Source organism: Nymphalis io, chromosome 19 (assembly GCF_905147045.1).
Source record: "Nymphalis io chromosome 19, ilAglIoxx1.1, whole genome shotgun sequence".
NCBI lineage: Eukaryota > Metazoa > Arthropoda > Insecta > Lepidoptera > Nymphalidae > Nymphalis > Nymphalis io.
The window spans coordinates 5,607,256-5,679,344 of NC_065906.1; the positions used below are offsets into that span (position 1 = coordinate 5,607,256).

At 34.0% G+C, this 72,089-nt stretch overlaps 6 protein-coding genes across 10 annotated transcripts; 2 read left to right on the forward strand and 4 right to left on the reverse strand.

Annotated features, from left to right (window-relative positions):
- Nucleotides 1-3,673: 3,673 nt before the first annotated feature.
- Nucleotides 3,674-24,161, reverse strand: LOC126775945 (N-terminal kinase-like protein). 3 transcript variants are annotated; one of them, XR_007669923.1, is made up of 15 exons: nt 23,569-24,161; nt 23,214-23,443; nt 21,746-21,922; nt 20,890-21,118; nt 20,019-20,162; nt 19,219-19,400; nt 18,278-18,506; nt 18,002-18,089; nt 17,666-17,827; nt 17,024-17,158; nt 16,767-16,891; nt 16,395-16,605; nt 14,017-15,849; nt 4,307-4,501; nt 3,674-3,912 (listed from the first exon to the last, which is right to left on the reverse strand). XR_007669923.1 is itself a non-coding variant. In XM_050498156.1 (13 exons), the coding sequence occupies exons 1-13, from the start codon at nt 23,944-23,946 to the stop codon at nt 15,698-15,700; spliced, it is 2,448 nt and encodes an 815-aa protein (XP_050354113.1). In that variant the 5' UTR covers nt 23,947-24,161; the 3' UTR covers nt 12,526-15,697. The 3 variants fall into 3 exon arrangements, 1 of the variants encoding a protein (XP_050354113.1); XR_007669922.1 differs by having other exon boundaries at nt 17,018-17,158; XM_050498156.1 differs by lacking the exons at nt 3,674-3,912; nt 4,307-4,501 and having other exon boundaries at nt 12,526-15,849; nt 17,018-17,158.
- LOC126776174 (uncharacterized) lies at nt 6,542-7,534 on the reverse strand. Its single transcript, XM_050498475.1, has 2 exons — nt 7,491-7,534; nt 6,542-6,923 (listed from the first exon to the last, which is right to left on the reverse strand). The coding sequence occupies exons 1-2, from the start codon at nt 7,532-7,534 to the stop codon at nt 6,542-6,544; spliced, it is 426 nt and encodes a 141-aa protein (XP_050354432.1).
- Nucleotides 9,016-16,982, forward strand: LOC126776026 (probable glucosamine 6-phosphate N-acetyltransferase). 3 transcript variants are annotated; one of them, XM_050498282.1, is made up of 7 exons: nt 9,016-9,459; nt 9,563-9,779; nt 10,651-10,778; nt 10,854-10,915; nt 11,002-11,142; nt 11,251-11,307; nt 16,769-16,982. In XM_050498282.1, exons 1-6 carry the CDS (start codon nt 9,436-9,438, stop codon nt 11,267-11,269), a joined length of 591 nt encoding a protein of 196 aa, XP_050354239.1. In that variant the 5' UTR covers nt 9,016-9,435; the 3' UTR covers nt 11,270-11,307; nt 16,769-16,982. The 3 variants fall into 3 exon arrangements, with proteins under 3 accessions (XP_050354239.1, XP_050354238.1, XP_050354237.1); XM_050498281.1 differs by lacking the exon at nt 16,769-16,982 and adding an exon at nt 12,282-12,393; XM_050498280.1 differs by lacking the exon at nt 16,769-16,982 and having other exon boundaries at nt 9,020-9,459; nt 11,251-11,764.
- Nucleotides 24,162-24,916: 755 nt separating the features above from the next.
- LOC126776028 (39S ribosomal protein L11, mitochondrial) lies at nt 24,917-26,736 on the forward strand. The gene is made up of 4 exons (XM_050498283.1): nt 24,917-25,151; nt 25,239-25,428; nt 25,586-25,752; nt 26,570-26,736. Exons 1-4 carry the CDS (start codon nt 25,017-25,019, stop codon nt 26,666-26,668), a joined length of 591 nt encoding a protein of 196 aa, XP_050354240.1. The 5' UTR covers nt 24,917-25,016; the 3' UTR covers nt 26,669-26,736.
- An 83-nt stretch (nt 26,737-26,819) lies between these two features.
- On the reverse strand, nt 26,820-34,872 carry LOC126776018 (N-acylneuraminate-9-phosphatase). The gene is made up of 5 exons (XM_050498271.1): nt 34,672-34,872; nt 30,718-30,892; nt 30,300-30,384; nt 28,894-29,116; nt 26,820-28,778 (listed from the first exon to the last, which is right to left on the reverse strand). The coding sequence occupies exons 1-5, from the start codon at nt 34,774-34,776 to the stop codon at nt 28,614-28,616; spliced, it is 753 nt and encodes a 250-aa protein (XP_050354228.1). The 5' UTR covers nt 34,777-34,872; the 3' UTR covers nt 26,820-28,613.
- Nucleotides 31,922-34,604, reverse strand: LOC126775951 (neurochondrin homolog). Its single transcript, XM_050498168.1, has one exon. It carries the CDS (start codon nt 34,344-34,346, stop codon nt 32,133-32,135), a length of 2,214 nt encoding a protein of 737 aa, XP_050354125.1. The 5' UTR covers nt 34,347-34,604; the 3' UTR covers nt 31,922-32,132.
- Nucleotides 34,873-72,089: the final 37,217 nt, after the last annotated feature.

Consider the following 72,089-nt stretch of genomic DNA (forward strand, 5'->3'; position numbering starts at 1 on the left):
AGGGCCATCTCCATCTCTCGCTCCATGATATTTGGTGGAGCCATATTGTCATCTGTCATGGAGCGAGGGGCCATACTTGGTGGGACGTGCTCGCTTGGGTTAGGAAATAATTCCCCAACCAGGCGCAGGAGGAGATCCGGCGGTAGCGTTTCCCTCGCACACTACGATACGGCCGCCAACACGGGTCCCTGTTCAGGCCCACCAGAAGCTCCTCCCTCGCTCTCTGCTTGGCACAACTTAGCCTGCCACGCCTGCTGCAGCTCCTTTTTCAACTGGCGATAAGCGGCCCACAGCCGTCCCTCCAAGTCCGTGTCGAGGCCGTTGTGCCTGCGACAACGGACGTATGCCCTCCGCGCCAGGTTACATGTCGCCCGCAGCTCTGCTATTTCGAGCGACCACCAGTACACCTGACGGCGCGGTACCCTCTGCCGGGTCCTCGGCATGGACGCATCGCACACCTCCTTTAGAGCACTGTGCATGCTGCCCGCCATCTCTTCGACGCTAGCGCCCTCCCTCCATCCCGCGGAAACCCACCGCTGCACGATGGCAGTCTCTTTGACCAGCTCACGATTTAGCTGGCCAAGAGACCACCTCGGAAGCGTGGTTGGCACCCTCAGTGGTCCCGCTGGCCTGCAGGAGTTGGAGATCTCAAATCGGATGTATCTATGGTCCGACAGAGTCTCCACCTCCTCCTCTACCCTCCAGTTCCTTACTCTGCGTGCTGCGACAGGAGTGGCGAACGATAGGTCCACCCTGCTGCCGCACGCAGGTGTGCACCTGCCCCCTGTTAAGTAGAGACAGGCTGGAGAGTAGGGTCCACACCTGGACGGCCCTCCCTCGCGGATTCGTGGCAGGGTTTCCCCAGGCACGTGATTTTGCGTTAAAGTCGGCGAGAACCATTGTCGGTTTCGGCGACTGCCTGGACACCGCAGCTCTGACAGAGCCAAGAAAGATTTCGAACTCCGCCAGGCAGGTTAGGGGAGAAGTACGTTCCCACAACTATGTACTCTCCCCACCCCGCCACTACGTAGCCCGAGCCCCTCTCAATGAGTGAGAGGGGGGGACCCGTTCCGCTCCGAGTGAGGATCGCCACGGTGCCATCCAAATCACCTACCCAGTGAGGTAGGGAAGGGATGAAATAGGGCTCGCAGGCCACAGCCAGGTCAATTTGCCACTCCGCCATGGACTGCAGTAGCAGGTCCTGAGCCCCGGCGCAGTGGTTGACATTCGTCTGGAGGAAGCTTAGCTTGTCTTTCATAGACCATTTTTCCTCTTGTGATCGGTGGGTTACACTCCCCTGACCCCAATACGTGCCCGAAAGGCCTACCGGCATCTGTGCATACAGCACAGCACAACTTTCCGGTGCAGGTATCTGCCTTGTGGCCTTCGACACCACACCGGTAACAAAGTCCCCCTCGTTCCGCCTTAGATGGGCAGAGCGCCTTAGTGTGACCAAGGCCCATGCATTTGAAGCAGCGCAAAGGGCCCTGCTCCAGCACGCACACCTTGGCCGAGCTCCACCCAACCAGGAGGCGACCAACTTCGGATAGCCTTTTCGCTGCTGTAATGGGGCACGTCACCCGGACCATCCCCATATAACCGGGACCACGTTGCATAACCCCACACCTAACCTCCTCTAGGGAGCAGTCCCCTGCGTGTGCTACTGCGGCCACCACCTTCTCTTTTGTGACGGAGTCATCGAGACCCGTCACCTTGAGGTCCACCCGCTTCACAGGCCGCACAACGTTGGCCACTCCATCCAGCACAGTGTGAAGCTTCACGGCTAGCTTCTTCGCCTGCTCTGTTTGTGCCTTCGGGAGTTCCAAGACCCTGGCTCCCGTTGCCGACCTTCTGACCTTGAGTCCACCGCAGATCCCTAGATCCTGGAGCTTAACTCCTTGCTCGGCCCGCTCCAGGATGTGGGCGTAAGTCACCCCTTCCCTGCGCCTCCGGCTTCAATGTGACGATTACTGCAGCCGTGCGAGCCAGCTTAGGTTTGACCACCTGTGACACCTTGGACACTGTCGGTGTGGCTGAGGCGGTGCGGTGTGATTTCTGCCGGAGTAGCAGTCTTCTTCCCCTTCTTTCCTTTTTTAACCACTGTGGACCAGGACGTCTCCTGGACCACTTGTGGCGGAATCCTTTCCGGCACAATCATAGCGCTCGATGGGGCAACGATCGAGGCCTGCGTGGTGGCTGGAGTCACCCGCTTAGGTGCCGGTGCGGGTTTCAGCGGAGGGGCCAGGTGGACCGCCTGTGCGTAGGTTGAAGCTGTATTCTGCATCACTGCAGGCCTTTTATCCGCCGCTAGAGGTGGACGAAGAATCTCTGCAGGGGGGGAGGCGCTCCTCAATCCCTGCTAGCCGAGCGTTAAGCATAACCCCGATTGACGAAATAATCGAGGCTTTGAGCTCCTCCACAACCTGCGAGTCACTTAAATTACTCGCCGACCCATTTGCTGCTGCCATCGTGGTCTTTATTTCGTTAAACTCGCGGCGATGGGCCTTCAGTTCTGACCTAAGGCCCTGTAATTCCTTACGGAGACGGCTATTGTCGGCGCGAAGCCGACGGGTTTCCTCCGCCTCGGTTCTTAAAGCCAGAGCATCCACAATGCTCTGGAGAGAAGCTGCCGATTCCTTCAACTTCTTGATGAAGCCACCTTTCAAATTGCTGGACTTCTGGGCAACCTCCAGAATAAGTGCTGCATTGCGGCCAACCTTCGCACGCAGCTCTTCCGCACCCATCTTAGAGGGATCCTCTACTTGAGCCTCTGATGAAGTAGATTCTTCAGAGTCCAGCACTATTTTAGGCAAATCCTTTTTGAATGCCCGACTTCGGAGCTAGCGCTCAAAAGCCTCCTCCTTTGCCTCGGCGGCTTTTGCCTTCAGCTCTGCCTTAGCCCGAGCGAGGCCACTACCACGCCCCTTAGACAACGTTTTGCCGCGAATAGCAGAATTGCTCTTCGCACTCAACCTCGACTCCGTCTCCGTATCGGAGTCGGAATTAAAAATTGATAGACCATAAGGCCGCTTTCGTCTAACCAAGGCATCTGACGACACCTCAGTGTCGAAAACAACAAACAAAATCGAAATCGAACGACCCAAAAAAAAAAAAAACAACCAACTATAACAAAAAACAAGGTCTATAAAGACCTAATTCAAAACAACAAAACCAATCAATACGCGAAACAAAAGTCCATACACCAAGCAAGAATGTCCATATGTGTCGCATTAGAGATAACAAAACCAGTTTTCAAAGCCAGATGTCGTTTATTCATCATTTCGAACAATCTTATCGCAGTAAGAAACACAACCTCGCTCAACGACGTCCGAAAGGCGAATCTAATTAACTATACCATGCAAATATAATAAAATGAATTGTTCAATCCATGAAAAACTCAAAAAAGAAAAATCTTCACTACAATCTACAAAGCATTTTATACAATCTTTTATTTCTTTTTCATATAGGTCTAATTTTAAAAATGACAAAGTTTATTTTGGATATCTTTGCTGGATATCTATGCTGTCTGAGCCACATTTTGTACTATATTCTTTCAGTAATCAGTAACAGCCTGTGAATGTCCCACTGCTGGGCTAAAGGCCTCCTCTCCTCTTTTTGAGGAGAAGGTTTATATATATATATATATATATATACTTTAGCTCTGAGAAAAAAATGGTTTAATATACTTTTATTACCACATAAATCAAATTCACATTGTTTACAAGATTTAGAAATTCGTAAACGTTTTGTTACGACCCAACTGCATAAATAATTTCTTTATTGTGACCCTTCATCATGTTGCTCATTTATCATAATGAGCAGAAAACCTTCTGTGGTGTTTTGTACACGTTCTTCTGACAATACAATATTTGTGCTCTTCTTGTAGATTGGAAGTTACTGACATCTGTGCCTCTGTAATTTGTTAAATAAAACATTATTTACAAAATATATATATCAATGTTTTATAAATAATAGTATTCTCAGATAATGTAATAAAGATGGACTAATAAATTGAGAAAGTAGAAATTCCGTTTTTTTATTTAATTGGAATATAATAAACACTGAAACAAGTAATCATAATTTACAAAAAAAAAACCTTTAATTTTTATCCAGACAGCGAAAATATCAACACAGAAAATCGAATTGAAGTTTCGCAAAATAAAACAAAGTATTATTGTTGCAAATTTTGTAATTTTTAATTTAAACAACTAAAGTTCCAACTGAAAAGTTAAAATTTAGACTATGTAAAATATAATTACTGTTAAAAAATATTATTAACTCAATATTAGTAGTTAAGGTAGCTTACCTTCTAAATGTATAGTTGGTCATGCAGAGACAATGAAATGTTGACCTGAAGTTTTATGCTCAGTTTTAAAATGATGATCACACACACACTTGTTCCCATAAACTCTCCATGCATCTAATTCCCTTAATTGAGAACTATCATCAGTTAACGAAGCAGCAAAGAGGCTTTTTATCTGAAATCTGCGTAGAAAGGCCCCTGAAATACAAAAATTATATTAAACATATGTATAATATTAAATAAAATTAAAAAGTGTGTATCGATGTTTGTTACTCTTGCACGCAAAAAACACTGAATAGATTTTAATGAAACTTAACAATAATGAATAATGATGAATGAGCTATGCTCATACATCAGAATAACATATAGGCTAAAATTCATACAGCTATTGATTGAATTGGCCAAAATATAACAATAAGTGTCACGTAAGTCGGAAAAAAATCTCTGCCAGCCATTTTGGCGTGCGCTGCAAAAACCGTAAGAGTTATACGAATATAATGTATGGTGAAAATGTATCTCTTGAATAATTCTACAATAAAATTCGGCGATAGCATAAATCTATCTTCATGTGTAATCCATTATCGCTAAAATAGTCAATCGAAAATACAATAAAACCTAATATTTATTTCCAAAATGCATATTTTGTATTACAAATTGATTCTTATCGAAACAAATACTTTTATCACTTCTGATATTTAAAGTAGATAAACTTTGTCTTTTACATTATGTTATTAGAACAGATATTTTAAAAGTTACGACGATGACAATGTGAGGCCGGAACAAAACAAAGTTAAAAAATGGACAGTTTCAGAGATTTAGTATTTCCATTGTAAGTTGAACTCAGATCATTTTAAATAGACGATTAATCATATTAAATAGGGTTCAGCTTATACTGTTGTACGTCGGTTAACTCGCTCATGCGAAGATATACATAGGTCTATCTTTTAAGATTAATAACTTTTTGTTTGGTAATCAACTTTGTTTTAAGATAATGCATTATTTGCAAATTAGTTTTTATAAAATATTAATTCTTATGAAAGATATCGAGATAATACCAAAAATAGACATTACTTTTTATAGTTTTGACATATTATTACAACGGGTAGTTGAGTAGTTTGTTTGAAAGTACTAATACATACATACGTATTTATTTTCTTGAATAAATACTTATATCCTACGAAAATACAACTAAAAATGTTGTATATAAACTGATATTTTATAAGTCTGCTTTTAGGGATTTTTTTAAGGTATACGCGGGTGGAACCGCGGCCACAGCTAGAAATATAATAATTCTATTTAAATAAAATACTGATATATAATACCCTTGTTTTTTTGTTAAGCTCAGTTTAATAGATTATATTTAATCTCCCTCAAGTTTAAGAAAATTAAATATGCATTTCGAATGATTAAATATTAGTAAATATAAAGAAAAAATGCGCGATCAATAATATATTTCTGTTTCTTACAATATCAATAACACCTAACGAGATTGCTTAGTGAAATATCCTTATTCAAAAATCATTATTAACTTTATAAAATCAGTATAAATATCTTACTTAAATTCTTACGCGTTTCCCCCACGGGAACTGTGGGTGAAATGGGTGGTGTATATGGAACTTGCCGAAGTCCGAACATCGGAATACCCACTAAAAAACCAGCGGTACTCTTTCCGTCGTAATGACGAGCGCCACGGGATCTGGATTTTTTGGACCATTTTGATTGCTCTTAGGAGTGCATACATCTCTGATTGGAAGACAGTGTTGTGCGGTTCAAGACGGAACGTGGAGTTTCTGGATTTCGTTCCCTGTTCCACCATGTTAGGGCAGCACCGACTTTCCCCTCAATCTTGCTGCCGTCGGTGAATATTAGGGGGCCGACTATATGGTGTTCTTCGAGGGTTTGTGGGTCCAGACTCTCTAAGCGCACGTACTCGGTTATTTTGAGTTGCGATGGGTGGGGATTCTGAAGGGGTCCCACTCTGCGCTCTATTTCTCGTCCTGGCGGTATGAGGTCCACGCAGTAGCCTTTTTTGATCTTAAACAAAGTGGCAGCCTCTTTGACGCGGAGGTCGAGGGGGAGTTGGCCTGATAGGATGAGTGCCGATGTTAGAGACACAGTCCTGTACGCCCTGCAGATCTTTTGGGGAAGCCTCTCTGCAGCGAGTCCAGCTTGTTTCTTATTGGGCTTGCGCATGCTACTGCGACGCTCTGACGGACGGCCAGTCTATGCAGGCCTCCGTCAGAGCGTCGCTGGAAGAAGGTGCGCATAGCGTCTCTTTATTTTCCCCGGTCTTCTTCGGCGGAGCAGTTCTACAGCGGCGTTCTCTTCCCGCTCCCGCTCCGTGGCCCCCTTCTGTGACATCACACTTTCACAGAAGGAGACCATCTCCGACCAGCACTCCTCGCTTCCGACCATCGCGTCGATGATACTCAGGAACGAGAGGTATCCGCAGATAACCGCCGCCAGGGAATGCCTCTGAGGCCCCCACGCGGCACACTCCTTCAGGGTGTGGTGCGCCGTGTCGAATGGCGCACCACCCTCGTGGCAGAAGGGTGATACCTCCCGCCGCGCTATCTCGTACTTACTGAAGCAGCCGTGTGCGGTAAGCAACTGCGTAAGCCTAAACGAGAGCGTGCTTAGTTTCCTTTTGACCCAGCGACTCAAGTGGGGACGTACCGCCTCCACTGTCGCCAGGTACGCCGTGGGGGACCCCAGGTCCTCCTCCTATCGGGTGATCAGGGCTTCTGGGCTAGAGCCCTGATCCGCCCGACCTCCGCCGACCTTGGACGGTCACCGCGGTCTCTCAATGAAAGTCCCACAGCTGGGTTAAGGCCTCCTCTCCTTTTTGAGAAGACATGTGGCAAAATTTCAGTGAAATTAGAGACATGCAGGTTTTCTCGCTATAAAGCGATTCTGTGGCGCTCCTCGTTAAGACGGAAATGATACCGCTGGTTTTTAGTGGGTATTCCGATGTTCGGGGCGCACTCGGCATCTTGAACACCGGCGAGCCCCAAACTGTTCCCGTGGAAATGCGTAACGCGTTTTTCCAGCGTTAAAAAAAAAGGTTTTCTCGCGATGACTACACTTATATTGCAAACTGTAACATATTACAATAAACTAAGAAAGAATCAATCGTCGAAAATCGTGAAGTACCAATTTAATTTTTTAAACTTTTCGATTTGATAACTTGTCATCGGTACTTTTCTTGTCATTAATAATGTCGTCCAACATCTTAATAACGTAGACAGAGGAACTAATAGACACAATGATGCGTAGACAGAGAAACTAATAAATGCAATAACGATTTCCTTCTCACTTACACAAGAAAGAGAACGAAAATTACGTTACAAATGGTTTAGACAAGAGATAGAATTATAAAATCTTTTGTCCCTTATCGCGTTACCAGTTTTAGTGTTTGTTTCGTTACTCAAGTAGCGAAACAAACTTGACAGTAGGTGCGTTAATTGTGTTTATTGTTCAATGTTTGCTTATTTTCATGTTAGAAAACGATTTTAATCCAGTGAGTACACAGAGAACTTATCCGTACATCACATCGAAGATTATACAATAATGCGTTGTCGTGTTATTTCATGTAAATAGTGAGAAGAAAATAGACAGCGTGTCGTCACGCGTAAGCACGGTGGTTTTAAATATATATATTTTCCCAATGATTATTATTTATGCCATAGCATGACGGAACCTTATATTGCATTAAAATTCTGAAGATTCTGAATATTTCCCAGTCAAATAATAGCCCAAGGTGCTTCGTTACAGGTAAATATGTTACTTTAATTTATTCTTTCTTCTATTTATAATTTCCTAATGAAAACATTATTTAACATTCTTCTTGAATTTATAATATCATTACATTCCGAGTCAAGAGGTTAACGTAGAAATATATGTGGCAAACATTCTTTATTAGTAATTTCATTAACTGCTTTCGATTTCAACATCTGAGGAGAATGCTAATCCAGTACCATGTAAAGATGCTAAAGTACTATTGATAACGGAAACAAAAACAAACAGTGCAACGTTTTTTGGGCATAATTGGAAAACAAATCAATATTTTAATTAAAAAAAATTATAATAAATATTAAAAAAAAGTCAAATGTAATAAACATGTTTTGTTTTAATTAAATTCTGAAAATTATTTATATCCCAAAACAGGGAATCGAGTTATTATGGAAACATTATACGCAACATTGACAAACTATCTCTGTCTCTGTTTCAATAGCGATTTCATGCCCCCTCGGTCTATTAGTTTCTCTGTCTACGCTTATAGATTACTATAGAAGTCGTTGTTAAGTTGTCAATTTCGCTCATAATGAGCGGCTCATTCTATTTATTAAGTGTGCACCCAAAGCACAGACTATAGAGATAGTCCTTCCATACTAACGATCAAGGATAACATTGTATTAGATTTTTGTCGTAAAACCAAATTCCACGCAGGACAAGAATTATCTATGGTATAATGTTAATAATTATTAATTAAATATATATTAATTTACACATCGCCCTACACAACAAGACGTAATGCGTTTCTTACAAGACAATCAAAACTTTTTACGTAAATTATTAAAAGAAACTAAGTAATTTTTTACTAAATTTATTATATTACTAAAAAAGTAGATACGTATACATGCACAACCTGAATGGAATCATAAACAATACTGTCATAAACATAATATCAACATTTTGATTTTTGACAGAAAGTGTATACTAAAAAATAAAATATGATATAGGTATTCGTAAATCTAAAACCTATCGTGAAAATTATTTTTAACTTAATTTATTAAAATACGACAAAAAAAACATTGCTGCACGTACATATTGCTAATGGATAGGGTATAGTTTATTGTCGCCTATGAAATGATAGTGTGTTAGTATATTTTGTACTTTCACTTATTTTGAGTGACCAATGGCTGTATTTCAAAAGCTTTAAATCTCGAGATACAACCAATCAATATATAAAATAGTAATGACAATGAAGTAAACTAGTTCTCCTTCGTCTGTTCTTATTTTGCCACGCCGAATTTGTCAGCGTAAACCACTGTACTTAAGCTTTTAAAGTATTGAACAAAATGAACTTAGAATAATTATTATTATTCGTTAGTGATTTGAATATAGTGACAATGGGTATGGAGAAGTATAATAAGGTATTTATTCATTCATTGATTAAATAACTGCACCTACACAAGGTATAATTTGGAATATTTCTAAAAAGAAATCAATTAAAGACTTATAAATATAAACTTTTAGGATGATAATTCCGAATACCTTTACGGACCGGAGATTCTTCAAAAGTTGGATTTCAATAAAAGTCCAGCTAAGTTTAATCCTCCAATAAGTGCTGCTCAACCAGGCGAAGAGTGGATGGTTGTTAGGCCTTTACAACGAGAAGATTATAATAAAGGTTTCTTGCAACTGCTAAGTCAACTTACAAGCACAGGAAATATTTCAAGAAAACAATTTGATGGTAAGTTCTATTCATTTCAAATTACGAAAACTATATATTCATCAATAAGTATACAATAGAAAAATAGTGATTTTTTAAACAAATATTAGATTATAAAACATATAATGATATTATATAATGTATTTTTAAAAGACAAGTATGTCACACATGCCTATTAAATTTCAGCTACAGTTATTAGCATTCTATCGAAAATCAAGTATGTTTATTACCTGTTTTTTTTTTGTTAAAAAGTCAAGGTATGCAAAGGCTGTGTGCTTTACTTGGTGGCCTTCTAAAACCTGTATAGGTAGTTTAAGTGACATTTACAACTTGCTTACTTCCTGTTAATTAAATATACATTAAACATAATTTTACTTTAATATCTAATAAATTTTATATTTTACCAGATAAGTATGGTATGAAATATTAAGTAAAAAAGTGTTTTAACCCATTAAATGCTTCTAAAAATATTTTTAACTATGCTTTTTAAGTTTAGTTACAAATTTGAACTTAATTTTTCAATACTTAAACATTAATTTCACTTATTGATAGTCTTGATTTTTGACAGTAACGCCTATCACTTTCTTTGGGTTTTCTATTAGTAAATTATGAATTTTATGAGTGCTTCATAATTTAAATATATATTTGTCATAGATCATTTAATTTGTACAATATTTTGTATGCTTTTAGTTTTTTAGGGTGCTTTTATAGAATAATGAATATTAGTACTATAATACTATAATATACTATAGTATATTAATACTATAATAAATATCAATATTAATTTTTAGAATTCAGCTTAAACAAATAATACGATTAATCATATAATAAATATGTTACATTTATAATTAAATTTGATTCTAACTCATATAAACATGCCTGTGTATTTCAGAGCGATTTACCCAGATGAAAAGTTCTGGCGGGTATTATGTAACAGTTATTGAAGACAAGCGTATATCGAAAATCATTGGTGCAGCAACTCTAACAATTGAACAAAAATTTATACATAATTGCTCTGTGGTATGTATTATTGTCTGACAAAATATTAAAAAATAATACAAATTATATAGGTAATATAAAATCATATTTTTTTAGAGAGGTCGTCTGGAAGATGTTGTTGTTAATGATACATACAGAGGCAAACAGTTGGGCAAACTGTAAGTTATTTTTAACTTTTAATTTTGTATTGTGTTTCTATAAATTTTTCATTTAAAAAAAAGGTAAATATAAATTTTTTTTACAGAATTGTAGTTACTGTGTCACTTCTAGCAGAAGAACTTGGTTGCTATAAGATGTCATTAGATTGCAAGGATAAACTTATAAAGTTCTATGAAAGTCTTGGCTACAAAATGGAGCCTGGAAACTCTAACGCTATGAACATGCGGTAAATTTTCAATTTTCTTTTATATATTTAATTATATATCAATTTTTGTTTAAATGGTTGCAACAAAAATTGAAGAAACAAATGTAATTTGTATATTTTTTTTTTCAGTTTTGAGGAGCCATCCTGACAATTAGCCGCTGGGACATCCGACCTGCGCTCTAAACTGTAAGTAGGCATGGGCAGTCGAGTGGTCATCGCAGCATCACTATCCAAACATTTTAATCATCATTACATAATTATTAGAATAGTTGAAGTAAAAATTTTTAATTTGTAATTGATTTTATTGGCGACATATTTGTGTTGTGATAACCGCTTGTTTGTTCATGCTCTTATAGTTGCAGGGTCAATTTTTGTATCCATCAAAGGCATATTTTACAATACTGGTACTATTCTATATAATACCGTAAAACCTGCATTTGATGGGGTTATTAATTGATTTTGGGTGTCTTAGCACACGATTATGATTAGCTTGTAAGATTTTTTGCTTACTGTATTATTCATATTTTTGTATCATTCATATATTTGTTAATAACACATCGCTTTGTATTGTGACTTAATTACTTAGTAGTTTCGATTACGAGTTTATATTGAGAAATATCACATTAAATGTTTTTGCATTCAATTTGTGTTTCATTTGAGTCATAACTTTTTTCCCATCTAACACATTTAAATAACAAACTAATTCATATGTTTTTATTGTTTGTTTTTGTTATATATTTAAGGTGAGTCTAAAAAAATTAACATTATACTAAGAGTATGTTTAAATGTGTAATAAATTTAATTTATTTATTAAAAATCGACAATTTGAGTGTATGATTATAAGTTGTGATCAGTTTTTCGTCGAGTTGATTATAAGGCCATATATCAATACCAGGGTTTTCCTAGACTTGAGTGATATTTGATTTTTAAATAAAATAAATGATTTTCTATTCACTTACTTGAACTCTTTAAAAATTAAGTTTACATGTTACTGTGCAAATGTGTACATTTTTATCGATATGTATATATTTCTGTGTTATACAAAGTCTATATTATTATTATAGGTGTAATGACATATAATATATATATATATATATATATATATATATATATATATATATATTGTCGTTGTAAATTAATAAATATTGTCTCCTTTGCAGGTCGTACCAACATCAAAGTGAACTTATATAATCATATATCTGTAAATGAGTTAGTTACCATAATTAATTACCTAACTTCATAATTTAGAAAGGAATAAATTAGTCATAACTCGTGTAGCATTTTAATTACATAATCACTTATATGATTTCAGATTCATAACAAAAAAAAACAGTTTATTATTTACTACATAATTAAAAAACTCGGTTAGGGAATGAATCGGTAATATAATAAAATACAAACAAATATTGAAAATTATATAATTTAATAATAAATTTTCATAAGCATTGGAAAATGTATAATTTAATTAGTATCTTTTATTGGAATAAAGATGAAAACAGCAGATATTGTTATAAATCTGCAGTCGATATGCTTGAATCGTTCACACTTGACATTCGACATGGTTTATAGATATGGAAGTAAAGTGAAAGGGCATTGGTATCTTAATAGAGATGTCAATGACAGTTCAACCGGTCGCTCAGTACTGTGATCAAAACTAAAACATACATAACCGCATAAAAGTGCTATATTATTAAGGGCCGACTCGGTTCTCGTAGTTCGTATTTCCGTATGCACCCGAATATAAATTTCCATGTCTGGTCATTACGGTGTTACAATTTCCACGTGAATTATATAGAACTGTAATTTGTTTTTTTTTTTTTTTTTATATATTTTTTAAATTTTCTTTGCAGTTAAAACCATTTTAAAAAACCATCAAAAATTAAAAAATACTATCGTTTTTTTAAATGTAACAAATACAAGTACATGAAATTTACATTACATTAAATATATAAAATATTTTATAACTCAATCTAGAAAATAGGCATATAACATATCTTTATCTATTTATTGAAAAGATATTAATCAGAAACTGTTATCACGATTCAAAGATAATAAATTTTTAATCATAAAGATAAAATATTACTGAATAATATTAGTATTGTATTTATATTTTTTACAAGATTTATTTATCACCTGTTAATATGTGCAAAATTTTGCAAACTCTTGCTGACAATACAATCAAAAAGTGCCTTAAATTCATATTTATTAAAAAAATGCCGCCAATTTTAAGTTTGATTTTTTTTCTATGAGTATACTTAACATTTTTAACATGATCTTAGAAATCTTTTGAATGATTGGGATAGCTTTTAGCTGGTTCAATATGTGATTTTATTTATATATTTTTTGTTTATGTTTTAAATAGAAAATCTAAATTTAAATAAATTTAAACTACATTTCTCTGCGTATATAACTGCAACTACATATAATTTTAAATGAATCCGGTATAATTAACAATTAATAATATAGCGAACAAAAAAAAAACAAATATGCGAATCACAGTACGTTTTAATTTCTTGAGCAACTGGTTAAGAACAGACATAATAGGAAGATAGCTCAGAGTTTGTTACAATTAAAAGTGATAGTGTATTTATCATACATGATAACGCAAAGTTCTGATATAGGATCAGATTACTTTATATGTATCCGTATTATACGTAATTATAAAATCAAATTAAATTAGATATAATAATGATTTAAATATATAAAAATAAAATATATGAATACACAAGTGTATAAAAGTGTTGTGTTGCATTTTTAAACATTTATTATTTCTTACATTACATGGTACCTTCAGCTCTCAATCTTTATAGTTTTAAGAGGTAAACGTAATTGGTTAATGGATTACGTACACAAATATATGATCAACACATAAATTATAATTATATATATACTTACATGAAATCATCTTTTTGTTGACGTTCGCAGTGTCACACTTAGCCAATCAGTACATAAAACACTGCAGTTAAAATTGAGATTAAGAACCTGCTTTAAACTTCTATTTTTTTCTCTTTCGGCGCATTTAAAAAACATCCACTTAGTAGTACAAAAGCACACGATGTTAAGTGGTCACCAGTTACCATTTACATTACATTACCATGGACGTTGGAATTGTTAGAAATAATAAGTATTTACATGCGCATACCACTGTGGAAATGTAAGTTCAAACCGAAACACATTTAACACTAAAATATTTCTACCTACCCACTTGAATTACAGATGTCATATACATTTATTTGTAACAAGGATTACCGTATTATTATAGCAAAATATTATAAAACCTGCGTTTTTATCTATTTCTATTTTTTGACATTAATTGAATGATTTGAATGAAACGTATTTTTTTGAGTTTTATTAGGTTGTAGGTTTTACTTTTATTGGTATTTGGTTAAAAAAATACTTGTCTAAGTAAATTACATTTGGTAAATAAATTCACTAACTTTAGCAATTTTGATATTGTTGATGTAATATTCTTGTGTACTACCTACCTATAAGCATATTGTATCTATATAGGACAATTTTTTCCTGAAAGCCTTATAACAGTTTTTTTTTCAGTATTTTTGTTATGTTTTTTTTTTAAGTACTATTAAAAATAAATAAAATAAAGTTTTGTATAAGTTTAAAAAAAATAATATTTTTTTTATTTATAGGCTTATAAATGCTAGGCTAAATATATTTCGGATTGAACACATAGGCACGTAATATAATAAAATTTTGTAAAATTACATTTCAAAAATGTTTGTAAGCATGCATGAAATAAACATTAAATAATTAACTGAAATAAACATTATTCTGTAAGTACTGTTAGTGAATGTTAGTGGTGTTTTTTTTTTTTTTTAATTTTTAGTCATTCCAATTTCCATTACAAATATTTTAACTGCATTTCTCATCACACATTGAATGTAATAAGTATTTTATGCTGTAAAAATATTATATATGATATTTGAATATGTTAATGTTACGAGTAAATAAGGCTAATTAAAGAATTAATCAGATATTTTCGCTTGGAATGTTATACGTAAGATCCATAGTCTCCATTTGAAATGATGCACTATGATTACAAAGACCTTATATATAATATAAATATATTTATAAGCTAGCTTTTATGGCATAGCACATATAAAAAATATATATTACTTTATTTGTCTACGGACCAGAGAGAGCAACTGGGATCCTTTGGTAATTCATTAGAATTTAAAAAAAAATACAATAAAAGCATTATTCTTTTGTATATAAAAATTCAGTCACTATTGACTGAGTTTTATATATTAAAAAATATATATTTATACTTGTAGCCTTGATCTGTGAGTAGCAAACCAACGACAGCTTCTGAATTGTAAATCAGGCGTACCTGTTAACAAATTCTACTATCGCCTATCCGTAATCAAAACGGATCGTTTATTGAATAAAGTAACCGAGCATAAGTATACTGGTTTATCAAAACCGCAAAAAGGTTATTTTTAGTATGGTTTCAAAAGTAACTTTAATACAACATTTTACATTTAAACACAGTTCTGAATATCAGTGACGTTTCATACAATCAAGTATGATAAATACATTATTCAGGATGTGGGGGTAATTAGAAAGGAGGAGGGGGTGTCGTTATCTTGGTGCCAAGTTTCATGGGTCCCTGACCACGTGCGCTTCGTCTCGCTTCCATTTCACGCTGCCTTTGTAACTTTCTCTCTTCTCGTTTACGTCTCATTTCATCCATTTTTGATGCGTTGTTTTCTGCAATCAAATCTGTATCTAGTATTATACATTTTCAAATCTTGGCTATCACCATGAGTGAGATTAGTAGCCAAGCGGTTAGATCACAAATTAAACAATTTTTTTTTAAATTTGTGTTCTAACTGCTTAAAACCAATGTTAGTTCAAAACCCGGGCGTGCTTGCCCGGATTTTGAATTGATTGAATTTTTATGTGTTTAATTTGTGTTTATAATTCATTTCATTCATGGAAAAAAAAATTGTAGGATAAAAATCTGACATATATTCTCCAACTCGCATTGGAGCAGCGTTGTGGAATACGCTTCGAAACATCAAACCAAACCAAACGCCCAGCGGTAAGCCATTAACAGGTTGCTTCTAGACAGCCTCCTATTGTCCAAAACAGACTCTTGTCCTTGACTCATGTAGATATAAAATGGCTATATTATTATACGACAATAATTGTTATGAAAAAAATTTGTCGGTTATTATAGTTGTATCTGATTTTTAAAACAACACAGTAACGTTCATAATGGGCTTATGATTAGCGGATATAACGGTTATTACCATCAGCGTTCTCCTCGATCGGCTCGAACTCGCCGTCCTCCCACCCGCCGAGGGAGTCGTTGCTGTTCTGATGCGCGGCGACTCGGTGCTCGGTCCGGTGTTCGACTCGCGGGCCGCGAACGTACGTCGCGTTCGCATTATTCACGTTGGGCTCCGTCCACTGAGCGTTGTTCCATGTCTCTGAAGGACTCGCTAGTTCCGCTTCTGCCGCCTGGAGAATATTGATTACAATCGTAAAACCAAATTGTATTAGGATTTGTAGAAATGTAAACTAAGTAGGCGATCGAAAGCATCAAGCGTGAACTCAAATTGTTATTCAACTACTGCTTTTTATAATAGCTCTTTTTAAATGATATATAACGGCCTACGTACAGGTTGCTCCTGCAGCGTCCCCCACTCCTCGTTGTCCCAGTCGTCCTCACAGAGCGCGGCGAGACCTGGCGTGGCCTGCGCACTGCCGCTACTCGGCGGGGATTTGGCGCTAGCGGCTGTTGTACCTGAAAAGAATACATAAAAATCAATAAAGACCGCATAACTCGGTAGATGTGAATATGATATTTAAAATGAATATATATTTTTTAATCTAAATGCATTTGTATTTAATCTATTATAGACTGATATACCCGCACTGGAATCGATTTCTCCCCAGGCCGTCATGTCCCAGTGTTCGGGATCGTAGTCCGAGGCGGACTCGCTGTGTTCGAGTGACGTCATCGATGTCACAGACGAGGTCGTAGTTGACATACTGCTTGATGACGGTTGTTCTAGAATTAAAAAAAAAATACAAAATAAGTTCTAAAATTTGAAAAAAATTATACTTATAATATCTTACACGTCTGAATATTGCAACTTTAAATAAACATCTTATATTTAACTATTTAAGTAATGTACAGTAACAGCCTGTTAATGTCCCACTGCTGGGCTAAGGCCTCCTCTCCCTTTTGAGGAGAAGGTTTGGAGCTCATTCCACCACGCTGCTCCAATGCGGATTGGTAGAACACACATGTGGCAGAATTTCAATGAAATTAGACACATGCAGGTTTCCTCACGATGTTTTCCTTAACCGTCAAGCATGAGATGAATTATAATCACAAATTAAGCACATGAAAATTCAGCGGTGCTTGCCCGGGTTTGAACCCACGATCGTCGGTTAAGATTCACGCGTTCTCACCACTAGGCCATCTCGGCTTCAAGTAATGTACGTTGTGCAATAATTAATGTTCGTGTCGGAGTGCGAGCGGCAACTTGGCCGTCGTCGGCGTGTGACGTACCGAGCGAGCCCGGCTTGGACAGCACGGACTTGGGCGCGTGTTGTACGCGCGCGGTGTCGGAGTGCGAGCGGTAGAACTTGGCGGTGACGGCGGTCACGGCCCAGCCCGCCCACGTCGCCGCTGCGTTGCTGAGGGACGGTGTCGCGGTGTGGACGTCTGCTTCTGCAATACATTAATTTATTACTAAATTACGTCTCTTTTAAAGATTAATTCTGGTCAATAAGGAACGCTGCACTGAAATAACTTTGTTGATTACATAAAAGTTTATGTTTATGATTTTTTTTCTCTAAGATTTTGTTTATTATTTCTCTACAATAGACTAACTATTCAACTAACCCATTCCTTCTTTTAGACTTGGATCCTCCGATACTTTCTCCAATTTACCGAGGAAACCTTTTATCGTTCTGAATGCTGCATCACGAACCTGAAAATAAGCAATTAGTTAATAGCCATTCACATAATATACTATAATACTATTCTCCAATTACTGAAACCCAGATTATAGTTAAAAAAACTACTTATATGTCTTTAATCTGAATGGCGATTGATCGGTGCCAGTCGATGACGCAATTGGCGACCAGTAAGCGTTCAGGTAAATTGAATGAGTCTTGCCTGTTTTTCTGGATCAGCTGTCAACGGGCAAAGCGCAGGAAGCACCCGATTCGCAACTTCAGATAACAGGAAGTACTGTTGTGTGGCCGCTAGAGCTAAAACGCCAGCTTGCCTCGCTGGCGGGAAGGCATCTCGGGTGGCCCTTACGAACGCTGACACTAGAACTTTCTGACGTATTTGCGGATGTAAGTGAGCAGCAATTTTTCCTAGGCATACAGTTGTGTTCGTTCTGAAAAAAATATATATTGCTTTTATATATATTATCCTTACATAGATGATAGTAGTAATGATAGTGGATACATCACCGGCAATATTTGGCAGTGATTAATGAAATTCCTTAATTAATTTCATGTATAATAGGCCAAGCCCCCAGAAAATCCGGTACCCTACCCAAAAACAGGGTCGGATATAATTAAATCTAAATTATAGAGTGAGTTTTCGCGTCATCATGGCGTAGAGACAAATGTAATTATAATCGACGACGATGTAAAAAAGAAAATATATATATATATATATATCAATTTATAGCTTTACTGGTGGTAGAGCTTTGTGCAATCTCGTCTGGGTAGGTACCACCCACTCATCAGATATTTTACCGCAAAACACCATACTTGGACACACCATATTGTTGTGTTCCGGTTTGAAGGGTGAGTGAGCCAGTGGAATTACTGGCACAAGGGGCCTAGCGTCTTAGTTCCCAAGGTTGGTGGCGCACTTACCATCAGGTGGCCCATATGCTCGTCCGCCTTCCCATTCAATAAAAAAAGGCAATTTTTCTTGGTTTTTCGAGATCCTCCGATGACTAAAAATTTATCTATGCTAATGTATATAGGAATCAATTCAAGTGTTTACAGATTTATTCTTGACAGAAGAAGTCTGCATTAAAATAGAAACTCTGTTTTAAATGTAATCTATTATGAATAATATGGTGGTAACCTCACCTAATTCCTCCTTGGTCGTCTTTAGATTGCAGCCTAGCAAAATGTCTGAGCACCTCCACGTTTAAGTTGTTATAGTTTAATTTCGGTGCTAAATGAACTATTGACTTAACAGTCTGTTCTCTAATGATTGCATTTGTGTCCAAAAACCCGTGCACTACTTGAGGAAATATTTGGTCATTTACCTGTCAAAAACAAAACACAGATAGAAAAAAAATTAACTACAGGAATAAAAACATAAACATAAAAAAATATAATTCTTTAAAGATGCCCCAGTGGTAAGAAAAGCCGAGATGGCCCAGTGGTAAGAACGCGTAAATCTAAACCGATGATCGTGGGTTCAAACCCGGGCAAGCACCATTGAATTTTCATGTGCTTAATTTGTGATTATAATTCATCTCGTGCTTTACGGTGAAGAAAACATCGTGAGGAAACCTGCATGTGTATAATTTCACTGAAATTCTGCCACATGTGTATTCCACCAATCCGCACTGGAGCAGCGTGGTAGATAAGCTCTAAACCTTCTCCTCAAAATGTAGAGGAGGCCTTAGCCCAGCAGTGGGACATTTACAGGTTGTTACGGAAAGAATATTCAATAATTTTCATTTGAAATAGCATATAACCATAAGTCGAATCTCAACGTTTCACGGTTGAGTCAAGTAAGTAAGTATATCACTTGTGGCTTTTGATAATTTTCACTTAAAGCATTTTTTAATATTGATTATTAAAAATTTAATCCAAAGCAATTTTCTTTTCTAGAGATTTTATATCTATTAAAATAGATTTAGTATTAATTTACTCACGGTAGAATTTTGTAGGTGCATAATAAACTGGTCCAGCTGTTGCAGCAGTCGCGACCTCGTGGTTCGATCGTTGGATACGAACAACTTCACCACGCATGGAACTATTTGTTTTTGATAATCCGCATCATCTAATAGTTTTCCTAACTGTAATATTTTATTAAAATTACGATTAAACTATTAAAAATTACTAATATTGTCTTGAATTACACACATTAAACAAACTCTTGAATATACTGTATATTCAACCGTTTAGACCAAAACATCTATATTGTGAAGTACAAGTAAAAAAAACGGACGAACTACAAAATTCTTACACACGGAGTGTTCTGAATCGACTAAAATTACAAATTATATGAAAACCATACAGTGATGATGTATATGTTGCCCTTTTTTTTCGTATTATACGTCTTATGTGAAATAAACAAAAGTATATTTTTTTATACACGAATATATTATCTATGGACTTATGTGTAAGCGACTTTGTACCTTAAAACATCACTAGTTGCTACTATTGGTTTTTACGACGAATATGAGTGGTCCCTTTGACACCGTTATAAAAGATTTTGATTGTAATATTATAATAATGATATTTCATTATAATAAAATGTCTTCTTGACTTCGAATAACGATCACAACAAACAAACTTTAAAACTAACTATCACCATTTAGATATTAAAGTGGCTGTGCCTGAAACCAAGCTTTTTTATTGACAAAAACCTAACAAGCAGATTAAACACTATCCGATAGACAAGATGAGGCTGTTAAAAAAATATATTATTAAATCTATAAACAAATATATTTTTTGAATTGGATAAACTTGCCTGTAAAAACAGTTAATAATAATTATATAATAATTATTTGTGAAATATACCTTAAACATAGGAGCCAATACCGCAGAACCGGCGTCACCGTAATGGAATGCTGTGAGCAATTGCGGTAGTATTTTGTGAACGCAGACAGGTTCGGGGAAGCTGTCCAAATAGCTGCTAAGTGTTGAGAAGAATTTTCCCTTCTCAACTTTGTCCTTGATTTGAATCTCTTCTAGGAAAAGCATAGTGTCAATGAGATCATTCTTAAAATATCCACCCATTTTTCGACATCTGTAAATGTTAATTACTTCAAATAACACCCAAACTAAATCGATCAAATAAACAATGCTCGTAAAATTATAAAAATATATGCAGTTTGTTATTGTTTGTTTTCGATGATAACATCATTTACTATACAAGAAAATGGTATGATGTAAATTGATTTCAGCATAGTCTTACGTATTATATTCGGGTTTGAATCACTCATTAATTTTACTATTTCAAAAAAATATTCAATAATAATCAGCATTGCTGTGTTCTGTGGGAAGTTTGAGAGGAGCTCGGTTAATTAAAACACGAGTGATATTACAACTTTTTTCACATGGTTGTATACAAGACGGTGGTATTGCCAGTGTCACTTATCAATAAATAAAAATAAATACATAATATTACAAAATGACATGGCTGTCATGTAGATCCCCCCCCCTCTTTGGGATAAACCTGAATTATGAACAAAAAGATCAACATGCTACACATTCTTAGAAAGTTTAAAATATACATCTAGTATTAAATCGAGTTAATTCTTATTCTATATAATATGCATGCATATTTAATTACTTATAATATATTGTAATATGTATACATTTTGTTTTTTGTTAATGTGACATTTCCAATTGGTAAACCAAGAACTTATTGTACCTTGTAATGATATCGGCAGGATTCGGTCTTGAAGCAGGATTTGCACTGACTAATTCACAATATAAAGTACATAGCTGCTTTGGTATCTTATCGACAGTTTTAAGGGCTGGTTGGTTTGTCAATGGTCCATTGAATGCTTCCCATATTAAGCAGCCAAGGCCCCACATGTCTGTTGAGCTGCAAAAAGGTATTAATATTTAGTATTTGGTAACTTAAACAATTAAACTTAAAAAGTTTCAATGTTGTCAAGTTGCTTGTGTGGATAAAGCACACAATGGTTATTAATTTAAGACCTAATAAATATGTGGTGGCTATAATTCAGTTTTACTTCATTAATTTTATAAAAAAAAAGCTCAGTTATGAAGATTGTAATAGGTACCATAGACATTCTTATTGTGAAATTTTTTGAGGAATCATAGACAACGATTGTAAAGCAAAACTGATTCATTCATAAAAATGATAAATGGACCAGTTATCAACTTCAATTTATCTTCAATCATATCAAGCTTTTCTAAATGAGGTCATGACAAAAAATGTAACGAGCTTGTTGAAGCAATGTTTATTGAACAAATTACATTTGATTGTTGAAACTAAATTGGATATATAATGTTCATCTATACATACTACAACTAATAGAATATCATGTATGTATGTGCACACCAATATAGAGATCATTAAAAAAAATTGGGGACGATTCTCAAGATAGAAAAATGACTCTAGTTTCTTGTTACAAAATATTCTATTGCTATTGTAATGTAAATTTATATTGAATATCAAAATAGCTTGGTTTTTAATGTACTGGAAGCAAGTATGGAGTAATACATGTATAAGAAAAACGTATGCTTTGTTAAGGCCATCTAATCTCAGAAAATCTTTGGTATAATATGAGAGAGAATATATAAGTGCCATAGAAAAAAGGAAAATGAACAATTGTAAAACTTACATACTGTTTAATTATATTACCTGCGCAACCAAACTTCGCTCAGTTCTAATAATTTATTGCAAAAGCGTATTTTTGTGAAAAATATAGATAAACTTGAATAGCAAAACTATATCTAAATACAAATTTGAATCAAATCATTAAAGCTTTTTCCACACACACACACACACACACACACACACACACACACATACATTAAATTAGAAATGAACAATTAGGTGTTCAAAAGAACATTCAAAAATAATATTTATTGTTAAAAAAAATCCTAAAACCTAATCACTCAAAAAAAAAATCCATCAAAATTGGCCCAGCCTTATAGTAAAAGGTCAGACACATAAAGAAGAATATATATAAAGATGTATACTTGATTAATGTCGACAAATCAGATCATTTTAAAATATTAGTAAGCACAACCATACTTACTATCAATGTTTTGTTGGTAAACAATAAATTCTTTTACTTTGTCACACTATACAACTATATTTGTTCTTTACTAAATTTTTTTTAGTTTTGTCATTTCACACTTACCATTTTGTTACAGATTTCAATTTAGTTGGATCTTTTTTCTCTGGTGGATCATAGATCTCTAGTTTTGGTAGTATTTTTATGGGTAAAGGACTTGAATTATCCTGCCCATGAGCTGAGAGGAATTCAAATCCGCCAAGCTTCCATTCACCCGCAAGTGTCACAAACACTGAGTACAAACACACATTGTTGTGTTTCATGTTTCCATCATTATTAAAAAATGATAATGCTCTCTAAAAATATTTAATTGCATTACAAAATTGTGATAATGTGTTACCAGTGTAATAAACCAATAAAAAATGAAAAAATTGACTTTTATAAGATCATCAAAAATATTTTAAAATTCTATACTACTCACAGTAATTTGGAATATACCCCAAGCGAGGAATAAGTCTCGCTGCAGACCCTCCAGTTTCATATTTTCTAAGTTAGTAGCTAAAGGTTCTACATATTCTGTAGCTACATATAAAAATTTTTCAGTTTCACAGCTATCTAAATAATGTAAAAGGCTTGGATGTCTCATAGTCTTTAGTTTCTTCAAGGAGGCTTTTGCTACATCGAATTGAGTTTCAGAATTTTTATTAACATCGAATAAAAATATTGATACTTCATCTTGCGTGCCCCTTTTTTTGCCTTTGTGTAATGTCCACACACTCCTGTCCTCTAGGCCACGCACAGGATCACCCACTTCGTAAGGAAAGTCCTTAGTGGGATCTCGCGAGAAAAACGACCACATATTGAACAATACTATCTACTGACTATTTACAAATCACGTTCATATTTTCAGTAACAATCACAATGGTACACGTATTCTCATAATACAAAAACTCTTAAATTTGTTTAATATTATACAATACTGTACAAATTGTTTATCAAGATAAGATCAAGAAAACTATATCATAATTGTTAATTAATTATGTTTATAGAATAATTATTCTTTAAAAATATGACGGCAAAACGAATACGGTGTAATAACTAATAAGTGAGTGACATATCACATTAAGTATTGCCAGATGTGTTATCATGTATATATAATGCACATGTAAATTGTATTGAAATAAATGATTTATAAAGTATTTTCTTTTTATGTGTATAATATCATTAATTGATATTTATTATTAGTGAATAATAAGTGAATGATTATGTGTATTTATTTTTCATTATGTGTATTCATTTATCTCATTTTTCTTAATAAGATAATTAAAAATTGAAGTTGGCAATAATCGACTTTACTATTAAACAAACGACTGCTGAGTGATCAAAATCAAACAGTTAATTAAATATTTGTTTTTACTTGATTGTCAAAAATCTATCACAGGCTAATAATAATAGTTAATAACAGTAAATAAAGAACATTTAAAAAAACTAATTGAGAATCAGAAACGAAGTAATAATTTTTTTTCTCATTATCAATTCATATCTTTATTTATGTTTGTATCAAATTTTAGTTAAAACAAGTTTTTTAATAAAAATAATTTCACAATCGTTGCTATAATTTTTTTTAAATAAAAATGTTTACACCACTAAGTAAGCAATTTTAATAAATGCTTTTATGTACCGTGCAGTGATTATATATTGTCTTGTTAGGTATTTTTCAATGTTTTAAGCTTCAGTAGGTCACGCATACCTACGTAAGGCATTTAAAGTAATTTATCTGTCAATCAAACAGCTGTTTTTGACTTTTGAAAAATTAAATTGAATGCAACTGTACTTGTCAAATGTAGTCTAGAGGTTATGGTACATTATTTTATTACATCAAAATAATATATATTTTGAAATTACATTTTAAATTTTCGTTCGATCAAAATGTCTAAATCTGTGTCTCGTTTAAAATCTATGAAAAAGGTAGCTGATAAAATAGATCATTCATCGAAATTACGAACTGATATTCCTGCAGGAATGGCAGCAGCGGGTCCTCCACTAGGACCTATGCTTGGACAGGTAAAGTTAAAAAAGAATAATTCCCGTTATTTATCGATGGAATATGTTATTGAAAAGAACAAATTTTAATTCAGAAAATTATTTTAGCGTAACATAAACATAGCGGCATTTTGCAAAGATTTCAACGAACGAACTGCAAATATAAAGCCGGGAATACCATTACCTACTCGAGTCAAAGTTAATCCTGACCGATCATATCAATTGGTTATCCACCAGCCTCCAAGTTCATATTTTCTTAAGCAAGCCGCTGGTGTTACCCGTGGTGCAATGGAACCAAGTAAATAATATTAGATTTTTTTATTTTACTATATCCTCTCTATATCTTTAACAATTAATTAAATATATCATTTGTATTAAAAAAAACTATAATAAAACATAATATTGTTTTTTTTATATTTAAAAAAAATGCTGTATAATTAGATTTCATTTTTCAGTTCGTGAAATTTGTGGTAAAGTAACATTAAAGCATATATATGAAATTGCTAAAATAAAGTCTCAAGATCCACCTCTTGAATGGAAATCCCTCAAAGATATCTGCACTATGCTAATAGCAACAGCAAGGACATGTGGTATTGAAGTTGTCAAAGAACTTGATGCGAAGGTATTTAAATTATACTAATTATAATAATAACAAATATTATACATCATAAAAAAATTTCTTTTAGAAAAATAATGATGACTTTATTATGTTTGCTATCAATTATAATGTTTTTGTATTTAAAATTTGTAACCAAATTGTTGGAATTAACATTTTCACTGCCAAGCTCATTTGAAAAAAACTGGGTTTAGCACCAGTGACCACCACTAGGGGGGTTTTCAAAATTACTTACTAGATTTTTATTATGTTATTTAGAAATTTATTGTTGACATAGTAAATACATTGTCGTTTATTTACCTATCTTAAAACACAATAAATTAATATTTAATGCTAGACTTGGTTAGGTGTATTTAATTACACTCATAAAAAAATATACTATACTTATTTTTTTAATTAAAAATCAAATATTAATTATTTAATAGAGGTCCGAGAGGTACAAAGAAATATGGTTAAATATTATTTTTATATTTTTGCATGCTGCATTTGCATCTAGTAGGAGACACATAATTTTTTATTCTTATAAATATATTGTATTTGTGTATGTACTATCTAATTGTATCCAGTTTTGTGAATTAAATAAAAAAATAAAATCAATTTATGGTTACTTTACCAATCATATTAGCTTGTCGCTCATTCTCGTGGCATCTGTAGCTACAATTTGGAACCGAGTTGTGAAGCTTATGGACTAAATATGTTTGGATACATTTTTGGGTTGACGGCAGTGAAAGTGTGAGTTGCCAAAAAGTTACTGGTTAAACTTTTTAGTTAAATCTAAATAATGCTTAAAAACATATGAATATGACAGCCTTTTTATTTTTAGGATTATGAGGAATTTCTACAACACAGGAAGACTGTTGTGGAGGAACAAAAGAAGCTATTACAAGAAAAGAGAGAAGCTAAGATGTTACGAACTGCTTAACAATATTTAAATGTAGATAAATTAGATTTATAGTATTAATAAAAAATTAAATTTTAAAATTTACTAGACTTGAGTGTTTCAATTTGAAAGGATGGTTGGTGTATGTGCAGACTCAAACTGGGATACATAGTAAAAATAAATAAAACAACTATTTGGACTAAAAATATGTATTGAATATAAAAAACAATGTTTCACATAAGTACTATAATTGAATTTTGTTTCGATTACCATACAATTGCTATACAACACGATCTAAAATACTGTGCAGATCAGTTCACCCATTGTTTTGCATTTAAAACTAGTCACAACATTCAATAAATAATTTGAAAATTAACAAATTAGCACCTAGCTTATGGCTAACCTATGATATACAGATCTAAAAGCTGAAAGAGAATTAGATGTTATTTTATTAAGATCTTTTTCTGATAATACTTTTCAGACAACTGATTTCACGTTTGCATTAAGTTCATGGTCAATTAGTAGTTTAATATATATCATAGTCTATATATAAATTACTCTTCACTTTACAATCCACCAGTCATTTAATATTAAGAAATAGTTCAGGTATCACATTACACAGTCTACATGAAATGTAATTAAGAAGCTAAATTAATTCATAATACATAAAATAATTTCTTTCAAGTATAAAAATAACTATATATAACTCTTCTTTTAATATTAAATTTACTTTTAATTCTTATATCTTATACTAAATATATAAAGAATATTCACAAAAATAATTTCTTAACATTATTAATTTTTTTAAATAATAATATTATATATTATAAAACATTTTTATGTTATTTATATAACATATATTTAACGAGAATATATGGCCTTTTTATGTGTAAGGAGGACTTGAAAAGTTGCCAACAAAAAAAACTGGACATGGTGGTTCCAAGCTGAGATTTTACATGGCAACACAGAACATGGTCTTGAATTTTTTAGTTGTAATTTTTTTATTATTCAATTGTCAATTTTGAATCTTTACCGTGCCTTTAGGTTAAGATTTATTATTAAATTTGAGTTGAGCACTTGTAAGTACTTACGTACGTATAAAATTATATGTGAATATCTAATAACATTTGTAAAGAAGCCATTGTAAAAAGCATTTTTATAGTTGTGTGGAAGATAAAATAATATACTTCTTTATAAAGCTGAAAGTTTACTTTTCCAGGAACAAAATACCACCTAAAAACTTAATCCGTCCTGCGAGGTAATTCAAGGTGGCTTTGATATAAAATTGTTAATATTAACTATAAAATTAATGTATTTTTGCACACATTTTCTGTTAGATAAATAAATAATATTTTTAAGATCAATCAACACCAACATTTTTTTATTTATATTATTTAAAAGGATATATTTTTCACTAATAAAAATATTATATATTACTTTCAAATGTAATCGTTATTTACATATAGTAAAACAGTATACTTTGTACTGTAAATGATATCAATTTGTACTTTAAAACTGGAAATTATTATCAAGTTAATGGTTTTATAATTGCGAAAAATATAACGTGCGCCAATAGTAATTATTAATAATAACTAAATCAATTTTGTTATAATATTTAAACACATTTCCGAACAACTATATCAGCTGAGTACCTGTTTTGATGTAAATATTGTAGGAATAGAAAATTGTTGTCTATTGTGGATATTCAAAATAATGTTGGTGGAATGTTAATAATCACTTAAAAATGTGACTAGCCTCATATTTAGCAACTAAATTACAAACCTTGACACACATAAAATTGATTATCTAAGCTAATATATTATATATATTTATTATGGAGTTTATCACAACTATTATAGGCAAGGTCAGGCTAATTAATGAATTGATTTGGAAAAGGGTCACTAATATTACTAGAACCAATTGTTATCACTCTAATGTGTCAATACTAAAAAATATTTGCCTTTGCAATTTTTCATACCATAAACAATCAGACAGACGGCTTTGATGGCCTCTTCCTGAGCTTGGGTGAATTTGGCAGAACTTCTGGTAGTTCTGTTACTTTTTGTATCTTGAAATCAGGTAGATCCGATTCCATTTCATCAAATTGTAATGGAATCCATACTGTGCCACCTAATTCTGCTTCTTTGCCACCCTGTATAAATAATTATTCTTTGTAAAGCATGTACGATGAGATTAATATATAGTATTTATGTATATAGAATTATGTGGAGTCAATTTTAATCAACAATGAATCAGGTATTATGTACCTTTATATCAGTTTCCAGTTTGTCTCCAACCATGATGCATGTGCTAGCTTCAACGTTAAGAAGTTTGCACGCTTCTAGGAAGATGTTCTGATCAGGCTTCTCCCACGGCAAGTCCCCGGAGACCAGCACGCAGTCGAAGTATTTGCGGAGTCCCAACCGCTCAATCTTCTGCCACTGAGCGCGCGATGGCCCGTTCGTGATCAAACCGAGTAGATAATCCTCCCTGTGCCATTCATCGACCAGCCTTTCGTTATTTCACGGCGTATATTATGCTGAAACTCAGCACATGATATAACAAATCGGAATAAGTCCTAAACGCGCCTGCACGCTCTTAAATAACTGACTACCTATTCATACTATTTATTCTATTTTTTATATTCACTTAACTTAAAGACTATCGTGCAGGAGCATTCAGATGATAAAAGTTAAACCAATTTTGCATATAATTTCCTTTTTTATAAAGTACTTGTAAATTATATGCAAACGTCCTTAAATCTAATGCCATGTTGAGATATTAGTTATTTCGAACAAAAAACCCGATTTTCTAAATCAAAAACAAGCGATTCAACATAGCGCTCTATAGCGTTATCACAATGGAGATATTTTTAATATAATTTAATGATTTACTAACATGACCTATATACAACCCAAATTATCTCAGGAAATGTTAAAGTATCTCCATTGTTTATTTAAAATTGTTGAGGCAATAGACATTACCTTCTTGATGTTCTCCCTCACATATTTTACTAATACAATTCAAACCTAAGTGTTGCGCACGCGGCGCCCAGAGTTTAGTCACTCGTTGAGCAACAACTGTTGAAAAACAAGTCATTTATTAGCGACATGCGTTTAAAGCCAGCCCAACATATTGGCAGAGATAAATGACAATGCACTTTGAAAACTTAATCGATTATTTTATCTCAACAAAAGTTGGAGCAAACTTTTATGACAGTTTCAAAAATCAGAACTGCGGTACACAGTATTATGTGGCATGCAACATTTTGCGATGATGTCAAACCATTTATTTACCAATGATAAAGGCATTTATGACGATGACAATGAATAAATGATGGACTTTACCACATAACACCATGCCAATATTAATTACAAAGTTGTTTTAAGATCTTAATCATTCATTTTGTCACCCTTCCAAATATTATTTCGCATTTATTAAGAATCTTGAAACAGCTTTTGCGTAAGTGTAATAGGCAATTACTCTGCATGGCTATGTAAGAGTTTAATTAATTTATTTTTAAAACACGCTATATATGTTAAATACGTAACAAAGAAATTGCCATCTAAAAATATTACATCATGGAGAAATATTTCGAACGCCTCTATTTAGAATATTCTTATAAATATTTCTGCACAATATAAAAATAGCTTTGTGAAACTTGTAAACGTACCTTAGTGTTTCTAAAAGATGTATCACATCTGGAGTCAATGCTAAGTACTTAAACCTTAATTTTATCCATTCAGTCGATATATTTTCTGTAACAAATACACATTTTGTATGGATTACCTGGAATATTAATAAAATATAAATTCGAATTATTTCTTTAAAAGATTTGTCGCATACAAGAACATTGTAGAGTATTTCATTTCATTTCAAGATCTAGTACATTCCAAAGTTCCATTATATCAGTTTCATTGGTTTGTCTAAATTATGAACAGATATATCTACTGCATGTGAAACATTTATTTTTTTACAATTAATAATAAGACGTTTAAAGATATGTCCCAGAATCTATTTTAACGTCTGGTTCAATGTTGTAGTCGTAAAACAATATGCTTGTCAACTGTTTGTAAGAAAAATATACTAACTGGCAATATGCCTATAATTCTTCGGCAAGGAGTTTCGCCATAGGTGCGTGGGCCACTCGTCTATCGCGTAGGACTCGTCATCAGGTGTGGCTCTGAATGCATGCAAGAAAGTCGAAGCACTTTTCGTTGCAATTTCGTGGGATAAGCCATAATGTTGTTCTAGAATCTCCACGAGCTGCCAAAAATGTAAAACGTATGTTATAAAGTGTTTCATATAGTAAATAGTGTACGTGTTAATGGGCTACCGTTAAATACAAGCCAAAAAGCAAATAATTTTTTTAGTTCTGTTTACAAACAGAGGTAGTTGTTTTTGCATGTCCAATGTACATTCACTGCACTTTATAGTTTTCGTCCTGATTTACAGGGAATGAAATAGTAAAACAAAGATCAATGTATATTAATAAATTTCTAATTAACAGAATAACGATAAAATTATAGTTAGGAATTCGACAACCCTCCTCGCTGGCCAGTAGCCCGGTTTACGGATCATCGCGTCGATGGACTTGACTAGCGGGTTGTTATATATTTGTCAAATAGTTTGAGATTTGTTTTACTAAATGATAAAACGTGTTGGCAGTCAAAGTGTTTAACGTGGATTATTCCACCTCAATAAAAGTACACTATTTCATAACGGATATATAAATCATAACTTTAAACTAATTTATTTCTTAAGGGTAAAGAATTTTCCGGCGTATTGTTTAATAATAAATGTCGGTGTTATAAGTAAAACATTGTATTTTGTTATATGTTGTATTCAAGTCTATATTATGTAGTCATATGACTAGTTATATGTTATGTAATAAAAAGATATAAATTATAAATTAAACTGTCCATCAAATGCATTAAATGGAATATGCATCAAAATTTATTCTCAATTTTATCCATAATATCATTGAGAGATGGAATGTCTTTGTTGAATATAAGGAAGTGTCTGTCTAGTCCAGGAATAGTTACGGGGTCAACGTTCTGAACTATTTGATCAGTTCACTCACCTGTTCCTTGGCACAGCATCATATTTGTAAAATGATACTACTACTGTGTGTGATCATCTAATACATTAAATATAGATCTAATAAAATAACTTATGTATGCCTGCTACTTTAAAAGAGTACAAACTGATTATTCTTTTAATTAAAGTTAAAAATAATATTTGTGTATTTTTAATATTTAATTTCATTTGAATATAAAAAATAAAAAAAAACAAGATTTTGAACACCATTTTTATTAAGATTGTCAATTTTTTTTACTTTGTTACAATATAAGATTTATTTATAGTAACAAATAGTTTTTACTTTATATTAGTTATATTTACAGCGGGAGAAGAATGCAATTTGTTAAATAAAAAGCACTTAAGTACATTTCAGTATAAAAGTAATTTAGTACAAAGAAAGTAAATTTAAATCAAACAGTTTAGTTTAATCTCCAAACAATTTTTTGCCCAAATCCATTAATCTGTGGTTTCTGCACATTTTAAGAGCACCACCTTTCTTCAAAACAGGAATAGCATTTTCATTTGAGTCAACTAATCTACACAGGAAATCTTCAAATGCAGACTTAACATTTGGAGGCAATGTACCAACTTTGACTTTGGCAAGCATTTGAGCTATTCCTTCAGCCCATCCACTTTCTATGGCAAACTCAGAGATCCAAGGTATAGTTGTCAAAACTCCACTTAATGTTTGCATACCTAGGAACCACAGATCTGCAATTTCATTCCAATTTTCCTTGTATGTCATTGAAACAACAAGGGCATTAGGGTCATTTGATTCATCAACATTGTAGGCATCCCAAAGGAATCGTATTGTTGATTGAATATATCTACATATAGAAAAGTCATTTTTCTTCACTTTGCTTGCTTGTTGTTTTAGAAGAAGAAGTCCCAATACAGCAAGGTGTCCATGAAGAATGAGATTTTCAGGTATATTTTTAAGTTCTGGTAAGTTGTTAAAAATAAACTTAAGGAGTGTGTTGAATAACATACTGTTTTCCACAACTTTTGGTGCCAATACCGTCAGATTCATGAAAATATTGCAAAGACTAACCATGGCAGCTCTTGAATCTTTCATATCTTCTAAAACTAGAGGATCTAATTCTGGTTCAGGTTGAGTTCTAACCTTTCCTCTTTCAGATTTTGGGACGATTGGTTTCTTATAATGTACAATGGACCAGTGAAAGTTCATAGCTTCATAAAGGATGTCTTCCTGTTTTAGATTCAGAACAATATCCCTAGCTTTATCTTCCACAACAAGATGGCAAAGTGCAGGTAACATTAAACGTAACAAATCAATTTGACCTAATAAAGATATTTCTGTATTCATTGGCTCCCCATCGCCTTTATTCTTTTCAGATAGTTTTCTTGCTCTATATGCATGAAAAGAGTCATTAGCAAGTGTAAACATAAACGGAAGCAGGGCATAAATCTGTTCCCTCATTGCCGTAGTTTCTTGGGCAATCCATGAGACTAAGACTCTTACCATTGCACATATAAAAACTTTTTCAGAATCAGGTAGTTTGTCTCGGTTTTTGTCATTAGATACTTTTGTTAATATAGAAACAACTGCATTAAATGCCCCTTTAAAACTAGTGTAAACTGATTGTTTTTCTTTTTGTTCTAAATCTAGCTGATCTGTGCCCATGTAGTTAATTGATAACTCTAGTACAATGAAACAAGCGGTAACCAGTTCAGCATTGGCAAAAGCTTGCTTAAAACTTCTATCCTCGAGTTGCATTCGCACTTCTATAGCACATAATTGTAACAATAAAAGGAAGAACTTTTTGGGGTTTTCCTCATCATTGAATGTCCATTCAACTCCAAGCAGGTCAATTATATTTGCTGCAAGTTTTAATGCAGGGTCTCTTTGATTCTTACCTATTTTACTCGTTAATATATCGTACAGAGCTTTGTAAATACTTTGTGGCCAGGTTTCTTCCGATGATCCAGGTATAACAGTTGTTTTGTTACAGCTGTATAACAATGCACTTAATATTGTAGCCAGTTCAAACTTCCTTTCAGATTGGTCTGTTGCAAAATCTAATGCTATTTTGTTTACTAAAGCATGAAAAGGTTTCGGATCACTTCCCCACGCTGCAGGTCCATATCTACTAACCAACTTAACAAGAATATTAAGTGCTTCATCAGTTTGGAAGCTTTGATGAGAGTAAATTTCTGACATTTTAGTTATGGCACCAACTTCTATAAGGGCTTTTTGACCTGCTTCATGTTCTGCAATACACTGCAGGCATGTATATGCTTCACTAATAATAATTAGGTTATCATCATAATCGTCATTGTCCGATGTCTGCACAATGTCAAGGAACACGGGTATATTGGCGAGCATTTCAGGATGTGTTGAGAGTTCCGGTTCATTACAGAAACACGTGAGTATTGACAGAGCAACGGATTTGTAAACTGATGGAGGGCAATCATCTTGGATGTTATTTCCAGTTAAGAGCTTCTTTAAAAACTTAAAGCCAATTGCTTCAAACAAAGCCTTCTTCGCTAAGGCATTACAATCTTTGCTTTTCACTAGTTTAGTCACCATAAATAAAGCAGCGAATTTTTCAGTGTCACTTTTTGCAGACTTTAAGATGAGTATGCATTTTTTTATTGGCTCGGATATGTCTCCCATTGTAACGAAACACTCGGTGTGCACAGAAAACGCAGTAGATCACACTCTACTGAGAGCGCGGAGCAGTTGAATCGAGCGAACTGTCTACATCACATTTATAATTAGCACGAGTTCTGTTCCAAAATATCTAAATCTGGACGTCGAGCTCACGTTCTCCAACTATGAAATTTCTATTTATATTACACTGGAACGTGAACGCTTAACACGCGGCTGCAGTCGATGTAAAACGAAAATTTCAACGACGTAGATGATGACAGCGCGCGCAGTATTTCGTTCCGACTTTCCATGACCGTGGCAATGTCAAAATATTAAAAAAATTACTTACCTTAGTGCAAGCTTTACTATCTCCTTTTCTAGTTTGAATTAAAGTATTGTCTAAATCAAAGAATATAGCCGAGACATAATGATTGTCTTCATAAATTCTATCCATAATTTATTTTACACCTTGATTGCAGGAAAACACTACTACCTCTATTTTACTGTATTGCGTCAAATGATTTTGAACGAAGTACTTGCTCGCTCGCACCCATAGAGATTGTAAATATTCATTTCATAATCTATTTTTATATTATTTTGTTTGTATTCCGTGCCATCTATTATATATTACTGTAACTACAAAGACAAATGTAGATTGTTACTCTATAGTTGATAGCAGTCTACTACAGTTTAACTACTTTAAATATTGTATTGATAGATGGCGTTAAATAGAAATTTTGTACAAATCTGTAAATGTATTTTTGTTGCGCAATAAAAAAAACCTTGCAAATTGTAAATTATAAATATCCATTTCGTATATTTTTAATGTGTTATTCAAAATATAATTAAAGGATAAAGGATAATTAAAGGACGTGATATCCAGCTTAATCTCCCATTTTTCCCTAATAATGTTTATGTAAGCCTGTATAACAAACCACGAATATCTTCATCTTTTATCTACATTTATAACATTATTTATATAACTACAGTTAATTTTTTAAATTGTATAGGTACCTATCTTGATAACACGCTGCATTCAGAGCCGGATTAAGCAAGTGTGGGGCCTGTAGCAAACAAATTCTTTCGAAGAGCCCTTAATCTACTATGACTTCTTAAGTATAGTGTCAATAAGATTATAAAACTTAAAAAATCGATTCATAGAATTTTCAACAGCAAGAATACGTCATCAGCTCGTCCCTACCACCAAAGCACCGCGACAAAAAATTAAATTAATGTATTGAAATCTTCATAATTTATTTGAATTTGCATGTTATGTCCTTTAGTTGTGTCTAACTTTTATTGATTTGTCAGCTGACGACCAGTCTGCCTGTATTGCAGTGCTAATGTCAGCTGTCAATATTATGTCCTGACGACAAGCCTGTCAATATTACAGGTCAAAGGTCAGCTGTCGATATATTAATGTCCTGAATACCTGTCTGTCAATATTACAGTGCAAACTGCAAATGTCAGCTGTCAATATAACAATGTCCTCCTGACGACCAGTCTATTTTAGTGTAATATTTACAGTGCAAATGTCAGGCGTCAATATAATGGTGTTCCGACGATCAGTCTGCCTGTAGTGTAGTGTAATGATCAGCTGTCTGTATAATGACGCCCTGACGACCAGTCTGTTAACATTACCGTGCAAATGTTTGCTTTCAATATTATGATGTCCTGACGATCAGTCTGTCAATATTACTGTGCAAATGTTAGCTGTCAATATAATGATGTCCTCCTGACGACCAGTCTGCCTGTATTGTAGTGCAATGGTCAGCTGTCAATATAATACTACTGGTGGTAGAGCTTTGTGCAAGCTCGTCTGGGTAGGTACCACCCACTCATCAGATATTCTACCGCAAAACAGCAGTACTTGTTATTGTTGTGTTCCGGTTTGAAGGGTGAGTGAGCCAGTGTAATTACAGGCACAAGGGACATAAAATCTTAGTTCCCAAGGTTGGTGGCTCATTGGCTGTATAAGCGATGGTTGACATTTCTTACAATGCCAATGTCTAAGGGCGTTTGGTGACCACTTCCCATCAGGTGGCCCATATGCTCGTCCGCCTTCCTATTCTATAAAAAAATAAAATAAAATAATGACGTCCTGACGATCAGTCTGTCATATTACAGTGCAAATCTCAGCTGTCAATATAATGATGCCCTGACGATGACGATCTATCAATATTACAGTGCAAATGTAAGTTTTCAATATAATGATGTTCTCCTGACGTCCAGTTTTGTTAAAAATGTTAGCTTACTTCTAAACTTGCGGCCTCTCGGGCTTCCGTTGGGTCGGGAACTCGTAGCATTTTGACAGCCCTGCCACCTTATAGGTACGCCACTGTATAGGTTACAATGTTGAGGGTGATTAATCGTACAGATCGTTTAGATTAGAACAATTCTGATAAGAATCTACCAACTGACTATTGATATTTGATACTACACGAATTCTTTTTTTTTAATACATATTTCAAAGCTTAATTTATTACAAAGTAGGTATATTTTATTTTTAGGATTAGCTAATGTTATATTTTATCAATAGTGTACTTTAAATTATGTATATATTTTACATTTATATAAAATTGTCATATTGTAGTTCGTGAGATTAGCATTCGGTAAAACCAATTTTAGGGTTATCGATTCCATAGAGGCCTCTTCAGTTGTTCTCTGTGGAGGTTAGGAACTTGTAAATCATCTCCCTCAAAATATAGCTATATTAATTTTATTAAAATTATCAAAATATAGATAATATAGGCGGCTAGATCTTTACAAAGGGCTATAGAAAAAGGTTTTATGTAGTGTAAATAGATAGTAAATATTATAATTAAAAACATACTAAAATAATTAAAGGTATTTTTCTTATTATAATAATAATGATTACCAATATAGGTGAGAGCGTGGAAAGTAGGGAGTAGAGAGCGGCTACGAAGAGGAGGCATGACGGCATAAGAGAGCGTCATACCGCTTGCTATCACGGCATAGGAGTCGGTCTTACCAACAATGTACCCCAATATATGTTTCACATAAAAAAGAAATACGCAGGAAATGTTTCTAGATCTTTCGATAAAATAATTAAGTAGGCGTATCACAGAATATAATGGTAGCTTCTGGTACTTTCATCAATGGAAAAGTATAGTTTTAATATATTTATTTACAACAATCGTTACCTTGCTTATAGCCACATATACTACGTCATATTGTAACCTCTAAACTACATAAGGCCTACAAATGTGTAATATGAGACGGGATGAGATGAGTTACGATCAAGGGACACGTCATACTCTGAACAGCGAAATTCCCTTATATCAACAATGTGTAGGAGGATAATATTCCGGCGTGGATAAGACTTTTTATTTACGACTTTAATGTTGCCTCTATGAAGCCTTCTTATCCTAATTTAATGTTATTTGGAATAAAAATTATGCTGTCGTAAAGTCTTCTTTATAAGGATATTTTTGATAAACAGTGATTTGAATGTTGTTGATCAAATATAATTCGGCAAATTCATCGTTTTTGTTCCAATTAAATGTTATTCAAAACTAAATAATAAAGCCTTTGGGCAAACTAAGTTCGACTTGAATAATAAAACTAGTTTTTTTTTAAATCACATACCTATTCCTTATTCGCAGAAAAGAAATCGACACGAATATACTGTTATTGGGGTGATGCAGTCATAGAAAAAAATCCTACAAAGGGACAAAGAAACGTATGTAAGAAATTTATACGTGGCACCCGTTCGAGGGTTTTTAGATTTCCTGTCACGCACAGACCTCGACCACAGACCTTATTTGCCAAACATACCAAGTCAATGCCGATTTCTTACGCACACATTTTGTGCGGTCATTACATTGCCACTGCTTGTTTTGTTTTGTTGAGAGCTCTAGAATTTTTTATCTATATTTGTACATCAAGATAGGAATTGTAATAATACTATTTACAATTTGGAATTATATTTTAAACTAGAGATTCGCCCAAGGTTTCGCCCGCATCATAATCGAAAAAACAGTTAAAGGGGATAAAAATTATGTAATAAATAAAATTTGTAATAATGATTTCAATGAAAAAAAATGAAAACAATCGTACTCAACGACGTAAAATAACGAAATATTACAAAGAACGAGATGCGAATAATAATATGTACAAGGTCACTCTAATACGGAAAATCATAACACCGCGATTCAGAAATTGACTTATTTTGTATACTGCCAACTATAAACTAATGACCGAAATATATATTATAATAACAAAAATACGTATGTTTTGATAGACTCAGCCGATTTTGATGAAAAATACCAGCATTAGATATAGTCTGCTATCGCAAGCATCATATTGTCTTCAATCCATTTGGCTTAATGTCTCTTATATTTATAAACCATCTATAACAATAAGAATGAAAACACTTTTTTAAAATAATATGCATGCAAAATTTCTGTTCGATTGGAAACCGGTTGTTGCAAGTGTGTTAAAAGTAACTAGTCAAATTCCCAATAAAACTAGCAATATTTCAGCAAGAAAACATGCATTGATGATAGAATCAAGCAAATACAGTAGTACTATATAAACGTAAATAATTACAGAGTACCGTACCTTAAGACCTTAAGAAGTCGTAAGCAATGTTCACTTTTTAATTTTTATTATTTTTTTCGCAAAGGGTGCGTGACTCGAGCTTGCTCTATTTGTTTACAAATGAAGGGCGCGGGGAGCACGTCGTGACGCGACGCGATCGCACTTGGGCGCGTCATTTTGTAATAATAGAGGGTAGCCGCTTTGCCTGGGCTGTTCACTATGCCCGGCCTTCCATTTGTTCTGTAGACAGTCCTATGCCTTTTTACTCTAGGGTAGTGCAGATTTCAATTAGATAGTTCTTTATCCTATAGAACAGGGGTATTTTATAATTCGTACAATTTAAAAATTGGGCGACAAAGATTCCTTAACAATATAAAGATAATAAAATATTGAGTATCGCTTCTCAATGTAAATTTGATAAAATATCGCCCGAAAAAAAATAATTACAGATTAGGTATACTGTTATATGTTATAAAGGTAATTATTTTGTGGAACAATTGCAGCAATGTATACGCCATTACAACAGATCTCGTAAAACGAACAAACAATACAACTTTGAGAATGTGATCGCTTGCCTAAACATTTAAAACAATAAATATAATTTTATTTAATGTAAATGAGAATTTTTTTATTGTCAACCACAATTATTTAAAATCCTGCTGAATTGCTTTCGCGTATTCTTCTTATATACACACATTAATGTTAGCTTAAAATTTAAATATAAAACAAATTAAAATATAATTTATTCAACCATTGTTATTACAATGGGTACATTTGGTGGCATTAATTTAATTAGGTATGAATTTGTCCAAAGGATGAAGTATAAGACCAGAAAGTTAATAAACTTTCAGTTAGTAAAACTTTGCAAAGCAGCATTATTTTGTTAGCTTTCTTTTATTTGCAGCTTGATTCACAATAGTTGTTACCAACAGTTCAAGTCCTTTAACTGAATAGCGGCGTCCAACGTCAATTAACTTACTATGCTCATTAGCAGAACATTTTCATTCAGAGCCCGTAATCTCGTTTCTTTGGTGTAGCCATATAACTAAATGTTCTGTATCACGTGTTAGCTAACATGCTGACTTCGGTATCACGCAGCTGACTCACAATTATTGTGATTTCGCCGTATTTAGTATTGACAGCACGTAACCTATTTGCCTAAATTGTCTCCATTTACTTTTTGGCAAGAGTTCGATTAATGTTGTTAGCCTTCAAGAAGTTTTTGACTTACTTCGAATGTTGTTTCTATTTGATACGATCAGAGAAATATTTATGGATACAACTATTTCTTGAATAAAGATTCTTTAAGAATTGAAATATAAAAATATATAAACAGACAGATTTAAATAAAGCTTAATATTATTATTGCTTAATATTCGAAGATCGACATAAAATTAAAAATAAAGCAAGAAATAAGGGGAAAGATTAGGCAAGGCTTGTCCTGCTTTAGGGCCGATTATTGAAATGGACACTTATTCAATTATTCAGATGTCGCAGAGATCAATAATTGTTTTAAGACAAATTAATAACACGTGAATATTCAGCAATACTTGATCTGATTCTGTTTACGTATTTTATCATATCCAAATTTGGAAAAGACATTGTATGAAAAAAAAGGTTATTTTTAATCTGTTGTAAAAAGGGTTTGCATCTGTAGCCCATTTTTGTATCTATAATGTCAACACGAAGTAACACGTGGCTTTGTTACTAATTTGTATTTGGAAACAGTGAAAACTTTTAACTGATGGACATTTTTATTTTTTTTTTCTCTGGAAAAATGCATTTACGCGTTTCCGCCACATGAGGTGGGGGGTATGTGGGACTCGCCGGTCTTGGTGACTGTCTGGTTACCACGGCCCTGACAGAGTCGAGAAAAATATCGAACTCTGCCAGGCTGCGGTTGGGAGAGAAGTACGTACCTACAACTGAATACTCCCATATACTTGAAGCAGCGCAGAGGGCGCTGCTCTAGTACGCAAACTCTGGTCGAGCTCCACCCAACCAGGAGACGACCGGCGTTGGACAGCCTTCTTGCAGCAGCTATCGGACATGTTACGAGGGCCATACCCATATATCCGGATCCACGTGACACCTCTCCACATCTTACCATTTCAGTGGGGCAATTCCCTTCTCGAGCGACTGCAGCGATAATTTTTTCCTTTGTGACGGAGTCGTCTAGCCCCGTCACCTTAATATCCACCCTTTTTATGGGGCGGACGACGCTGGCCACTCCATCCAGCACCATGCGGAGCTGGTCAGCCAGCTTATCGGCCTGGTCTGACTGCGCCCTCGGCAGCTCCAGCACTCTGGCCCCGTAGCTGATCGTCGGACTTTGAGTCCGCCAATGATCCCGAGGTCCTGCAATTTCACGCCCTGCTCGGCGCGCTCCAAAACTTGGGCATACGTAACGCCCTTCTGCTCCGCTTCTGGCTGCAGCGTTACCACCACTGCAGCTGTGCGAGGGGCAGCCAATTTGGGCTTGACCGTCTCTGGTGCCTTAGACGTGGACGCCACCGTGTTTGTGGTTCCAGCTGAAGGGGAAGTATTTTTCCCTTTTTTCCCCTTTTTGACCACAGTGGACCAGGACGTCTCCTGGACCATCTGTGGCTGGATCGTCTCCGGCGTGATTGCGGCGTTTGAAGGGCCAGCGATCGGTGCCGGCGGAGCTACTGGAGGTGCCCGCTTAGGTGCAGGTGCTGGTTTCGGCGATAGAGCCCGGCGCATTCTGTGGCATCGACTCTCGCTTTTTATCTGTAGCTAACGGAGGGCGTTGCACCTTTGCAGGCAGGAGGCGCTCTTCTAATCCCGCCATGTGTGCATTAAACATAACGCCGACTGACGACATTATGTCCGCCTTGAAAGCCTCCATCGTTTGACTATCCCACGCAGAACTGTTGGAAGCCTCATTTGCCACTGCCGCCGTAGTCCGTCTCTCAGCGAACTCCCGGCGGTAAGCAGCCTTTATTTCGGCCTTGAGACCGTCCACTTCCTTACGCAGGCGGCCATTATCGGCACGGAGTTTTCGTGTCTCCTCCGCTTCCGTGGGAGACGCTAGGGCGTCAATTATTCCCTGCAGGGCAGCCACTGACTCCTGCAGTTTTTTGAAAACTCCTTTTAGTTTGGAGTATTTTTGCTCCACGTCCAAAATGAGCTGAACGCTCAAATGCCTCCTCCTTGGCCTCGGCGACCTTCTCCTTGAGCTCGGCCTTAGCCCGAGCGAGGCCACTACCACGCCCCCTCGACGCTAATTTACTTCGACTATCGAGCTTACTTTTGGCAGCCATTGTCGTTTCCGTCTCCGTATCGGAGTCGGAGTCAAAAGTGGCGAGGCCATCATAAGGCCTTTTTCGGCCAATCAAGGCGTCGGACGGCAACTCAGTGTCGACGTCCATCGCCGAAAACAAATAGTGCTACACGAATAACAATAGCACTATAGCAATTACAAAAAAAAAACAGGGTCTACAAAGACCTAGTCCGAAAAAATAAATCCACTCATTAGGCAAAACAATAGTCCATGTACAAAGCAGAATGTCCAGATGTGCCGCATAAGAGATAACAACACAGTTTTACAACGCCAGATGTCGTTTGAATTAATCAAATCGAACAATCTTCGCAGTAAACATAACCTCACTCAACGACGTCTGAACGTCGAACAACTGATGGACATACATGGACATCATAAAAATAAAAGGGATTCGAATTTTCTCGTGTAATTATATTACGGCCGTGAATTATGTGATAATGACCGTCCAACATGAGTTTTGCATGTTTTTTTTTTGTTGAATGCATTGTAATAATGCAATCTTTTTTTCCTGCAATTAAAAAATATTACCCTTTTATTCCTACAATTACCTATGTAAACGTTATCTGCACTCATACTGACATAGAATTTAAAGTCGCAGTGACAGGTTCGATTCACTGAATTCAGTATGTTGAATGGGAAAACGTGGCATCTTCCATCCATTGCGATTATTTGCATCTAGGTGAACTGAATACAATGATGGTTCTCAACTATCATCTCAAATTCGTCATATGAACATTTTGATCTTGGTAAGTTTTTGTTACACTTGCAAAGCATAAAAATAAAACACTCCACAGCTACCTTTTAAAGACTTAACGTTTTGCACGCATTCATATCTTAATTGTGGCGTACTTGCTTCGTAAATAAATAATTTGCGTAGCTTCAATATTCTTGTAAAATTGCGTGAAGCACATGATTCCTTACCAACAACCAAGAACTTGCTGACGTCAATCTTTCTATTCTAAGCTTAAGCAAAACATATTTGTCTGCATCCGCTATCACCACGGTGTAATGGTCTAGCACCCACAGGGGGCGGTATCGCCTCCCTGGGTATCTACGCACTAAACAACGCTTTGTTTTGCTGTTCCTGTAAGAATGCTCAAACCTCCAGTCTATTTACTAGCTGTAAATTGATAATACTAACTTATATCTTAAGACTTTTATTTGATTTTATTAATAAAAAAACCCGTTATATAAAAATATCAATATTTGTATAGATATTGTTTCAAAAACATTGTGTTGAAATTAAACGGAGCAGAATTGCAATATATTTTTGATTAAAAAAATCTTTCTTTCAACTTCAACATATATAAATTAAAATTATTAAGTACTTCGTTTCTTAAGCTATACACAAAAACGAATATTGGGTCGAAATTAATTTTCCTGCACTTCTGTAAACAGTTTTTGATGATTTGTAGATGCTTTGTCTCTTATAACATTCATAATGTCTTCAAACAAGAATATCGGCTTTATTGGTAGGAGGCAATCTGTTATTAAGGTAGGTGGGTAAACATAGTCATTGTTGTATAGTCAATCCATCCGACAGCGACGATTTATACCGGGCAAACATAGCCCGTATCTGCGCCTTGCACCTGCCTTATCCTGGTACGTCGTGTGAATACACCGCGCGGTTCTTCCTAAGCCGATTAGTGACGTGATGTAGATGTCCAACTTTCAGGATGTTACTTTCCTGGTATATTTTATAAATGTAAGCTAGATAACTGACAATGAAAAATGTATACCTGTACCACTAAGCTTTGGTTGTTTTTACTATTAAAAAATATATAATTACAGGTACGTCAGTTTGTCGCAGTATAACGCTTTATTTGTAAGTTTAGTTAGGTATGTGTTTTAATAAGTATTCTTTTCGTAATTAATAATAGTATTACATATATACATATATTATTTTAATTTATAAAAAAATGATCTCTACTTTTTAAGCAATATAAAATATAATTAATATACACGAAACGAATTGTTAGGGAGAGGATGGGCGGTAGGGAGTCGACATCGACAAATTAGTCTGTTTTGGACAAACAGAGTCATGCAAACTTTGGCAATGAGATTCTACTCAAATCAAAGCTAGTCCTTGTTTTTCCTGATTTTGTCTTTATATTGTTAACTTCCTTCTTACCTTTGAAATTGTCTCTATAGTTTTCTTTATGTATTCTAGAGGTACTGTATAATTATATTATGTACTTTGAAATTATAAGAATAGCACGCCAATCACCGAAACCACAGAACGAATTTTCTTACGCTTTTCAGAGGTAGATTAAGCTCAGCGAGCAACATTAAGTCTTTGTTTCATTGAAATTAAATGATAGTGAAAAAAAATATTATTGTAATTTAAACATAATTAATCTTGTCTTCTATAAATATAATAAAGCAGTCGAAATCGTGTTGATAAAATGAGCGTGGGCGATAAAAAAAGAACACGAAAGTGCAATTTTTTTAAATCGTAATTAAACTGATTTTACACGGATGAAGTCGCGGGTACCAGCAAATATAATAGATAATACGCCTTTATTCAGATACATTTTTGGCAAAATAAACAGTCAATTTATATCAATTTTAAATTATATGTATAGTGGTCTGTAAAGTTATAGCTTAACTTTAGTTAGAATGAAATAACAACAAAAATAACTGACGTTGATTCAAAATAACATAGTCTGCAGGAAAGTCGGTGAAAAATATACTCTCTACAACGAAAGAGGTAAACAATATTGCTGAATTAAACTTTTTGGAAGTTCTGAACTTTATTAAAAGCGCGACGTCGCAGTTTGCTCTGGGATACGGATGTACTGAACTCGCAGCGTTAGATATTGTACAATGCAGACGTATCAAACTTTGATCCTAAGCGTAAAACGTCATAAGTTAAGGTTGGACCGAAATTATAAAAACAACCGATGTTTGAAAAATATAAATATTATTATATTTATTTATATAAGTAGGAATTTATACGTTCGTATCGAGGTTATGTAATGAAATATGAATTTAAAAAATAAGAAAAAAAACTTTCTTAGTAAATAAAAACAATTACCCCAATGCCCACTCCTTGTTAGACGTATTTATTTATGTTTTTTTTTAATCTCAATATAGTCGTCGACAAACACAAAATATAGAGCGAAGACACGACAAATCGTTTTAATATGTTTTACAAAATAATTATCGAAGTAGCGGAGTAAGACATCAGAAATTATGAAGAAGTTATTATCAAGACAGGTTAACATGTTTGATACGTAAAATACCAGGACCTCAGAAATAACGAAGAACTGTAACACGCAAGAATTTCGCGGTCTGACGCTCGCTCAGCGTAGAAGGCGCAAATAGAGCAATCGCTTAATTGATAGCGTGACTTCTTAACTCGCTTGCAACTTTGATGAATCAGTTGACTGACGTTAACAAGCCGTCGTTTTCTAATCTTTGACTATTTGATAGTTAATTATTAATCATTATTTACCATTTCTATACACTATAGTATATATAATTATATATGAGAAAGCTTTGCTACAGCAACAGACTAAAAGAAATATAAGAAATATAAATATTCAAATAAAAATATCGAGTTTATTTAAAAACAGTTAAAAGATTCAGCTTAATAAAATGACGCTTTGAAAACCTTTTAATGCATCCTTTTGCCTTCTTGGGGAAAAGGCTCTGGTAAATAAATTTAGAATCCCCACGACTTCGAGACTGTTTGGACTGTGAAATTAGAATCATTCATATTAAAAACAATATTAGACTCTATTTGATAAACTATTCTTTTAATTGTGTGCAAAACAAGCTTGGATTTCCATCTTTTAAAATTGATCAATAATAATTGTAGTCGTGTTAAGTCGTAAGTGATTTATTATATTAAAGCATAAAAAATGTGTAATTGAGTTATATTTTTAATATTTAATATTTTTAACGGCTTCTAAGAGACGCAGACAGACAAAAATAAGTGACAAAAAGTAATAATAAATACCGAAAAGTCTTTGTGACTTTATGAAAGATTTAGCTTTTAATCTTCTATTTGTAATATAATATTTGAACCTTGGTGTTGAAGTGCATTCATCCCACATTTAATGTGCTCATGTTTTGTATAGCAGTGATATTAAATTTTCAACTTTTTATATTGGAATATCTTTTGTGTGTTGATAAATAAACCGCATACAACGGGCGAGCTGTTAACCTATTCTTACGCTAACCCGCGGTTATGATTTGTACAGAAGTAATTTTATTCAAATTTCTACTGTTTATTTTGTAGTTAAATCTTTTTTCATATGTAATTATGTTATATATATAATTCTGTTCTGTTAAATTTTCAAACTTAGAGTATGGTATAAATTCTATTTTATCAGTAGTATTATGATAGTAAGATTTTATACACCTTATACTAGAATTACGGCATTTAGTATTCCAAAATTGTATGAATATTGTATTATGTTGAAGCAAAGGTAATGAATATCATGCAAATGGCAGTCTCTAATGAAACTCCACCAATGTATTGCGCTTCAGCTCTCAAGAGACACGAAATTTCATGTCAAGTTGCGCTAATTAACCAATGCACACGATGACTGTGAATTATATTTTAATACACACATTTGTAAGTAAATATATCTATATATTTATATTATGCCGCTGAAGATTATTATTATATGCTTTTTGATTATTTTTTTTTATGTTAAATCCGATTTATTGAGAACCGTTTTGTGTTGTAATATTATAAAACAGAACATTTAAAAAACGAAAATCAAGTGTATTAGTTATCGTAAATAATTTTAATTACGTTAACGTTACAACGAATATAAAAAAAAATCTAGTATATTTAACATAAGGTAACACTGATAACCTAAATACTAAATATTTAATTATTATTATTCTACTCGTGACTAATTTATAATGTGACAATAATTCTTTTCAAAATAATATGAAGCGTCTTCAATTTTAATTTCATAAGTTTCACATTCGCAATTGTTTTATTAGTATTTTAAAGGAACCCTTAACTGAATAGTGTTGCCCGGGTGGCAATTAACTCGCGATGTTCATTAGCAAGTTGTTTTCATTCAACGCTCGTACAGCCGTATCTTTGGCACGGCCGCGCACCCTATTCGGTATCGCGTGTTGGCTAATGCGCTGACATCTTTCATCTTCTCTATTACAGGTTTTATACCTGCAATATAATCAACTGGTAACTGCTTATTTTATAAGAAATTTGCTTTTACGTATAATTTTAATGATGGTAAAAATATGTTTTCCTGCTTTATACATTTCCAAACATATTTTTTTCTAAAATTATGTTAAGCTCAAACTCAAAATCCTTGGTTAAATATATAAGTATTACACTTTATACTGATTGTCAAAATGAAAAATGTTGTTTAAAAAACTGTCACCGGTTCGGAAAAGGAAAAATATCCTGACCCTGAGAAGAACCAGCTATTGTACTAACAATCAATGATATAAAATCTTTTATCGTATAAGATCCAAAAATTGTGTGTAATATAAAGTTGTTTCTTATTCTCTAAGGATTTTTACTTTGGACGTCAAGGTTATAATATAGACGTCCTTCCTGTGGTTACTTTGTCTAACAATGGGCGATAACTGACAGTAGCAGCTCGAAGACAAAGAGCTCGCTCCGCACTTTTATAATTTACTCACTTTTCCCTTTGAATTTGTTTTTAACATTTCCCTTTTTTGAATGTCTGTTATCTTGGATGCCTTCCTTACGCTTTTATACCATTCAGGGTTGGTTTGAGGAGCGCCTTAGTTTTACATTCTCTTCTTTAAAAGAAAAATGGAACGCATATTTTCTTACAAAATATATACTTACACTTTATTATAGGTAATATATAGCACTTTTTTTTTACTTATGATTCTTTTTAGCTTCTATCATACTTAATAAATACTCCATAAGTATTCCATAATTTATTAAAGTATGACTATTGTTATTTATTGTATAATAATTATTTCATTTTTATATTGTATAAATGAATAAAAACTGAGTTCCTTCACTGTTCTTATCGTCGGAATCATTAACTCAAATTAAATATCAAAACAAAATATACTAAATTTTTATCAATTTACAATTCCAAAACTTACACTGTAATTGTAACTGGCAATGAAAAAACATGCAGACAGATTAAAACAACGTCGGTACCAAAATCAATTCATAGACAGAATACAACAAAGGGACGGCGGCACAGACGTGCCGTCTGTGGTGATACAATATGATAATAATTATAAAAAAAAACCAAATTTTTATTCAAATTGGCATACTGTAAGTTCTTATAAGCACCCCATCAATTGAATGTTTTGCTACTACCGACTCGTAATATATACTACTGAGAAGAACCGGCAAGAAATTTAGTAGGTATAATTAATATATAACTTTATTAAAGTTTTAAATGTTGAAATATTTTTAAGCTTTAACTTAAAGGAAACTTCTTAAAAATATTCAATTAATAGCAATTTGACATTTGAAAATATTTTTTGAATTACGAAATCTTTAACTTAAGTAGTACGTATTAAGAAAAATATACTAACTGTAAATTGCTTGAAAACACCAACCACTATCACTAGATATACACACCAAGCAATGACACTTGTACGCACGCTACGCCAGTCGAACATCGAATGCCCCCCACTCCGCCCTTTATACTACATCTCTTCCTTCTTTTAAGAAAACAAATAATTGCGTATAAACAGGTTGTAGTTATTTAATGATAATCAAACACTTTCATTACAATAGATTTTACTGCTTACGATGATACATATGCAAGGGAACAACCAGTTTTCAGCTTTAGGATGCATTTCACTATTTTCACTTTGATCGACAATTTTCCAGTCATTATTTTCTACTCTTTTTAGGTGAATAACATTTCTACGATATTCTTTTCCTGTTAAATCGTTCCTTACTCTAACGTCTCCGCCATGTACGTCTGTTACTGTATGAGCTTCTGGGTTAAAGTTTGGTGTTAGTTTATTTTCCTTGGTCATGTTTCTTATATAGACTTTTTCACCGATTTCTAAATTACTATCCACAGCTTTTCTTTTCATATAAGCATATTCTTTTCCTTTCTTTTCTTTGTCTCTGTCTCTCACTTCTGAATCTGTTATTTTATTTTCAATATCTGCTGCTATAGGTATTTTATCACGGAATTGTCTACGGAAGAATAGTTCTGCAGGGGTTTTCCCAGTTGTAGTATGAAGTGTGCTATTATACATTATCATGTACTCCAAAAGATCATCTTTCCACTCTTTCTTTTCTAGTTGACTAATTCTTAATTGCTTAAGCACATCCCTATTCTGGTGTTCGACTTCACCATTCATTTGCGGAAAATAGGGGATTGTATTATTTATTGTAATACCACATTCCTTACAAAATTCCCTAAAATTCTCGCTAGTAAACTGGTTACCGTTGTCACATGTCAGCGTCACAGGGTATCCGAGATGAGAAAATATTTTTTTAAGTGCATTAATCGTTTCTGCAGCTGTAATATTCTTCATGATTTTTATCTCCTTATACCGACTAAAGTAATCTACAAAAACGAGTAAATAATCATTTGATGGTAGTGGTCCTAGGAAATCGATCGCCACATCAATCCAAGGCTCAACTGGGAGAACTCTTCTTTTAATCGGATGAGGTAGATTTGGTGCTGAAACAAGTGTACACCCTTTGCAAGCTTTAACTCTATTCTCAGCATCCCTGTCGATCTTTGGCCACCATACCTTGGTTCTAAGGCGTGTCTTCATGGCCACTATACCGGGATATCCTTGATGAGCAGCTTCGAGAACTCTATTTTGAAGTTTTTTCGTGATAATAAGCTTATTAGCCCTTAATGCTATATTGCCATGGAAATAAATCTCTGTTTGGAAAGGTTTATAAGCAATAACAGATTCATCCCACTTATTATCGAAAACTCCGTTTTTTAATGCTGTAATCTCAACGTCTACCGCACTGGCAATCAATCTCATTTAGGGGTACTGCAACCGGTCTGCTATATTCGATAATTGAATTAAGATAGTTTTCACTGTTGAATGGTATCCTTTCATTTGATAAGCAAAGCCGAGAAATTGCATCTGCGATATTGTCTTTACCCGGGCGGTAGACAACCTTGTACTTGTAAGCTTGCAACCGAAGTACCCAGCGTTCAATACGCGGACAAGGTTTAGATCGAGGCCCAAAGATGTTCTCCAAGGGTTTGTGATCACTGATAAGATCGAACTCTTTACCCAAAAGATATATTTTAAAGTGCTCCACAGCCCATACTAATGTCAACGCTTCCTTTTCAGTCTGGCAATATCTTTTCTCACAGTCAGTAAGGCTCTTATTACCAACGCTATCACACGAGGGCCTTTACGATCATTTTGTATGAGCACCGCCCCTAGTCCAACTGGAGAAGCATCTGCTATTATTTGTGTCTTATCCGTCGGATTGTAATAACCTAGTGTTTTTATCTCTGACAACTGTTTCTTAAGGCTTTCAAATGCCTGGTCTTGAATACTCGTCCAATACTTTTGAATGTTTGCAGATTTGTTCAATTTATGCCGAACTAGTTGTCGGAGGGGGTCTGTAAGCGATGCCAAATAAGGGATCCATTTTCCTACGTAATTAACTAACCCAAGAAATCTCTGTATTTCTTCAACAGTGGATGGCCTTCGCGCAGACTGAATTACCTAGATATATTTAGCTAAGGGTTTTATCCCTTGTGATGTTAGTTCATGTCCCAGAAATTCTATTTTATTCGTTCTGAAGATGCACTTATCTTCGTTAAGGAGAACATCCTTTAGTACTTGCAGTACTTTATTGAGCCGTCTGTTGTGCTCCTGTTTGTCAGACCCATAGATGATAATATCATCTATGAAGTTAGCAGTACCTTCGCAGCCTAATAATAACCTCTCTAGTACTTTTTGGAACATTTCAGGTGCACACGATACACCAAACATCAGTCTTTTATAACGAAACAATCCTTTACTGGTGCTAAAAGTGGTAATATATCTGCTGCTTTTATCAATTTCTAATAGGTGAAAAGCATTTTTTATATCAAGTCGGGAAAAATACTTGGCTTGTCTAAAATTTGGCAAGAGTTCATCCATTGTAGGGAGTGGGTGATTTTCTCTAATAATGGCCTCATTTGCCCGTCTCATGTCAATACAGATCTGAACTTCACCGTTTTCTTTTAATACTGGTACCATTGGAGAAACCCATGGTGACGGTCCATTAACCTCTTCAATAATGTCAGCTTCTTTAAGTTCTATAACTCTCTTATATACTCTGTTCACTTTTTCTTCTAAGGGAATTGGTATTATTTTATACGGTTGGATAACTGGTGATATTTCTTTATTAATGGGAATCTGAATAGTTTCGCAGTCTTACTAAAAATGTTTCGAATCTTTCCCCTTCCTCTTGTTTCATAAGTCGAAAGATGTACCTTTCATAATATCGACTTTGTTTAGGGGAGAAGTATCCATCAAATTTCTCTATTGCAATTTTATAAACATCTGCGTTATCAATTTCGTCTACGTGAGCTCCGGTCAGGTTGTAATATACTTCTTGAAGAGCGAGACCACCAATATGCAAGAGGGTTGCTCGTTTTTTCCCACTTGAGTCAATATTCTGCAACAATCGCTTAACTGCTTATAATTTGTTTAAAGTTACAGAAAGGTACCTGTAACCCAACTATTTAAGCAACCTTTCCACTTAAACAGTATGGTCTATCTTATTGACCTTCTAAGTCTCTCATATTGACTATATAAACAATAGCGATATTTTACAAGACTCAATAATACAATGCCTTTCTTATTGACCATTCATTAACCATGCGGTCTCTCATATTGACCTTTTAACAACAGTCTTTCCCCAAAGACATCTTTTAACGCTTCATTATAAAAGTCTATCTAATTAACCTTTCATTCACACAGGGCCTCTCATATTGACCTCTTAATGAAGAACGGTGTCCTCTGTCTACTTTCACACCATTTGTGTTTACTAGTGACCTGTCATATTGGTCTAACAAGAAAATAAACCTATATTTCCTTTTATTTTAATACTTTCTCAGTTTATATTTATATGTTTATCTTATATGCATTCACAATACATAATTGTGATTCCGTATTTATTCCATATAAGTAAACACTTACAAATATACGTATTAAATAGACAAACATCTTAAATACACATCTGTTATATACATAGGTATATGTATAGTACGTAAAGCGTGATATAATAAACCTTTCGTTAAAGTTAAATTTATTATTTCAAGAAATCATAACAATTAATTTGTACCGATAACATATTACGATACATTAATTACGTTATTCTATCGAATACGCTCGTCAATTTATGCATTCATTTATAATACAATGTTGTAAACAATATGACTCAGCGCGGATGGTCGACAGGTCACCGTAATTACTTTAAAGGTGTAGTAAGAAAATCTGCTACCCACATTGTGACATATTATCATAATTTAACCTTATCTCATCTTATTTATTTATTTTTTTTACAAAATATTTGTGGATTAGTACTTACGTTTTTTCCTCGTCGCCACTTGTAAAATGCTTGATAACACCAACTACTATCACTAGATATACACACCAAGCAATGACACTTGTACGCACGCTACGCCAGTCGAACATCGAATGCCCCCCACTCCGCCCCTGTATACTACACTAACATTTTTTAAATATCGAGTTGTTTTCAAAATATAAGATAATATGTGTGTTTTTGAAAAGAAATAAACATTTCAATTTAATTAACTTTTGTTAAACTAATAAATTATCTTTAGTCTGTTCCAATCATAATTAAAACATCCCGATAATGAAAATGAATTGGTTTAATTTTCGAGATAAAGATGAACGGGTATAATCTTCAGCTTATAAAGGCCGGGTTGAGGTGATCAGTCAATCTCGCGGAGCCGACGAATGAACCTGAGAACTGACGGTCGCTCGCTGTAATTAATTACCCATCTTCAATGGCGACAGAACAAAAGACGATTGTTTGCTATACGGTTGAATCAATGTCGACCCTAAAGTCCGGATAATCTTGTCATTGTTTGTTATAAAAGAAGTAAAAATTTTTATTACGTTAATATTATCCCATTGAGAAATATTATCACACTTCAAAAAACATCTTAAGACATAGTGTCTTTCTTTTGTTTGTTTTGTTATGTCAGAAAATTTATATCAGGATAATTTCTTCTGCATAGATGCGGGTTTGTTTGTGTGATCATTGACCAGATGTCATACCGGCAATTTTTTATTGTTTTGACTATTGTTAAAGGTTATGGTTACATAATTGTATTGCATCTCAAACTCAGCCAGTGTAAACATATTATTATATTATTTAACAATTTAGTAAAAATAAAGACGAAGTTTGAAACGTTTCATAATATAAAATACCTGTCTTTAAGACTGGTCTATGCGTCTGGTGACGATGCGCTTACCTAGCTTAAAGTCTAAGCACCGCCATTCAGAAGCTATAAGCGTCTTTTGGAGGAAAGTAATTTAAACGAATCTTATGTTAAAATATATATATCTCTTACGTTTGAGATATACACAATAAAACGATGATATAAATTAAATTAAGTCAACGTGATTTTTTTTTTCGATTTAACTAATGCAATTTTTAAAATATATTATTTCTATGTAAGACATATTTTTATATATTATATGTTACTATAGTAATTCATTAATTGTTTGCGATCATAAATAATAATACAGTTTTCCTAAAACAATTAACAATTTTTTCTTTTCGCCCAAAAATATGACACGCGTAATAAAAATAAAGGGCTGATATAACAATAATTTTAAATTAGATCGATTTAGGACGATAACGGCTTCAGTTATTATTTCCATAGCGTCGATAAACCTTGTAAATGGTTTTCCAAACGTTTCGGGTGCGCGGCGAGCCTTTTTATTAGGGCATTTGTCAAGATATTCTCCAGCTAAAAGGACTATAATCGAAAATTTTACGTTTGGTTGGCATACGCCTTGTGCCGCTTAGAGGATGATACGCTGACCAGTATTAATCGTTTACGATTTCCCGAACGAACGGTCCCACTCTGGCGACTAGGAAATTATACTTAACCAATTCCATTTATGTATTTTCAATATTTTGTTGTTATTAAATTGTACCTTATGTACAATTTCAGTTGAAAATAATCATTGAAAAAGAAAAATCTAAGGCTATAAATTTTTGTGTATAATATTATTACTTACAGAATGTTTTATAAAAACGGAAGATAGATTTTGATAAAAAAGCAAAAAATATTAATGTAGTAAATAATTGTTACTTAAAATTTTAAAAACTTTTATATTAACAATAATTAAATAAGATGTTGCTAAAAACTCCCGTTTATATTATTTTATTTGTAACTCAGCTTTATGCGAAATACCAATATTTAATTATAATTTGAGTTGGAAAAAGCACGTACAAGTTTAAAAATAATAATAATCGGAATAACTGTTTACAAAAACGCTAAATTGTCAGTAGAATAACAGTAACAGCCTGTTAATGTCCCACAGCTGGGCAAAGGCCTCCTCTTCCTTTTGAGGAGAAGGTATGGAGCTTATTTCACCACGCTGCTCCAATGCGGGTTGGTAGAATACACATGTGGCAATTGAACAAACACCACTGAATTTTCATGTGTTTAATTTGTGTTTATAATTCATTTTCAATGAAAATACACAATGAAAATTTAACTTTGTAGGAAGTTCAATGTTATTGCTTTTATTTGGTGGTAGGGATTTGTGCAAACCCTTTACAGTACTATTCATCTTTAATGATTTACTACATAGAAATATTTTGTATCGTAACATTCCAGTTTAAAGAATTTGCACAGCTAATAACAAGAACAAAGAAGATAACATTTAAGTTCACATAGTTGGCATTAACGGCGTCCTTGCTCACTACTATGTATTAGTTAAAGTGTCAATGTCTTTGAGCAATGATGAACATCTGTTGGCCCATTTGTTCCACTGCCGAAATAAAAAAGAAAAGGTTTATAAATATCTCAAATTTTTTATGTTAATTCTTTATGTTAGGTTCGTATAAAAACAGAATTTATAACAAATCGCTTAGGTTTCTTAGATACAAATTGTAGTTTACAAGTATCCGCCAATGAATATAAGCATGAGACAGCAATAAAGTAGACGGGCACGCGGTCATCGGTCAACGGATCAAGTCTGGGGACAATTTCCGGACGCGGCGGTAGGAAGCCGACCCACACGCCCGCTACGATTAGCTCAGAGATACTGCACCGGGAAACGTTCGTGTTTGCTCTGCGACGTTAGATAAATTGATCCATACATCTTTGAATTACACCAATAATTATAATATTAAAAGCAAGAATTTATATTTTTAATTGATATTTTATTTTGTTTTGTAGGATGCCTTGCAAATGGGACACCTGTAAGAAATATTAACCATTTCATACATCGCTAATGCGCTGTCAACTCTGGGAAGTAAGAAGTCTCTTATTTCTGTAATTAACTGGCTTACCCAACAATCGGAATACAACAATACCAATTAGTGTTGTTTAACGGTAGAATGGGCGATGCATGATGAGAGGGTGGTACATACCAGACGGGCTTATATTAAGTCCGTCTCCGCCCACTCTACCCCCAAGAGTGTGTGTGTTTGGGATATAATTAAATTATTATACTTACACATAAAATCACTATGTTTCACAGTTTCGATATGTTTATACAAAATTCATAATAATAACCATACATCGTACTAAGCAAATAAATAATTCAAAACTAGATCAAAATTGCGAGGCGTGAAACGCTCAACATGTCAATGATTCATCGAAATTGGAAATTGCAACGCAATTGAAAAGAATATATATTACTGTGTACTATTGACGTGTTGACAGAATGTTGAAATTTGAATCTATGGCTAAATATGATCTGAAATAAATCAAAATTAATAAACAATAAATATATTATTGTCATATTTTCAACGATTTTTTTTTTTATGTATATAATCAGATTGTCGTATTGACCATATGTTCATATATTGAAATAGCAATTTCAATTTGTCTTGATCTTGTGTACTAAATTGCGCTGTGGTTTGGTTATCTGTAAACTATGTAAAGCATATTTAAAATGTGTGAGAGTAATAAAGCATTTGTCTAGCAGTATATATTCTGTAGTTTTTTTTTTAAAGTACAAAGTTCAGTATGAGCACAACCGGGTGAGTCAAACATTTTTTTTCTTGTATTTTTGTCTTCGCAGACGTGTTGTTCGTACCTTTCGTGTATCTTATCTTTTATTAATATTAATGTTTTTTTTAATGTACCTGCATTCTTATTGCAGCATCACAATTTGCGTTTCAGGATTAAAAAACAAATAAAAACCTTTGCGTTGTACTCTAGATGATTACTTCATGACTCGGAATGTGAGACAGGTGACTTCTTTCAGGGATGTTAGGTATTCGGGCAGTCTTACAATGTGGTCCTCTCTATTATGGAACCCAATATTTAAAGAAGTATTGACTAAATAATATTTTTAAGCTGACTGAATGACATACGCACGAACTTATGTATTATGCACAAGAGTTCCTTATATTGTAAGGTAGATGAGCAATATTGAAAATTCTTAAGCGGGTAATAAATAGAGGAAGAAAGTTTTATGGAAAATCATCACTTTCGAATCTAAAATTATTTTGAAAAATTACGACCTTGCTTATAAACTTTGTATAGCGCGTAATTAAACAATGCTGTGTTTTCTTCTTTCGAATATCAAATCAATAATCACAGAAAGAGCGAAATCAGTGTTTAACTAAACAGCAGCTAAGTAACATTCATGTGTGAGGCCGTTAGTGTTTAGGATTCTGTTTATAAAAACTGTTTTTGTAAATTTTAAATCAAAAACCAAATTGGAATTCTGTATAAACCATAATAGATTCATACATAAACACAAGGATTCATACATAAACACAAATATTATCAGAACATAAATAAATAGTTGAATATTAAATGTTTAAATTTCAGTTTAAATAACTTGCAAAGACTTTTGTATTTATACCTTAATGGCTATCCGAAGCAAGCTTTTAGGACAAAAACCGAACGTAAAAATGGCTAAAGCAAATGTTCGTAAATTTGTACAGGTTTCTTTGGAGAAAATTTTATAGTAAATTATTTATAAAAATGCGGATTATGTTTTACAAGTACTTTTACTTAAAAAATAAAAAAGTTAATTGTATTAAATTTATAATAAAATATACACTATATTTTAGTATATTTTAGTTGATTTTCAGAAAGGATTATTTTTTTATTTTATCAAATGAGGTCAACGGTATGTATTAATTTTTAACATTATCTTATTGCATCTATAAAAATATTGTAACAAAATATTTCTTTGCCGTTTCTTGAGGTTATAATCTGTATTGCGAAAATAATATTAAAAACGATAATTCAAATATACTCATAAAGAGTTTTTTGAATAAAGTATTTAAATAATAAAGTATTTTATTTTAATTTTAAATATAAATTTGTATACATATCATCGATATCATCGTATTTTCATAAAATGCAAAGAAATCATTTCTTTCGAGTAGCAATTGACATACCTAATAGGACTTTGTGTAAAAATAGAGCAGAAGAATTGAAGTACTTGGACAACAACTTCAGTACGGTGCGGGCTCGCTCGAAAATGTTTACTTAGTTTGAGTTCGCAAATGCTACTGATTGCTATTTGCTTGTTTGCTACACAATTTTTTCTTGAAACAGAATTTAAAAAGCGTATGAGAATTTCCTTTGTAAAGATAGATACAAATTGAAATAGAATTACTCTTTAATCGCATTTTTAAAAAGATTATATTATGTCACTTTATTTGCAAATGTTTGTAACCATATATGTACTTTATCGTCCTGATCCATTTTGATCACTTGACTGATTTGAGTCTAAGACTACGGAATCCACGGTCTTTTAAACTATCCACTACGCTAACGAGATAGTTGTATTGCAAATACAATGACGTTCGCTCGATTAAAAGCCACCCTTGATTGCGTTTGCAGCTTTTGAAATAGCATCTCTTTTATTGAGCGACCAAATGCGAACAATAACGTCGCTTTTGGGGGAAATGTAATTATGTAATATCATTAACGAAGACAATAACAATGACGGAATCGAATATTGCAATCGAATATATAACGAATAAATATTGAACTTTGATAGTCGAAGAAGTGAATGTTTCGTATAAAACAGATACAGAGGCGAGGTGCATTGACTGGAAATATCATACAAAACCAAAGCAAAACATCTGGATAGGGTTGACGTGGTGCAGTGCGGTTATTTAGTCAAAGAGCATTTGTGGAAAAAAATAAAGTCAATACTTATATTGCTTTTTTTATAAAATCTACCTGCTGACGGATTAATGGGTCACCTGATGGTATGCTCTAAGACCTTTAGCCTTGGCTCAACAGTGGGGGTTTACCATACTCCGATGGGATTGTATTACCACCACATTTAATTAGTTTAATTAGTCACTGTTTAAATCGTTTAGACAAATATGAAATGTGTATAAATTATCGAATTTTGTGAATAAGAAACTTCTTAAAACGATATATATTATTTATGTTATAGCTAAGCGGATGGACCATCATGGATCATCACAACCCATAGACATTGGCAATAACACTAATCTTGAGAACGAAGATGTTATGTCCTTTGTGCTTGTAGTTATGAGTACATGAGCTCTCTCATCCTTCAAAAATAAAATACTTCAAAACCCTAATAATAAACTTCGCTCGATGGATTCGGAAAGATATACAAAATAATACAAATATACATACCCCGACAAATACCAACGTGGTAGTGGACGACGGCATTGTCTTGATTGAATAAATAGTTTTTGGTCCTCTTAAATATAATTAATTCTAGGTAATCCTAAAATAATAACAATAAATTTTCATTTAAAATTAAAAGCAGCAATGAAAACGAATGGGCTTAATTTAAAATAATTAGATAATTATTTTGCAAAAGATACGAGGATACCAATAGTTTCTATGCGATAGTAAAGATGGATATTCACTATAAATACACAACTCTATTACAGATACAGAGCTTATTTCACCACTCAGCTCTACTATGAGTTAGTGGATGTTTAATTGGTAGAATTACATTTGACGCACGCAATTTTCCTCACTGCCAAATTATTTATAAAAACCAAAGTAAATAATGTAGAGATCAAAATATTTTCAATACATTTAAATCATAATTATATACTACATTTGTAATATAATCGACATAAGAAATATCTAATCTGAGTTTAATATAGATCAATATAATTGCTGGTTTTAATACAGTAACAAAATTGACTTTCTCCAATAGTATTGGACAGATTAGATTTAAAGTTACGGTTAAAGCTAAATCAGCTTGGAGAAGTTTTTGCGTTTGTAGTAGTGTAATATACACAGTGACTAAAACTGAAATTAACCAGTTTGCACTAGTTACGACGTGCCTCGAACTCTTGCATAAGTAGCGATAGAAGTCATTCATTTTAATTAATATGTTTTTCTTACTAATTAGTTCATAATAAAATATATGTGGGAAAATCACAAAAAATGTTACAATGAATATAAATACTGTAATATAAGTAGCCGATGTAAAATTTAATACCATAACTATAGAGGAATGTAGAAAGGTCTCCAAAAGGAAAAGTAATTCCAGGGTAGAGAAAAGTAATTCGAGGCCTTAGTTATAATATCAGAACAAATTATCATTGGGATAAATGATTTATCGGCTGATATTGACTATGAGAATGATTACAAAATGTCTGGAGTTGGATAAATTACGTTTAATTTTTATTTAATAAGTATAAGTAAAAATAAAAAATATATAAAAAGTATTTGTTCATTTATTTATCTACTGACGATACACTTCTACAAACGCAAAAAGCTACAATACTGATTCGGCTGGATAACATTGTTGCAAGCAATAGTAAAAGTTTAGGAAAATATTTTAATTGCAATGCAATTAAATCTATAAATAATCTCGTAATTTTTCGTACTAAATATGAATAATGCCCTCTATTAATGAAGTTAATGCTCTGGAAGATGACACAATCAAAATGATTTCCCCTCCGTCTACCGCCAAATATGAACTCTTATTGTACACTTAATTAAAGAGGGTCTCAATGAGATAGAGCGGTGAGAATTTCGTCACAAAAGCTTGATAAAAACAAACATTATTTTTATGTACAATGTTTCTTTTTTGCGTGAGCGATATCTTATCATATATATATATATATGATAATTAAATGATATTGTATTAAGTTAATCAGAGCATCTGTTTTGTCAATAAATAGTATAAATAATTTTTGATGACAAACTCTTAAAACATTAATACTTGTATTTTAAGTTGAAACACTGGTTGTGTTTACCCAGAGGGCGAAGACCATAATCAATATTGAAAATTAAACGAAAACATTTATTAATTGATATTTTTCGTTTCGTTTTTGTTTTAATTAGAAAATAAATTGGGTTATCGAACATATGAGAAAAAGGTATTGAACTGTTTTATCAATGCCTACTTTTATTCCTCTAAAAATGTTATAGTTCGACTGAGATTGCATAATTTTTTTGTACCCACACCGTCTTTTCGGGGGAAGCCACGGGATCGCTTGCGCATACTAACGAGACGTCCCGACGGTAGGTCCGCCTCTGCAGGCCTCCAAATTCTAAGGGGTTCTCAGGTTACAGACACCCCCTAGCCCCGGCGACATTTGCAGCGGGAAGAGAAGGTTTGCATAGCGCCGACGTCTTCTCCCCGGTCTTCTTCGGCGAAGCGGGTCAGCAGAAGCATTGTTCTCACGCTCCCGCTCCTCGGCCTCCTTCTGCGACATGACGTTTTCGCAGAAAGAGACCATCTCCTTCCAGCACCTCTCGCTACCGAACATGGCGTTTATCACGCTCAGAAGCGAGAGGTCTCCGCCTACAATGGCCGCTAGGGAATGGCGCTGAGGCCCCCAAGCAGCACACTCAATCAGGGTGTGACGCGCCGTGTCCGAAGGCGCGCTGCACTCGTGGTAGGAGGAAGCGACCTCCCGCCTCGCTATCTGGTGCAGATACCTACCGAAGCAACCGTGCCCGGTAAGTACCTGCGTCAGCCTGAATGTGAGTGTGCCGTGACTTCGTTCCATCCAGCGACTCAAATGGGGACGGACCGCCTCCACTGTCTCCAGGCCTGCCGAGGGGGAGCCCAGGTCCTCCTCCCACCTGCGAATCAAGGCTCGCTGGGCTAAAGACTGACTCGCTCCACCTCCGCCTATCCTGGACGGTCGCCGCTAGACCTCGCTTCCACCCGGAACCTGCCTGGAGTTTCCAAGGCGGATCGCTAGCGAGAAGTGTCGCTGCCGTCCATGACACTGTAGGGTAACCACGTATCGCTCTCACCGCTATGACTCTCTGAATATCATAGTCTGATGGGGCGGTAATATGACACGACGTCGATTTGAGATTAGAACCCAATATTTGGCCATTTGAACAACGAGGATAACATAATTTTAATATTGAATTTTGCAATATAAAAATTATGAATATAAAAATAAATTAAAATGAAACTAACTGGCAACACAGAACGTCAAATATTGCTATTTTTATTATAACGTGTCAACCCCACGTGCGTTATAATCTTGGTTATTAATAAACAATACGTTTCGGCGATCGATCGTCTTTATAACGAATAATAAAAATCAAGAATAAAAGAATCAAAAACTATCAAGCTTAAACATAAGTAATATACTATAGTAAATAAAACACAAATAGCGAGATTTAGGAGATTTCCATGACAAATATAAGCATGAGATGGCTATAAAGTAGACGGACACGCGGTCATCGGTCAGTGGATCAAGTCGGGCGCCAATTTCCGGTCGCGGCGGTAGGAAGTCGCCGTATATCCGATGCTCGAAACCATTAGTTCAGCGATGATACAACGACGCTGATATATTCGGAAAATCTAAGTGTTAGCTGTGGAGGACGTTGGATAAATTGTTTGTCGGGGGAGATTATTGTAGCCAAAACAATAGCGTCGTGTTACTTGTATTTTTGTAAACGTAATATTAACTTATTTTAGTACACTTGTTGTTTATTTTTGAATTGAAATAATTAATTACAACACTCGTTATAAATAATTTTTAACTGTTATAATTAATTAATTTGTCTCGATGATTTATATAAAACCGACTAAATGTTTGCTTCCAATCTAATGTATTGATTTTGGCCTATAATCTAGGCCAGCTCACCCTTTGTGCGTTAAAAGAGAAGTAAAGTTTTTATTTTCTTAGGATTAGTCGTTTCAACTCCTTTTTGTGAAGCAATTCGCTGAGATACGTTTTCATTTGACTGGTTTTATTCTTTATTGTACTTTGTTATGTTATAACATATTATATTATATTATATTAATACGTCGGCAATTTTTTTGCGTATTTAGGGAAAAAAGAAACAATTTGGTTACCGTCTGAACATTGTGAGGATAAAATTTTAATAGAATTTTAGTTATAAGAAATTAAATATAAATTATATATTTTGAACGTATTTTTTACATGTATACAATTATTATTGACATTTTTTTTAAATGATTCAAAAAATAAAAGATTAGCCAAATTTTGTATCGTACTCATTTTAAATGGCCTTTCGAAAAAACAGCAAACAAGTTATGTAGTGACAAGGCAATCATTATGTTTGGATTTGCATAATTGACAGATTCATTAATACATGTAGCTAATTGGATAAAATTACCTCTACTGTTTTTCCAAACTAGTTAATCAGTAATTAGAGTGACATTAATTAATCAAATTTGGATGAAATAATAAATTGGGACTATTTATTTAACACTTAGTATTCATGTCAGAATTAAATTTTTTATTTTTTAGAATAGGTTGGTGGACGGTGGGCCACGTGACGAAAAGTGGTCACCAACACCCATAGACATTGGCATTGTAAAAAATGTTAACCATCCCTAACATCGTCAATGCACCACTAACCTTGGGAACTAAGATGTTATGTCCCTTGTGCCTGTAATTACACTGGCTCACTCACCCTTCAAACCGTAACGCAATAATAGCAAGTACTGCTGTTTTGCGGTAGAATATCTAGTGAGCGGGTGGTATCTACCCAGAAAAACCAGTAAAACGATGAAAATGTAAAACGATATCAAAAGAAAATAAAGCATACAACTCATATAAGATACATTAAGATTATATAATATCTCTCTCGAATGTTTTTAAGAAATTATTTTGTAGATAGCAGATGGTTTCCTTAATAGTAAGTCATCATATTCCCCGGTAGACACTTATTGTAAAATGTTGTAAAACACTGTGGTAATAATTCCACTGTCTCACTCGTCCTTCCAATCGTAAGACATTATAATTGTTTTTGTTTAGCCACAGGTCTATTGATGAGTAGGTAAAATCCACCTAGAAGCAAGCCCTACCACGGATACTCTTTTTTTGGAATTCTTCTATCTAAATAAACATTAAAATCTGCGAGTATATATATGTATATAATTCGTAGCTTGTTTGTCGAATTGATCACGCCATAAAGTGAATAATAATTTAATGAATTATTACACAGTCTATTGTTCAAATCAGTACGTGCTATGGTCCGATCAATGGGTAGAAATCGTTTTGTTGACATATCCCCCTAAACGGATACGTCATGATGTGGTCAAACATAAATAAATATATACGGTGTGACAAGGATGCAAGATAGTCGAACATATGTCAAAATGTTGACGCATCTGTCAACGTCATGTTTTACAAATGTATTTAATGCGTTTCTTTTGTATTCTACCGTCATTCTTTCTATTAGTTTAATGTGGAATCGTGTGAATTGAATGTAGGTATGTTTTATAATACAACATACAACATATGTTGTATAGTATGTTGGGAAACAGTTCATTGTAGTATTTTGGATCAACTCAGTCAATCCTGAGTCTGTGTGAACTTCTCAGCCCGTTTTAGTTTTATGTTTATAAAGAGTGTAAGAAGGGGATAAACAGCCCGCTGAGAAAGAGGCAAGGCCAAGAAATTTTATTAAACGTAGATGCTACAGAGAAAAATGGACAAAAGTTGACAATTAAACGACATAGCAATTTCGTAAATGATCGTGCATTTCATGGTGTAACCGATTATACAACTATATACACTTACAATATATGTATTCATATTTAAATTATAACTGTATTATTAAATTGATCTGTTTATTTAATAATATTGTTTTATAACTATAATATTAATTATCAAAAATCATGTTTATTTTAACTCGTAACCTATAAACATTAGGGAGAACGATTTGGGTCATAATCCATTATTGACGTGCGCCAGTTAAAGAAAAGCTTTTTACAAGCAGTTCACGAAAGCCCCATTTCTATTCGGACGTATTCGTTTATCGAATGCAAATAATAAATATGAGTGAATATAATCACGATTACATTTGTATCATAATATTTCGATTTTCCTTAAAGTATCTTTAGAAATAATATATAACTTAATAGTTATACATATTATACTTATCTTTGACGATTTTGTGAAATAATATCGTAGTTTTTTTATTAACATTTCATAGAAAGTTGTGGACGATATTTTTTTTATATTTTTATCGCTTAGAATCTTGTGATGCTTTAGTAAAAAAGGCTTAACTGCATATTGTATTAACTTGATATCGATTTTGTTTGGTGCATAATAGGTTTAAAACTACGATAACTTCAATTTCAAAACTTTATTAAAATCCTGATAGCCGCTTGTCACGATATTGATTGTTTTTTATTGATACCTTAATTTTTTCTGTGCGAAGTAGTAACGAGTACATGTTTTAGTAGGTTTTAAATGTAATTGTTATTGTTAAATTGAATGTATTCACAATTTTTTTTCTTACAAAAGAATTCTTTTTCTTTTGTATTTCCTATTAAATATAAACAATCTGAGAAACAAGAAGTATGAACTAACTTAAACACAAATGGAAAAGTTAAATCGAATTTCCAATTATTTGATAGCTTCAAAGGATTTCAAAATGTCGTTTAATTTTGAATTTGTTTTTAGTATATGATATGAATGAATGTCTTAATGTAGGATTTTAGATATAAAATGGAACAGCCGTAAATATCCTACTTTGGGCCTTCCCTTCTGTCGGGAGGAAGGTTTGGAGATTTTTTCGACACGTGCTGCAATGCGTGTCGGTGCCAACTTTTGACGATCTTTTATCTACATGTACAGGAATAGAAATAGCATAATTCGTTTAGTTTGTGTGGAATTTGAACAAAGAGATGCAGTTTATTTTGCTATTTCCCAGGAATCCTTTTATATTCCGGGACAAATATCTGAGATAAATTCCGTTATGTTCTTCCACGGTACAAGTTGTAACGAACGTGTTACATTTAAATCTCTTGGAATTGTTATAAAATACGTATCTAATGTTGTGACTATATGTTTATCGATATATACATTTGTACAGTAATTACTATGAGTGACTGGTTCGCTTATTAATTGTTTAGATATTTCATAGTTTTAATAAAGCGGAAATATACAATATTTTAATAAATCACAAAATTATATCCTACAAATACTTTAGTATCTCAATTGATTCTTTCCGTTTAGATTAAAATATTTATTGTGATTAATAATATGAGTTTTATTTTGACTCGAAATTGAACGTATAATAAACGTCGGAAAACCAGCCATTCGTTTGCTAGATACCGAGCAAGAAAGGTGTGTTGGCAAATAAATAATTGTAAAATCACTAATTGTCTATAATTATAATTCAAAACCTAACGTCCTCGAAGTATAGTGCAGTAGTGAAAAATAAAGTGTTGTACAGTTCGTGTGACTAAGGTAATAAGAGAAGGCAGTAACAACTGGATATATATATATATTATTTATTTTAAGCATCAAGGCCCATTTACAAACAAAATGTGGGACTTAAAAACATCAGTTTTAGATTATAATCCTGAGTTAAGAGTTATTAAGTTTTTCTGAAGATAACTTTTCTGTAGTAGTTCAGAGATCTTGCCATGATACCACGGATTTATCAATAAGATGGGTTGTTACATGATCCGCTCTCAGACAGCCTTCGAATGTGTTTATTGGGACCTCAAAGGGCTTAATTCGTCAAAATTTAAAAAAAGCATAAATCGAACACGGTATTTTTAAACCATAAGTTTAGATAAAACCTCTTGACTAACTTAGTTGTGCTTACTCAGATTTTAACCAGTAACTTAAAGAACCCTTATACTTATTTTTATACTTACATTATTATAATTTGTAACTCTTACATACAGATGTAGTAATTTAAGTTTAATCGATTTTTTAATGTTTTATTTTTATTATTTTTCTTTTTTATATAATTTTCCTGCATTATGACGTGTTGATGCCAACAATCTTTTCTCTCTTTCTTTCTTTATATAGGGCAATTGCAGTAAGTTAAAAATATACAAGTTAAACAAATATTAAATTTTCTTCAAAGATACAAATAAGACATTTTGAGTATTCAACTTGCCTCAATACAAAATGCGTTTGATATTTCCAGCAGACTGTTTACGAAGCAAGAGACCCTGGTGTAGATAACAGTACAATGGTGCCATCCCCGCCCACCGTCGAATATGAACTCGCTTTGTGTACTTAATTACACCGGGTGTCTTTGAGATATAGTCAGTACTTACTGCCGCAAATATCGTCACACATTAAATATTATTATGGGAGCTTAGTGTTGTTTTTATCTTAATGTTATTTTTATATAATAAATTATAACTTTAGGAAAAATAAGCCGTCAGTTTCCTTCGCTGGGTTATCTTAGATAATGGATTTTTTTTTTATTTGAAGATGCAATAAAACAATATAGTCTTCACAGAAAAATGTACAAAATGATAATAAAAGTCCACACGAATTATTAATGTTTGAATGGTGACTGTTGGTGGATATACAAATTTTCCAGAATTTCATCTAATACAAGATTTTGGAGATGCAATAGATGAATAATTATGAACACAAATTAAGCAAACGAAATCTCAGTGATACTGAGTTTGAACCTGCAATAGTTGAAATCGACATTTTATACTCACTGGGTCATCTCGGCTTATTGAAATAATGAAAATTTAAATTGAAGTAAAACTTTTGAGCGTTTCAAAAACTGGGTATATTAAAAATGCTTGTAAGGGTCAACTTTAATGAAGTATAGGTTTGATTTATAGTAAGTTTTGCGATTCGAAGTGGAAATGCTGTTAGCATTCTTGCTACCATTCCACGAGGTCAAGATTTGTACAGTAACTATTTTTAATTTTTATTCGTATTTATTTAAGGCTTTAATGTAAATAACTATGTTATTAAATTAAAAAAAAGGTGAAATATATATCACATATTATGTTATGAATGATTTCATTAATAAAATGATTAATTATTAGCCTTGCGTTAGTATTGTGTTACAGGGTTATTGCATTGCTTGTTATCAGTAGAATTATAAAATATGATAAACGCACATTATAACTAATTATAAACGGATAATTTTATTAATAACGCGTTCAATTGTTACATTAATTAATTATTTATAATATTAACAAAGTAATATTATTGAAGTTTTAATTAGAAATATTTTACTACTAACAGCTACAAAGCTTTAAGTGACAGTTTAGATAATCCGAATCTATATTGGTAATATTAATTATACTTTAAAGGTAGAAAACAATTCATTAATTTTACGTTAAGCTTGGAATAGTTTTATATTTTTTTCTTATATAATAATGATATACTTCGATCGATTTTATCGATATTGGTCTAGGATATATTATTATAATGCACAAGTATGTGCGCTCTTTTTCCTTCACTATTATAATCCGATCGGTAAATTTGAAGTGACCGGAAAAAGTTCAGGAGCAAAATCAATCGGTTTTATGTGCTTTTTGAGCGTAGATACAGCCAACCTCCCTACTCCGGGCTACTATTGAGTATTTTTGCACGGAAAAATCCAATAACATTTTATCAACCCCATCTGGGGATTGAACCCAGGATCATGGGATCTATAATCTTTTAGTGGGTCACTAAAAAATGGCAGGACTAAGGAGGCAGTTATCTGACATAGAAATGTATTATGTTTTTTTACAAAATAAGGCACAAATAATTGTCGTATTTTTGTGAAAAGTTGATCGAGAAAATTGAGGCTTTGAGAAGCATTCCGAGGAATGGTACAAGTGTTTGCTTAGCGTGTGTTTACAAATGCTACTGATTGCTTGTTGACTGTACAAAATTCTTATTTCCCTCGGAGGGTAGAGCCATTGGTTAGGGAGTGATTGGAAAGGAAACTTTTCGCTTATAACTGTAATCGATTGTAAGCTATTAGGGTAAAGATATAACCTTTTTAACTAATTTCAAAAAAGAACTATATATATATATATATATATATATATATATATATATATATATATAGAATATATATATATATATATAGAATAATATATATATATATATATTATTCTTATAGAATAGTCCTATAGTTAAGAATGTATATTCTACTAGGAAATACTGACAATTAATTCTGTAATTACCCTTTCTCACTAATTATTTATAGACAATAAAATTTATATATTCTATATCGAATCAACGACTATTTTAACGATATGTGTCATTGCTTGTTTTGCAGTAAATACTTAAAAAAAAATCAGTCAGATTTCGACATTCACGTATTAATATGCAGTTCTTACGATCATTTTTATGTTGTTTTACAGTATTAATTCTATAAAGAAGTTCCACCCAAGCCCGTATCGACAAGCGACTTAAGTCGAATTGAAACATATTGGTGGAGGAACTTACCTCACGTGTGTGTGGTGGGGACCACATGAACACCTAAGAATAGAAATTAATAGAAATGGCAATGTCAATCAATGTGTTTCATATGTAGAATAAAAGAATTTCAATTCATGCTTGTAATCCCAACAGTACAGTAACAGCCTGTTAATGTCCCACTGCTGGGCTAAGGCCTCCTCTCCCTTTTGAGGAGTTTGGAGGAGGAAGGTTTGGAGCTTATTCCATCACGATGTCGTCAAGCACGAGATGAATTATAAACACAAATTAAGCACATAAACATTCAGTGGTGCTTGCCCGGGCTTAAACTCACGATCATCGGTTAAGATTCACACGTTCTAACCACTAGGCCATTTCGGCTTCTCTGTGACCGACAATGCCAATAGTCTAAATTAAAAGTGGAGAAACTACGAAGCGAAGTCACTTATATAATAATAATAGCTGCCCGTCCCGAATTCGTAAGGGTTTAACTTAGAAGTAAACCAATTGAAGTCGAAATTGCCAAAAATTCTTAGTGAGCGTGTACGTCACAAAAGGAGTAACGATGCTAAATTTCAAGTCAATCGTTCGTATAGTTTCGGATATCTCGTGATAAGTCGGTGGTACTTCGCTTATATATATATATATATATATATATATAAAACATATATAAATAAACATATAAGATAAAAACATATATATAAACAAACAAAACATATATATATAAACATATATATATATATATATATGTTTACAGATTATATACAAAATCTATATACACTGCATCTTCTGTAATAGGTTTATGTATATTGGTTGAGAAGTTTCTTTCAGTTAGATGTTACAAAATAAATCTCTTCATTTATCAGTTTATACGGTAGGTACTCATGTCATCTCTTCGTTACCTGGAATAAATAAATCTAAAAAAACAAGTATTCCAAAGTAAATATATACATTAATAGAAACAAAAAATTGAAAATTTTAAGACATATATATCCTACTAAATAAGCGAGTATATTTTTCAATTTTTATCAATCTCAAATGGCTGGAGGTTAAAAAAAAACTATATATTTGTAAGTAAGCCATTAATTAAAAGCTAGTCGTTTCATAATGGACGGGCGATGGAGGTTCAGACAGCACTTCGTGCAACTCGGCCCGAAGCTCATCAACACAGCTGCCACCTTGGGTCGCCTCCTACCCAACGTGGGAGGACCGGGATCGCTATGTCGGCGCCTCTATGCTGGCGTAGTGAGGTCGATGGCACTGTACGGTGCCCCGATATGGGTCGATGCGCTCACTGCTCACAACCGGGCCCTCCTGCGAAGGCCGCAGAGGGTCATAGCGGTAAGAGCGATAAGAGGGTATCGTACGGTGTCTTGGACAGCGGCGACGCTCCTCGCGGGCGATCCGCCCTGGGAACTCCAGGCGGAGGTGCTCGTAGAGGTGTACCGCTTCCGGGCCGAGGCGAGAGACCGCGGCGACCATCCAGGGTCGGCGGATGTTGGGCGGATCAGGGCTCTAGCCCAGCAAGCATTGATAGCCCGATGGGAGGAAGATCTGAGGTCCCCCACAGCGGGCCTAGCGACAGTGGAGGCGGTACGTCCCCACTTAAATCGCTGGTTCAAAAGAAAACGAGGCACGCTCTCGTTTAGGTTAACGCAGGTACTTACCGGGCACGGCTGCTTCGGTAAGTACCTGCACAAGATAGCACGGCGGGAAATGTCACCTTCCTGCCACGAGTGTGGTGCGCCAATCGACACGGCGCAACACACCCTGACGGAGTGTGCCGCGTGGGGGCCCCAGAGGCTTTCTCTGGCGGCAGTTGTCGGCGGAGACCTCTCCTTGCCGAACATCATCAACGCGATGCTCGAAAGCGATGAGTGTTGGTCGGAAATGGTCTCCTTCTGTGAAAATGTAATGTCGCAGAAGGAGGCCGCGGAGCGGGAGCGGGAAGAGGACGCCGCTGCAAACCTGCTCCGCCGAAGAAGAATGAGGCGCTATGCGCACCTTCTCCCTCCGCCGCAATAGGCGTCGCTGGGACTAGGGGGTTCTCAGTAATCCCCCTAGGCCTGCATACGCAGGCCGCCCGTCAGAGTGTCGCGGTAGCATGCGCAAGCGATCCCGTGGCGCTCCTCGCTATGACGGAAAGGGTACCGATGGTTTTTTAGTGGGTATTCCGTTGTTCGGGGCGCACTCGGCGCCTCGGACATCGGCGAGCCCCACATACCCCCCCCACTGTTCCCGTGGGGGAAACGCGTAATGCGTTTTTCCAGCGTAAAAAAAAAATCCTTACTGATGTGACTAATAAATGTGAAAGTAATTTATTTGTACAGTAACTATTTTTAATTTTTATTGGAATTTATTTAAGGCTTTAATAAAAAAAATGTAATAGTGACTTTGTTTGTTAAGTTTTAACTACTCATTACGAATTTTTGCATACTCTTTGTCTGCGGTACGGAAAACCGCGCCCCCACACACGGGTACTAGTATCAAATATACTGGAAGCAAGTTAGAAATAGTTCCATTAAAGATGTATTTGTGTCGAACATCTATAAACAGATATTTGCGAATGCATCGTCATTTTGCATTCCGCGACGCGTGCACTCTATTTCAGTTATTAAATTTCAGTCAGTCATATTTTATTACACTTCCTATTTTGCGAACGGTGTTCAAAATTGCGCGTGTTATGAATTTCAAATTATTCGCAACGAGTTTTCAAGTAAATATCACTTAGAGTTGTGGACTACGAGTACGTTTACTCTGAATTATTTATGTTTTATTAACCTCGAAGTATTAAATATTGGAAAAAATATTTAATTTTCATACTTTGCAACTTTGCAAAATAGTGACATCACAATTGGTGTGACGTTAGATTCTATAGTTTGTAACAGCGTGTTTTTTTTAATAATATAGGTAGGCGGACGAGGATTGAGTGTATAATTTGATATATATATATATGTAATTAGGTTTTGTGTAAATTGACTGAAATGTTAGGATGAGGATCTTGTCGGAAATCATTTCCAGTGAGAATTTTTGTGACGTGCACCGCGTACATCAATAGAGTTATTAAAAGTTTTATGTGGGTTCGATTCCCACCCAGGACAGATATTTTTGTGCATGAACATGTCTGTTTGTCCTGAGTCTGGGTGTAATT

Coding starts and splice junctions, on each gene's coding strand:
- LOC126776174 (XM_050498475.1), bottom strand. CDS start 7,534: ATGTTGGACGACATTATTAATGACAAGAAAAGTACCGATGACAA. Junction 6,924..7,490: donor AAGAAAAGTACCGATGACAA/GTTATCAAATCG, acceptor GCTCTCGTTTAG/GCTTACGCAGTTGCTTACCG.
- LOC126776026 (XM_050498282.1), top strand. CDS start 9,436: ATGGGTATGGAGAAGTATAATAAG. Junction 9,780..10,650: donor TTCAAGAAAACAATTTGATG/GTAAGTTCTATT, acceptor TGTGTATTTCAG/AGCGATTTACCCAGATGAAA. Junction 10,779..10,853: donor TTATACATAATTGCTCTGTG/GTATGTATTATT, acceptor ATATTTTTTTAG/AGAGGTCGTCTGGAAGATGT.
- LOC126775945 (XM_050498156.1), bottom strand. CDS start 23,946: ATGTGGTCGTTTTTCTCGCGAGATCCCACTAAGGACTTTCCTTACGAA. Junction 23,444..23,568: donor GGGGTATATTCCAAATTACT/GTGAGTAGTATA, acceptor AAATATTTTTAG/AGAGCATTATCATTTTTTAA. Junction 16,892..17,017: donor AGAAATCGATTCCAGTGCGG/GTATATCAGTCT, acceptor TATTCTTTTCAG/GTACAACAGCCGCTAGCGCC.
- LOC126776028 (XM_050498283.1), top strand. CDS start 25,017: ATGTCTAAATCTGTGTCTCGTTTAAAATCTATGAAAAAGGTAGCTGAT. Junction 25,152..25,238: donor TAGGACCTATGCTTGGACAG/GTAAAGTTAAAA, acceptor AAATTATTTTAG/CGTAACATAAACATAGCGGC. Junction 25,753..26,569: donor TCAAAGAACTTGATGCGAAG/GTATTTAAATTA, acceptor TTTTATTTTTAG/GATTATGAGGAATTTCTACA.
- LOC126775951 (XM_050498168.1), bottom strand. CDS start 34,346: ATGGGAGACATATCCGAGCCAATAAAAAAATGCATACTCATCTTAAAG.
- LOC126776018 (XM_050498271.1), bottom strand. CDS start 34,776: ATGGATAGAATTTATGAAGACAATCATTATGTCTCGGCTATATTCTTT. Junction 30,893..34,671: donor ATAGTAAAGCTTGCACTAAG/GTAAGTAATTTT, acceptor CATTTTTGGCAG/CTCGTGGAGATTCTAGAACA. Junction 30,385..30,717: donor GAATTATAGGCATATTGCCA/GTTAGTATATTT, acceptor TATTTGTTACAG/AAAATATATCGACTGAATGG.